The sequence below is a fragment of the Channa argus genome, chromosome 8 (genome assembly GCF_033026475.1).
Source record: "Channa argus isolate prfri chromosome 8, Channa argus male v1.0, whole genome shotgun sequence".
NCBI classification, from domain to species: Eukaryota; Metazoa; Chordata; class Actinopteri; order Anabantiformes; family Channidae; genus Channa; species Channa argus.
In genome coordinates, this window is record NC_090204.1 from 10318879 (window position 1) to 10389021 (window position 70143).

The window sequence follows — 70143 nt, forward strand, 5'->3', positions numbered from 1 at the left end:
CTAGAGCTCCATTAATTCATGAAGTATATTATCAGGAATCATGCACTATTAGCTACACAGTATTTAAACAAGTTTTTGTACTCTCATAAAACATCGTTAAAAATATTTTATGGCATATTCAGTGAATGTGGCCAGATGCTAAAAGCTTCAGAGACAAGCAAAGCTTTGCAAATACTTACTGTATGTATTGAGAAAATAATGACATCTGACGTAATTTCTATTCAGACTTTTATTCAGACTTTAATTTATCATTTGAAAATGTTTCCTGTCCATGACACCAAGCTCAGCCAGACTTGCACTTTGTTAACAGAAAATGTCTACTGTATGAGTTTCCCCTCCTCTCCTTCCTCTTACCCTGTCAGCCCCTATCTCCTGAATGAGTGTGATAAACACTCTGAATAACTGATGCAAGACAGGTTCTCATTACAGCCATTTAAACACAGTGAGCTTTATTTACACATCCTCTGTGAGCAATGACACAATGTCAAAGAGGCAAATGTTAGGCCTGATAGCAGAGGGCAAGATGAGGCAGCACCAAAGGATAGACACATACGCATACACACTTAAACTCATGCATGCACACAGACTGCACACAGACTGTGTGTGTCTGTGTGTGTGTGTGACACCAATAAAGTGCACCAAGAGTTAAGATAACATGTTGTCATGGCCTTGTCTGGTAGACACTGGGAGCAGGAGTCACACAATATAATATCTGTCAGACCCAGAATTTATTGACATCTGTAAAAGTTCATATCAATAGTCTGGCTGGAGAAACATCATTGATTTTTTTTAAAGATTGACCAAAGTGTAATTGATTTCAAACATGAATTACTGATATCTGCAAGGCAAATTAGAGGCAAACTTGATCAAAATCTATAGAAAAAACTTGATTTATATAGAGGACTAATGCACTAGACTATCTGTAGGATTAAAGTTCCTCTTTGGTTGTTGGTTACAAAACATCGGGAATATCAGAGATGTTTCCAAAGAGGTAATGGACAATATTAAACCATCCTGCATCACATGAGAATGTTTGTACATATAATTACTCAATGACCCGTCTCAGAAGGCAGTGGCAATAGACAGGTCATGCACGCATAGACATTTTGTTGCTGATGTCAAGTGAAAATCTTGAAAGCAAAGTTGAGAATTTGAGTAATTCTCCCGACAGTGCACAGCAATTTCCCACGATAGCTCAGTTTGCGGATGCATATTTAGTTAATACTTGCTTTGGATTGCAGATAATTTTCCCATGTGGAAGAAAAGCATGGACTCTTCTTCCCACACTTGTCTCCTTTAAACATGACTCAGACAGATGACAGAAGACATGAATGTTCCAGCTGTGCCATAAAGATACAGCCACGACCAGAACTAATGTGTGTCTTTAATCATAAAATGCACTGATAGTGAAATGATATGAAAATGTGAATTATAACTAACCACACAGCACGAAAATGACTGCACTCTTAATTCATATTTAATTTATAATAAGAGGAGAGTTTTCTCCAACTTAGTTTGACTTTTGTTCTGTTAACTTTTCATAAAGTCTTTCTTCACTTCCAGGCTTCCACCCTGCATTTCCCTGTTCTTCTGTAGCTTTAAATGTGACTTTATTTTAGCCCTGTTCCCTAGCGAGAAGTGTTTTGGGGAGTTTTTTACCTTAAAAGGCCATGTGGAGTGGAGTGCTGGTTTCCTGTGGGAGGGCTTTCCCTTCTCTGACTCTGAAGCTGGAGGCTGGGCCCATCCTCATCCTCTCTCACCCTGACTGCTTCAGTCACTCCCAATTACACACACATATGCACGCACACACCTTCCTTTTTAAACTCCCAGCCAAGTGGAGAAATCCAGCTACGGCCAGATGTGTGTGTGTATGAGTATGTGTTCATGTGTGCCTGTCAGCAGTCAAGAACAAGGAAAAAAGAAGGATAGGACAAAGGTGCCAGGAATTAAAGTGTGGGTGAAGAACGGGAGCAAAACATTAAGGGACAAGGTGTAGAGTGGCAATAATGAACCAAACTTTTTAGGATCATTTGAGATTAAAGTCATTGAATGCCTCAGCTCCCAGCATCCTCCCTCTCATTAGTCAGCTTGTCAGGGACCCTTTCAGTCTGTCAGATAGTGAATGAGTCAGAGGATTGTTGTCCATATACGGTCTTTGCTGTAGACTGTTGTGATGAACTGTAGAATGGAACTACAGCCGCTTGTGTGTCATCACATTGTCAACATGAAGTCATATCGCATGCTGCACCCAGTCAGACTTTCTTTAGCTTTTTTCTATGTATAGGATTTAACCCACTAGCCATAGTGTTAAGAATTTATTGTTTCTGTCAGCTGGCCCCTGTTTAACTTAGTTCAGTTCATTTGGGGGCAAGAACTGCTAAAAAAACAACTCAAATCAAGGATCCATTACTCAAATTTGAAAAGGGTTTTCACCATATCACATAATATTCATGCACACTAGGAATTGAACAAAATCAGTGTTTTGCACATTGTCCAAGATCAAGTCAGGACGTGAACAATGAGATGAGAGAGTTTAGTTACTGTAACTGTTTGGGTTTTTTTTTAAGGTCAAGAATGAACTGTCACATTTAATTCAGATGAAATGTTGGTGAAAGCTTGTATGTGATGGTTCTTAAAAAAAATAAAAATAAAATTCCTTACCAATATGTGGCATCTGTTTCACTCTCTGACTCTTAGCACAGCAGGTATATATGTGTCATCTGTGTATTACGCGGGAATGTACTATGTTACACAGAGAATGTTGTTACATAATGAAAAATTCATAGATAGTAGATCATAGTGCAGAGTCAGAATTAAAAACAAGTTCAGAAGCGTCATGTCCCAGTAGCCCACTATTGTCATAACAGAGCAGTATATCACAGTTTTGATCTGATTTACTCAAATAAGGTTAGACATGTTACAGGCACCAAAATACGTAAGTGTCTGATCTCACCGCTTAATATGTGAGCAATCTCATTCCCATTTGTGCTTAATGCTCCCTGAACCTGAACCACAGGTTTCTGTCTTCAGGTAGCTCAACAACAACCCTTGTCAACATGCTGACACAATGTGCCCTCACTATGGACTTACTGGGCTGTGTAAGTATTTTTTAAAGGTGGTGGAAATAATTAGGAGCAATCAAAAACCTGACCGACTTGTCCTTTGAATTGAAAGACACATTATTTTTAAACAACACATTCATTGGATAACTGACTGACTCAACATGCAAAGATGCAGAATTTGGGATTTTAGCAAGTTAAGAAGAAGTTGTAATTGTCAGTCAAATGTGTGTCCTCTGACATCACAGTGGCTATATGTACATGTCTGTGATTTCATCTCCATCAGAATTACCTATAATGACGTTCTTTACTCGCCCTAAAGCGAAGAGATGTTCTGACATGCAAATTCACATTTGATTTGTAATCTAAACATCTGTGGAAATGCCTGGGAAGAAGGTGTGTGTGAATGTGGAAAGAAGTTGAGTAGGGGTGAGGATGCGGGTGGGTCATTACATCACAGCAGGCGGTGCAGGAAACGTGTGTTTCTGCCTGTAAGGACAAAATGTTAAGTGGAGCTGTGGTTCACTATCCATGTGTGTGCGTGTGTGTGTGTGTGTGTTTGTGTGTGTGTCACCAGAGTCCAGGTGGTGTCCCTTGTAAGTAAATCATATGTTTCTACCCTAAGGCCATGGGTTAGCACATGCAAGGAGGCTTTTCTTTTTAGCTTTGAATTTGCTCTTTCCTCATTTAATCTGTATAATAAAGTCCAAATACGCACTTTATTGACTGCTTAGCTTGCATTTGGAAAATGCTTTGTGTTTAGCCCCTCCGCTGCATTTCTGTGGCCAAGCAGTATGAAGGAAAAGCATTCTTGGAACACTGGGAGAGGATAATGAAAACATGAAATTAGACTCTTGAGTTGCTTCCACTGATGGAAGATGGTGAGACATTTGCAGCTTCACAAAGCTGAGCAGATGACTCCTGTCAGGCTGCTGTGCTGTTTACATTAGGCCATTATAACAGTTTTTCATTGTCTGAATCAAGGATTCAAGGGCTCAGATCTGCTATGGTCCTTGAGGCAAATTTGTGATTTGGAGTTAGGCAGGAAATAGTCAAACTTTAAATCCAGTGGGCTTCGACCATTTCAATAATTCTCATTCACTCTATTTCATGCAGCCAGTGTGAAGAAAAAACAAACCACTGGTGTTTGCTTAATTTATCTGAGTTTGACAGTAAATAATATGTTGTTTATCCACACAACAGTAGTCTCCATTAATCTCAGACCCACTGTTTCCATTGTGAATACACTGAAGCCACAATGGCTCCCAACTGTCAAAAAGCAACAACTCAAAGGCCTCACTCCACCACTTAACTACACTGGTGTCCCAACTGCAATTACCTCAAAATGCTGCCATACGCAAAGCAACAGCTGATTATTTCTCTATACAGATCCTCACTGTGGTCAGAGTAACATGAGATATTTTTCTCCTTACCCAGTTTTTCCTGGATCCCTCCTTATCTATACGAGGAGGGACACTTGTGTTGTGGAAAACTGTAGACAGCTGATGCTCAAATCCGCAGCAGGAAACAACAGGATTTCTTTGCACTATAACTAACAGTGTTACTATCAGTTAAAGCTAATTTTAGAAATTTCTGAAAGAGACTCGCCATTTATGTCTTTCTGATCTAAATATATTTAATATATTAAAAACAATATATGCTTTTAAACAAACTTCATGTTTCTTGATTCACTGAAACATGGGAAATTAACTTTAGGTCTTTATTCGACCTCTCAGTGAAGTGACTGTTGCATATGATGCAAACTTATGTAATATGGTCTTTAACCCTGTAGCAGTAAAACAAAACATATCTCATCACTGACTCAACATCATAGATTTATTGTAGATGTTTAATGGTACAACACACTCTCAGTACCCATGCATGGCAAGAAACAACAAAGACATTCACGGATACTGTATATAAAGACTGGCTGAAACCAGTCACAGATGCCAGCTTTGTTATCCTGGTAAAGCGCAGCTGCCACCCTAAATTCTGATAAAGTGGTTAAAAGATGTTCAAGACTTGGTTGCACCAACTGTTCAGGTTCAAAGCCTCTTGTTTAAGCTGATATTTGCTGTCATTAATTTTAAAAGATTGCAGCTAAGGGACTAAAATTGTTGGAAACATATTTTTTTTCATTTTTGTACATTGTATTTGTGTTTTGGTAGAGATTGTGATCCTAGTTACTGTTTGTGATTAGGACATGGCTTTTGCACTTCACTGAACTACAGCTTTATCTTAAAGTCTGCATTTTGGTTGCTAATTTGTGGCCTGATGTGTAAAGAAATACTTTACACATAAACAAACAGGGTTTTTGAACAGCTGGTATAACTTGATACCGAGAAATAAATGAGTGTGTCCTTGCTTGTATTAGTTAATGAGTGCATACACTACTTGCATCTTCTCTCCTCCGGGTCTTTTTTCCTTTATGAGTTCTCTGTATGAGTTGTGGACACAGGTCCTTATTGTTCACACACTGATTCATCCTTCAATCATCACTCTCAAATACCAAATGCACAGAGCTTAAGTTTTTAGGTATTTCATTACCTCTCACAATGTATCTCACACTTTTTTTTTGACTCCTGAGCCTTATACTTGCACTGGAAGCAACATAACAAGACCTGTCTGAGTTACATCATGGCTATATAAGCATAACAGCTTAGTAATGGTGATATGATAGAGATGATAGAGGCCATACACGATGTGAAAGTTGTAGCATCACAACAGCTTACAGGGTATCACCACTAGGTGATTAAAAATAATCCCTAAATTCATATGACTCATTTATTTTAATCCCCAATTATCTCTTGTGTGCATCTGTTTTACATACGAGCTAGTTTTTGTTATTCTTTTCAACCATGCCATGACCTCTATTTATTTACCACGTTGCAGTAGGCTTATTATGGTCTTCTTGACATAACATTGGTCTTGGGAATGGCAACGGCATCAACTTTAATGCTAATATTTTGACAGCGTGCTTACAACATGGGCACCCTTTCCTCCATGTTTCTGTATCTTCTAAACACTCCCTTGCTTCACATTTTACTTGTTCTCTCATCCTCCAAAATGCTGTTGTGTGCCAGTGAGACTCTTATCGGCTGATGTGAGGTTAAATGTGGAAACAGGACCTGCACTTCTCTATCTGGCTCTCTGTGAAAACAGAGCAATCCAAATAAGGAGATCAGCCACAGTTGCTGAGTGAGTGAGCAGAGTGGAGCAGCCACACCATTCCTTAGAAAGAGACCTTGGATGGGTAGTTTGAAAGGGTGGAGTGTGTGTTTGAAAGAGTGATAGGGAGTCAGGATGGAGTGAACACAGAGTGGTGAGTGGAGGGATGAAAGGAAGAATGGACAGAGGAGGGAGAGGATGGAGAGAAATGATGGGTAGAGGGAGGGAGGGTGAGAACCTGGGAGGAGGAGAAGGAAGAGGAGGGAGAGATTGGAGACTGGAGGCAGGTTCTGTTGCAGTTTAAGAAACTACCCATATAATGCTCAACTCTCCATCTCTGTCCATAGCACGTCTTCTTCCCTCTGTCTCTCTCCTTCTATTTCTCTCTCTCTTTTTCTATTTTCTCTGCAGCTTTGTTGGACTCTAGCTCTCTCCAGGTCTGCACCTATAGGACTGAACCCCCTGTATCTCAACACAACGAGACACACCACTTGTGCTTTTGAAGCTGCATTTTTTCATCTCAAAAAGAAAAATTCAACATAACTGCCACCATGGAGGCCATCAAGAAGAAGATGCAGATGCTGAAACTGGACAAGGAGAACGCCATTGATAGGGCAGAGCAAGCGGAGACGGACAAGAAGGCAGCAGAGGACAAATGCAAGCAGGTGGGAATGTACAAGAGTAAAAGAGGAAATTGATCAGTTAGTAGTGATGGTGAAGATAGATCATGTCAGGACATCTCCAAAATCAGACTGAATTTAGTAAAGTGGATTTTGATCAGCAATGAAAAAGTGAAAAAAAAACTTTCTTCATTACTTAACTGATGAGATTTAAACAAAGGACAAAATGTTTTTTTTTTATGTGGCACTGTTGAAAAAAAGTAGACCCAAGGCATACTCAAGCGTTTTCTTTAAGACTTATATTCACAACATTGATGGCATACCAGAAATACCTTCAAAGAAATCATCTGTAAACACATTTCCCATTTATTTGTGCTGCATTTCTTTTAGCTAATTTACCCTTGTGCTTTCCTGTGTGAATCTGAATGGTAAATTTATCTGTGAGTTTGTATGTGAAACACACCGAGGGCTCCATAAAAGGCCAGGCAACACTCTTTGAATCAGCTGTTTAGACTACAGCACAAGGTTTGTGTTAAATATTTACTCCGTTACTTTATTTACAGCTATAATTAACCATCAAATATCATCATCATCTGAATAACAAATTTAAGCATTAGAAAACATTAAAACTTTTTTAGTATTGATACAATAGATAGAATACGGCTTTTTATGGGAACAATCCATCTGATGCCCCCTGAGTCATAAAAAGCACTGCAACAGCAAATACTGAAAAGATGAACAGGAGCTGAAATTGGGAACAATAGGTCCATTTTAAAGCTTTTTATAGGAAATCTCAATGATAAATCAACACAAACCCTCAGTTTCAGGTGATGAGACCACCCAGAATCAGGGTCTTTGGAGAGTAGGAGGTGATTACATCCGTCCTCAGGGAGCAGTTTTCACAGAGTTAATGGAGCATCTGTTTGAGAGGAGTCTGTCATGAAGCTTATCTGACAGGTGTATCCAACACACAGGAGACAACACACGTATTGAACATGGATATATGTGGACACGCAAATGGTAGATATAACACAGACATTAGGCCCATGTTCCCAGGCGACTCTATGTTCTCACTGATAACAGCTGTATTTTTAGACACAAGGAGAGAAACACGGCATGGAATTCAGCAGGATTATCACAAGTACTTCATGGACTGAGAAGGGAACACTGATTAGGGGGAACACTTAACCCTGTGAGTGTGTTTGTGTGTGTGTGTGTGTGTTTGTGTGTGTGTGTGTGTGATGAAGAGAGGAAGAATTAGACTCTGGCATACCATGGCTCATGTCATGAGAGACTGATAGTATGCCATTAATATTTGAATGTCCCCAAACATCATAAATACAATTACACTCCCAAATCGGCTACTTTTGTGTTGTCGGCTGCTTGAATTTAGACACCTTGTCTTTTAACAATTATTTCAGTGCAATAACAAAAAATAATGCATACACACAGGCTAAGAACAGAACAGAACAGTGCAGAACAGAGTAAAATAGCAAAACAACACAGGATAGAGTCATACCCAAACTCAAATGAAAAGCTGGAAAGATGTCTAAGACGTAAATAAAAGCAGAATGCAATGACTTGCAAATCTTATCAAGCCATATTTTATTCACAACAGAACATAAACAACATCTCAGATGTTGAAACTGAGAAATTTTACCATTTCATGGAAAACATTAGCTCATTTTGAATTTGATGTTGCATTGTGTAGCATCCCCCTTCTTTTAACAACTGTCTGTAAATGTCTGGGAAGTGAGGAAACCAGTTGCTGGAGTTTAGAAGAGGAATGTTGTCCCATTCTTGTCTGATGCAACAGTTCTGGGCCTTTGTTGCTGGATTTTTCATTTTATGATGTGCCAATGTTTTCTATTTGTGAAGGATCTGGGCTGTAGGCAGGTCAGTTGATATCAAGCTGGAAGGTCCCTTTCTTCTTCAGTCCACAGGACGTGGCATCCATGGTTTCCAAAAAAAAAACAAAATTATTATTATTTTTTTTTCATTCATCTGACCACAGAACAGTTTTCCATTTTGTCTCAGACCATTTTAAAGGCCCAAAGAAGATGGCAGATTGCATCATGTTCACATATGGCTTCTTCTTTGCATGATACAGCTTTAACCTCCATGAATAGAAGAAGCCATATATGAACATGATGGAGAAAGGCCGAAATTGTTCGACTATTTTGAGACGCAGTTTGTCACAGATTGGTGAACCTCTGCCCATCTTCACATCACATGTTCCTTTTATAACCAGCCATGTCACTGACCTGTTGCCAATTAACCTAATTGTCAAATGGTTCTCCATTTGTTTTTTTATTTGTGGCAGTCTTTTGAGATGTGTCACTGCCATCAAATTCAAAATGAGCTAATATTTTCTATGAAATAGTAATATTTCTCAGTATCAACATCAGATATGTTATGTTCTACTGTAAATAAAATATGGGTTGATGAGATTTGCAAATGACTGCATTCTGTTTTTATTTATGTTTTCATGTCTTCACAACTTTTTAGGAATTTGGGTTGTAGAATAGCTTGAACAAAACATATCTCGAACCAGAACAGAATAACAGAAGATAACCAATTAACCTAACATAGATGTCTTACAAAAGAACAGAGCAAAATAACAATAACAGTAGCAACAACAATAATTCCACTCCGTCTGGTAGTAACACAGAAACATTCATAGCAAACTGGCAGAGACCTGAGAAAAAAGACTAAAACTAAGTTTAAACAGGCACTAAGTAAAGTCTGTGTTGTGAACCGGACTAATGATGTTTACTGTTGTAGCTGGAGGAGGAGCTTGTTGACCTCCAGAAGAAGCTGAAGCAGACGGAGGATGAACTGGACAAATTCTCTGAGGGCCTGAAAGATGCTCAGGAAAAACTGGAACTGTCTGAAAAGAAAGCAGCAGATGTGAGTGACTCATACTGTGCACACACACGCGCACACACACACACACACACACACACACACACACACACACACACACACACACACACACACACACACACACACACACACACACAAACACAAAAAGAAAGGGTGATGGGGCAACTGAGTTTCCCTTCACTGGACTGTAAATGCAAAGTGGAAGTGTCATATAATAATGATACTGCAAGATTATGAATGTTGACAAGACTTCCAGCTTGCATAGCTTCTGCTCTTGTCCTTAATTACTTGCAGTTGACATGTTACCATGACACTACCAAAACTAGGGCCCATTACTCAACAGCTGGACAATTTCTAAGCAGCTGGATTTACTTTGATCCACTGTGAAAGGTCTAGAGCACTTCAGAGACTGTTACATTCCTGTGCAGCCACTCCTGATACTGCCTACGGTTAAACTATAACACGCACACACACAAACACGAACACACACACACACCCCCACCTATATAGATCAGCTATAAGGGACCAGAAACCATGTATATTTATGTAAACATAAAGTGTGATCATTCCAACAGACTCCACACTTTCCACACTGACAATGATTGCATAATGAAATTGTGAAGGGTTTGTCTTTTTATCTACAACATGGTTATCAACATCAACTTTTTCGTTAAATGCACCAAAAACAGAGATCGTGTTTTTTTCCTTTGCGTTATTATTTCTGGTCAAGACCTGATGAGACTGCCATTATTCAAAATGCAACTTGTCCACTCACAGATATTTGGGTGTTATGATGATATTTGGTAATGTAGCCTCAGGCAGCTAGCCTTAAGCAGGGATGAGAAGTAAGCCATGCAGGTCTGACTGCTTTTTATCAGATGCCATTTATCAGACTTCCCTCTGGCGCCATAGATGACTATTTTCACCTTTTTGCAGCAGACTTTGAAGGGCAAAATCTGTGGTGTTCCACTTTAAGCGAAACTCTAAAACAGGACTCTTACTTTTAACTTACTATTTTTAAGAACCCACTGGTTTTTTGTACTTATGTACTTTTTTACAGTATCTGAATAATTGTTTCAGCAATTAACTCACTAAACTCTTTCTGAAACTTAAGTAGTTTTCAGTGTTGTGAGAATATTTATGTATAATTAATTTCAGTAAATGTAGCGGAACATTAGATAAATCAGTTCTACTATAGCTAATCATCAGCAATCTGGGAAAATAAGATCATACTTTAGATTTTTGCCGATACCATAAACCACAGCTCTGCATGTGTGACACTGGTGGTTTCTTCTACGTTTTGGCACGTGCACACAGGGTGTGTTATAACTTGTGTGTATGTGTGTGTTTGTGTGTGTGTGTGTGAGAGAGAGAGAGAGAGAGAGAGAGAGAGAGAGAGAAAGAGAGGGGTACTCAGGGATAAACAAAGTTCTTATGTGGTAATCAGTTATGACCAAGAATAGTTATAGAATACTGTTCATGCCAGTTTATCAGTGACATGCCACTTTAACCACAGCTAAGAATCCAGTTAGTCATTCCAAAAAGATTACTAAGCAAACCATGTGTGGAGAGAGGGGCTTCAAAAAAACCTCTCAAGATGTGGCATTGTTTAACTGTTGTGGAGGATATCCCAGGGAAATGCAATGCTGTACTATACACAAAGAGAAGGGAAGTGTCTGCCATACAGACACAGAGTCAGAGGCTAAGACACTCTGGATCATCCTCATGCAGTGATTAAACAAACCCTGAGAACATCACAAAGCCTCACATGCAAAGTTGGCCAAGTGGGCCCCTGGAAAAAGTGGTAGTTGAAGTTGAGGTTTGAGACTATGTAGGTGTAGCCTCTGCTCTTGAGTATCCTGTAGTGTGTGGAAGGAGAGCTCAAGGAATTGAAGGTTTGTTAAAAATAGGTATATACATACTTCCCTCGCGACACCAGCGGTTCCAGACAGTAAAGCTGCCCTACTCCAGCTTCCACAAAGTCCCCTCCACATGTCATTTATTAGTGGCAGCAGTCAAGTCATTACACATCTGAATTCACACAGAGAGCACAGCCAGATTGGAAACCTGAAGAGGGGCTGGGAAAGCAGAAAAGTGAAGCAAAAACCCCAACAAGCAAAAAGCTATCACTAACAACAGTCAACAGTAGGTTGTCACATTTCACTGTCAGCACAAGTAATCACAATATTACCACACATGATGTAAATGATGAAGGTGGCACCATTAGGTCTTAGCAACAGTTATCGGGGAAAGCTGAACTGTGGTGGCTGGATTCACAGAGAAAGCAGAGAGCAGCCAGGGGGGGTTCTGGTATGTGAGGAATGCAGCTAAGGCAAACAGAAAGGCCCACACTCCTGTGTCTAATGAAATCAATGCTTCCAGCTTTTCCGGTACAAAGGGGAAAATCATACAGAGAGACTCAATCAACGAATGAAATCAGTTGTGGGAGTTTTTTTCTTCACACGGGACTGCTAGTTTATACCTGCTCATCCATGCAGCATGTTTGCTCTCAGGATGATCGTGTGAATAGGAAATGGTGAAGGTAAATAAGGCTGGTAGAAAACATAGAAGTTGGAGCATTGACACCAACACAATGGACATCATCTATGTCATCTCTATTATGGATGATGAGTGTTTGCTCAAATAAAGATAAGCATTTTGATTTCTATGGATGGTAACTTATATATTTTCTATATCAGTGTATGGCCACATGACAAGTTTACATTGTGAGTGGCTGTAGCTCAGTTGGTAAGCCAGTCGTCCACGGAACACAGGGTCAATGGTTTGATCCTCTGTCCCGGTTAAATGTGGAAGTGTCCTTGTCAAACCTGGTGATTGTAGATCAGCACAGGAACAATTTAACAGCACATGTGTATTGATTGCATTACTGATGTGCCTAAGAAAAGCCACAGGTTTGGAAGTTGTATAAATAATTAAATCAATGAAATAATGGGGAACATTTCACTTGAAACCTTATATCGTCATATCATTATATCATAACGTTATATCGTAAAGTGGTAACTTTCCAGCTGAGACTGTAAGTGTGCGACATCTTAACTATGGGCACTGCGCCTTTACAATAAGTGAAAGTAATTCACCCTGTATTTCCCTTTCTCTTGAAACTCCAGAAGCAGTGATCACATCACGTCTCATCACAGGGCTCAGCCTGTACACGCACGCCTACACGCACGCACGCCCCGCCCTCACTGATCTCATCCCCCCCGATCATTTCTCCTCCTCCTCCCGCTGCCCCGCACAGTCTGGCGCTCTGCGCTTCCCTCACCGCGCTGCATTTCTTATCGTCCTCCTCAAGCTCGAAGTGTCCGGACCAAAAGTGCCACAACATTCCCGAGGACAACTTTCTGTACTGCTCATGAACTTTGCATTTTTACAGACAGCAGAGACCTTTGAAGAGCACCTGGACGCGCTCACTTCCTGGTTGTATAACTTTTGTTGCACTTGAACGATCCTTTCACATTCCAAAGACTTTGGCCCTGGACGGACATCGACGTTTTTTTCCTTTACACTCAACGACCAAAGTCATTTTTCTTCCTCTGATATTATTCTGAACAGATCAACTAAGCAGGACCAACAGTCTATGTTTTTGCACAACCTAATACAAGTTTTAACAGTGTTCTTCCACTAAGTGTAGTTTTGAATTAAGTAAGAAAACAGTCAACAATGGCAGGTTTGAACTCTCTGGATGCTGTGAAGAGGAAGATTCAGTGTTTGCAGCAGCAGGCCGACGAGGCAGAGGACCGGGCTCAGGTCCTACAGAGAGAGCTGGACAGTGAACGGGAGCTCCGAGAGAAAGTGAGACAATCAAATCCTCTCTCTTTTTTTTTAAATTATGTCTTCCTCTGTGTTACAACCCTGCTCTTTGACAGCCCCCCTCAGCTTTCACCTCTAAGTGAGATTTAATTAAGTTAACTTCTTCATATTGTTTTCATATAGGCGCTGGAAAGTCTTAGTAGTTCATGTCATTGATTCATTGGCGTGCGCGGTTGTGCCACAATGCAAGGCGTTGGTCTCTAAAGAAAAAAAGTTTGGATTCCTGCAGGTCTTTGCGCATGCGCGGTTCTGTCTGCCTGAGCAGGCCACTGTAAAACTCCAGTGAATAATATGGACCACGTAGACAACATTTGACTCACCAATTTTGCTTCTTATGAATACAAATCATCTTAATACGACACTTGACTACTACTACAATTGTAACTTCTTATTAGCTTTTAGAGCTGCCAGCATTCATATTCTATTGATAATGCTCTAGCTGTCCTTGCTCAGTGGCACTTCAGCAGTGCCGATGTTGGCCAGCAGCAGCTGGCTGGTTGGAGGCCCAACCACAGTGCCTCCACAGATGATTGGAGAGGAAAGGCACTAAATGCTAAATGTGTGCCTGCCCTGTTATTAGGAAGTCAACTGAATTTGCTAAATATTGTGCAATTTTTAGCTGCAACTGTATTAACTGGTCAGCTAACAGAAATATTGATTATCAGGTAATTGTTGAAGATTCTTTTAATACCAGAAATAGCAACATTTTAACAGTTTCAGTTTTCTCATTCTCCTTTGATTGCAAGCTTATCGTCGCTGGGATTTTAGACAGTTGCTCTGACCAAAAAATTAAATCTGATAATGGTCTTGGCCTTAATGAGTAGTGAATAATTGTTAGTAGCCCTCCTATTATACTTTATCATATCAGTACACTATATCAGCAGCAGTTACTAAACTGGGCTGTGATTAACACAAGTGATTTTTGAGATTCCACAGCTGTGTGGTTTCTTAAGCTGGTGACTCATACTTTTGTTCTGAGTATTCGCTCAGCTCTGTCACCTGCCAGTCTCTTGACTGTGCCCAAATCAGAGTTTTACAGCTTCACACAGTAAAGGTAGAGACTGTAGAAAAAAGTGCTCAGCAGCACAGTTAGTAACAGTCTTGACTTGTTTTGCATGACATAGAGTGCCATGTCCTTCACATAGCGCTGGTTAATGACAAGACAAGTAGAAAGAGTCAAGGAGAGTGGGAGGAGAAGGTGTGGCTGTAAAGATATGGCAGCTGAGACGATGAAAGGAGTAGGCCTGCTGTTGGTTACTCCTTAGTTACAGACCGCCTATTAGGTAACAAGGCACCTTTTTAATTTGACTACTGGGCGTTTGCCCCCTTTGTAGGTAATCATTCTGATATGAACAAGTATACTCTTGTGAGTGACATTAAAATAAAATTTTATAAGAATTACAGGTATGTTTGACTTAATGGTTTGTTTGTTTTTTTCAAATTACTGAGACATAAAGTACTATGATTTAACATTAAGTATTGTAAAGTGTTTGCATGATGGATACACTCAGTAGATTTTATAATACCCTAAGTCAAAAACATATAGGTCATAGTATATATAGTAGGATGGTGGGACACACCTGCTGTTAATTTCCTGTGTTTTTTGAGGTTATAGTGTCTTTTTGCTCAAAGGCCAGTGAGCAGATTATTAAGAATTATGACACAGCTTACAAAAAATATTGTAAAATTTGACAAATAGTTTTTTTCATTAATACAAAAGCAAACAACTGTTTATAACAAATGTTATAATACGAACATATTTACCTAATGTAGTAAAATACCATCAAAGCAGCAGGTTATGGATGCGTTGTAATCACAGAGTTACTTAGCCCTTATATAATTAATACTACATTACTTTTATAACTACAGTGTTATTAAAGTCATTTTTTGTGCTAAATGAGGGGGGTTAATAAATTATTTTATCTTCGCGTTTTGGAACATGTCATCCCAGTCGACATTAATGTGCAAAAACAGTTTCAGCTGTCACACATGTCGCTCCTTGTGCATTTAGGTTGCACAAGTGGTGTGGTCCCATATGTGAATAATTAGGTCAACCTGAAGTTATTCCCAACAAAATATTCTTCGAAGCGCAGGAGATCAAAACAGGAATTTTGCTCAGTGTCCTACGGTAATGAATCTTTGTATGAAAATATGGAGGCAAAAGAACAAAGCTTGGCCTCAAATTAAACATAATTGCCTCAGTTATTTTTAATGTGGTTTTGACGCCTCGTGAGACGTTACTCAACTGCTCAATAATTCTATAAAGCTCTGTCAGAGAAGACATGAAAGAGTGTTGAAAACCTCATTTGGCCTGTTTTATTTACAGCAATTCTTCTCAGTGAGATGTTTAGTTTTCACAGTGGTGATGATCATTTTAATTTCATTTAAATTTAATTTCATTCACAATTCTAAAAGCTTTGGGACCTGCAGAGCTTTTTATAATATGGAACAATATTAGAGACACCACTTTTGCGTCTAATACATACATTTGATAATTTGACTATTTTGCTAATAAATGAAAACTTTATTATATAAGAAAAGAATACAATGCACTCAAAGAAAAGAGGAAGAAACAGCACAGAACAGTTTAAACTTGTTTTACTATGTTATGTTCAGTCATGGTGTCATCAGAAAACATAATGGTTACCATGGTGATAATCCACGTTTTGACATAAAATATGGAGAATAGTTTGTGGTACATGATGCATAAAACCAGATTAAATACAGAAGTGGGAACCTCTACAGTGTCACTAGCTTTGGGAAGAAGTCCCCTACCTCCCACACAGACATACACACACACTGCCCCTCCCAGGATGTCATCTGCAGATTCTGCTCCAGTACTTCCTACTACTCCCTACACTTCCTGTCCCTGAGCTTAAGCCCTGATCAACAGGAAGATTATGTAATTGTGTGCAATGGATTTAGGAGTTGTGGTGTACAATGTCTTTGGATGCAAAAAGACATCTGAAATGCACTTGTTCTTGCAATTGACAGCTGCTCTTTTACACAACTTACATCTCATATTAAAAAAAAATTGCAGGACTTGATTTAGACATAATGCTGATCGTCCTCTCTCAATTAAAGGTATGGTCTATGTGCTGGTTTGTGGGGTCAGTGATCTTGAGGGTTTTCTGCTTGGCCTGTAGCACCCTTCGCTGGATCTGCAGAAAGAAATACTTCCTGGTTTTAATGTTTTCTTTGGAATGTCTCCCGGGTGTAGCTCAACTTTCCAAATATAACTGCCACATGTTGATACTTTTGGCAGTCGCTGGAATTTTGGGGAATACTCCCATGTTAGTGGCTTAGCTGATTGTGCAGGCCAAAGTTGTGGGTTATAGCTCAAGTGAGGAGTAGAATATATTTATACAGATAGTGCTAGTGTTGCCATGTTTATTAAATGTCATTAAGCAGCATTTGCAGCGTGACAAAATAAAGTATTTTATGTATTTTATAGTATTAGTAGTATATAGTAGTATTTCTATCTATAAATAATCTATAAATCTATAAATAACATTGAGTAGTATTTTTATTTGTTTATGGATGCATTCAAGGTTTTAGTCAAAGCAGATTCACTGCATCTAATTGCATGCTGGTAATGGTCGATGCTACTCCAAAGGAGGAATGGCATTCATTAGGAGAGAAAAAACCTATAAAAAGTTTTATTGCAAGAGTGTTTACTTGACCTGTGGGCAGTTGAAGCACCTGTCCCATATTTGTCCTGAGACCACCCAACAGCACCTTTGCAGTTTACCAAAAATGTCATCATTCCTACATAAGGAGGATCTGTCTGAAGCTTGTGTTCAGTGTTATTGAATTAAAGCCTCAAACCAGCTCAAGGTCTGGGTGAAAGCCAGAAAGCATGCTGTAGAAGAATTACACAAATTACATTTTGTAGAGAAAGAGCTCATTGTGATGCTTGTCTTGAAATTTAATGACCCTCCTTTACATATCATACTTCATGACAGGCTGGCTTGTACTGTATGCAGCTGTCTTTGCATGCCTGATCTTTAGATTACACACTTTTCTCTCACAAACACACATTCACATTGAGAGAGGCAACCCAGCAGTGTCAGGAATAACTTCCACTGAACCCCAACAGCACTGTGCAGCTCATTAGCCCACTGCCCTGGAATCAGCTAGCAATTAGATTCCTCTTTCAGTCGTCCTTGATCCTGCCTCAAACACATGTAAGACACTCAGGTATTTCTAAAGTCAGTACTAGTAGAACTGTGCTGTATCTTCAAGTCAGGCTCCAAACTGTTTACAGAGTAAAGGCTGGTGCAAAATAGCTCTAACAAAGTGGTAAAAGTAGAAATAGAATATGGCAATTAAACATACTGTAAAACTTATTAAGGGGCAGCTCAGTTGGTAAGACAGTTGTCCACGGACCACAGGGTCAGTGGTTCAATCCCCAGTCCCAGGTATATATCAAATTGTCTCTGGGCAAGACGCTGAAAACCCTAACAGCCCTGCTGTCAGGCTTTGCCCGATAGAAATTGGGGAAGGTTGCGTCAGGAAGGGCATCCTGTGTAAAAGGGGGCGTAAAAACTGTCAACATGCGGACAATGATCCGCTGTGGTGACCCTGAACTCCCGAGATAAGCCAAAAGGACAGTCAATTTCGACTGCAGAGAATAGCCATGCAACCAAAGATTTAAATTAGAATAATTATGTAATGCCAAAATATAAAAATGTTGGATCCCTGCCAATTAGTGAACTTCAGAGGTACTAGTAGGTGAATGGTTTTAAGTCTTGGACAGAGCCAGGTTAGCAACTTCCTCCATTTTCCAATCTTTGTTCTAAGCTAAGCAAAGTGGCTGCCTGCCGTAGCTTTAAATCGTTCTAAAACAGTTCCCTTAACAGTCTTAGATGCAGTTACAGAAATACCATTCGCCTCTTAAAAAGCTCCAGTGTTACATATTAAACTAGGTTGATAACAGAGCAGCTACTTGCTGTGCATTATCTTTTAAATAAATACATATAGGTCTGTGTGTGTATACTCGCTGCCCACAATCTTCCTCTGATACTCCACCACAAACATTCTCCATAGTTTGTTTTACCATATAAGGCTGTGTACGTCCCTGGCAGCCAGAGAATGCAAAGTGGGTGCTAAGTGAAGGGGCATGAGAGAGACAGAGAGAGAATACTGCCTCTGTAAGTAAGGACAATCAAAGGCAGGAAATGAAAGGGTGTTGGGCAGCTGACTTCCTGTCACCTTTTTCAAGATCCTTATTTATAAATTGATAGAAATGTCTATTTAAGTAAAGGTTTATTGTTACATTTTTGTGACCTTAAAATTGAAGTTATGGTAATGCTTTACATGTGTTGCTACTCCTGTAGCTGAACCAGCTTTAATAATTGCTTTCAGAATTTACAGGAAAAGCTCTTCTCTCCTTTGTTCATGGCTCAGTGGATTAGAGGCACGACAGAATGCACTTTACGCACCCATGTTTTTTTACCCAATACAAGGCTGTCTCTGTCTATTAGGGGGGATTCCCCTGGTGAGCGTGAAAAACTGATGCCAAATAACACGCCAGGTTGCACACATTTGATTCCGATTATCATCTTAACTTAGACTTTGTTACAAGAAACTACCTGGCCACTGCCTGGTAATTAGGTGTGTGAGAAGGCAGAGATTGACAGAATTTGAGTTTCTTTGAAACTTTGCAGTGTGTGTGTGTGTGTGTGTGTGTGTGTGTGTGTGTGTGTGCTTGGGTCCTTCTGGAACTGCACTGTATCACCTAATGTGTTACTGTAATTCATTTTTCTCAGGACATTGTTTCATTTAGGAGTGTGTAAGTAACAATATGTATTATTTCAGGCTCAAGTTTAATTTCTCATCTGTCAGATGGGAGTGTAGACAGATGCAGATCTACGTCAAAGGACATCACTGATGAGATTTCAACATGTTTCTAACTGATTTAGAGACTTTTCATTCATTCCTTGTTGTTTTAAGTTTCAGCCTAAACACATAGCATGGAATGAATGAAAAAAAAAAATTAAAATGCTCGCTGTTTTAAGACACGTCATCGTTAGCTTGTCGACAGACATTTCCTGTCTAGTATCAGCAGCCTCCCCTGGCAGCTCTACATGCAGTAGGGCAGGACCTGGGGGAGGACGAAAAAGAAACGAGGGAGACAGAGAAAAAAAGAGAGGTGGAAAGAATGAGCGGCTAGTCAGCAGTTTAAGATGACATGGGGACGAAATGGATAAAATCTCAACAAATTATAAGCAAGGCCAGTGCAGCTGCCAGAAAGCAGAAAACCATACTTTCATTTCCTGAAATATCGAGTCTCTGACAGAATGGAAGAGTGAACTGGATTGAGGTCTATTTATTCTCAGCACAGTCCAACTGAATAACCCTTTTCAACTGAGATCTCTATAAGATCTTTATTGTGCAGTTGTACCTGAGTGACTTTATCTCTCTGAATGTGTAGCGGCATGACTCACCAACTTGTAAACTGAGTGGCAGACACTTTGACTGTTAATCTGACTGGCAAGCTGACTTCGGGACTGAAAGGCTGGCTAATGAGTCACTGACCTACAAACTGCTGCAACTGTGCACAAAATAATGTCTGTTTGTCTAAGAAATCCCCAGCTGCTTCATTTTAGTGGAAGGGAGTAAACGTATGTGTGTTCTGAATGAATAGTTCAGCATTGTAACAGTTCAGAAGTGCACTAATGCAGTGCTGTTTGAGCTGTGTCTGTTTGCTAAATTTCGAACAGTGGAAAGCCTGTTTGTGTTGTAATGAGTTGGGCTGGTATTCAGTTTGAATGTGGCTCCCTAGGAGGTGGTTGTTGAATAAACTCACTCGCCACTGGAGAGGAAATGTCTGTATCATTGTCTGTTTGCTTTCTTTTTCTGCCTGTTTGCCCCAGTTTTGCTTCACATTCACTGGAAGTTTTTTCTAAAAAGTGTAAAGTCCTGTGGCCTTCAGATATTAAGAAGGATGACATTGTCAGCAGTTAGTATTGGTGTTTTGTCAGAAACTGTTTATTACAGATAGGCTCTGCTACCATCGATGACCATCCAGGGATCTCCACTTGTCTCTTTTTGACTTATTTTTTATAAGCTAGATCGGCTATTGATTGGTGAAACATGAGCGACCCTGGGGAGCAGAAGAAGAGCAGATTCTTTGTTTCCCATGGCACAGATCGAATTGAACATATTTTAGTTCAGACATCTTCGTGTGGATTCAGGGTTAAGTTAGACGGAGAATTGGCATGAGTTTTATGACTGTGTGATAAGGCAAAATATCTCAGTGTAGTCATAGCATCATGGCTCTATTTAGATCATGGTATTTTATTGCAGGACTTTAATCAGAGGAAACTTCAGAATAAGAGTCCTATAGAGACAATGCACAAGCATTTGTATAGCTGTGTCTACCCCAGCCTGGCTGCTTGTATCCACTGGTGGCAGCTCTCAAGGAAAAAGCTGTTTCTCTTTCCAGTGGTTAAGCTGGAGAAACTCTAGAAAACCCTAACTTTAGATTTTCCCTCTAACTTAAATATGAGAAAATGTTTGGATTCAAGTCTTCATTTTAAAAACCCTTGTGATATAGAGGGGAGATCATTTTAATAGTATTTCTAAAATATAATCACTTCACAAATTCTTTCATCAAAGAGTGGTTCAAGACACTTTGATCAGGACATTTTGAGATTAATGACTTGATCATTAAATGTGTATCAGAACACAGGTCTAATTTCTAAACTCCTGACTTAAGGAATGATCCAGGTAGTGGAGACTGTACAGAAAGGCCAACACACCTGATTACCCCATAAAACTATATACCAAACCATATACCACCTACCTCGTTACTACAAGCATATATTCATCCTCTTTTGGTGAACTTTAATTGAGTATTACCACAGCATTGATTTTACATCGTGATTGTGCTGTGCAAACAAAACAAACATACAGGTTGTTGTTCGTCTTTTCCATTTATCTGACCCTCATTTCTGTTCTTTTTTTGTCTTTTTTTATTTTCTTATTTTGGTGGATAGCTGTGAACATCGCTCCCCCACTGCCCTCCTTTTGCATTTTCCTTCTGTTTTTGTTTTATGGTGTGGAAGAGGGGGATGGGAATACCAGCTCGGATGATTTAAAGTAGAATTAATTAATTAATTAATTTCTCTTTTGTCCCCTGTTTTTCCAACTCAGGCAGAGGGAGATGTTGCAGCCTTGAACCGGAGGATCCAACTGGTGGAGGAGGAGTTGGACCGAGCCCAGGAGAGGCTCGCCACAGCACTGCAGAAACTGGAGGAGGCTGAGAAGGCTGCAGATGAGAGTGAGAGGTCAGTATAAATCACACTGAACCCGCATCCACCTTGATATTCTCCCAGACACTTTGGTATGACTGCATGTATGGTGGATAGGAAGTTTATTGCTATTTGCGAGACCACCTGTTTTAACTTATTTATTGCAACATCTGACTTAATAAATAATCTGCAATTTTGTGTTATGAACATTTGGAATCATTGGTCTCTGGGTCCTGGTTGATCAAGAGGGATGAAGGTAATCGAGAACCGTGCAATGAAGGATGAGGAGAAGATGGAGATTCAGGAGATGCAGCTCAAGGAGGCCAAACACATCGCAGAGGAGGCCGACCGTAAATATGAGGAGGTGAGACTTTGTCAGCAGGAGATAGTTCAAAGCAAGATCCTTTTTAGTTATTTGCATTTAGTGTGTAATCTTTAATATCATCCTAAAATTGTTATAATTTTTCATCACAGGTGGCTCGTAAGCTGGTGATCCTGGAGGGAGAGCTGGAAAGAGCTGAGGAGAGGGCTGAACTCGCAGAATGGTAAAACCAGTGAACACACAGGTACAAGCACAAAAATACCTGCAAATGTTACTCTTACATCAAGCATACGACTGTGTTTCCCTTCACAGTAAAGCCAGTGACCTGGAGGAAGAGCTGAAAAATGTAACCAACAACCTCAAGTCTCTAGAAGCCCAGTCTGAGAAGGTAAGAGTGCCCTGTGGCTAACTGGTCGCCAAGACTAAATACACATTTATTTGTAATAGTTATTGGTAATAGATTCCTTCTGATGCCAGGTAAGTGATTTAAAAAAGCGTCAGTCAAATAACGATAAACATCTGACCTATGTATAAGGGTGCTACTTATTCTCAACAGTTGTGGTCTCTGAATGAACAATGATTTGTCCTGTCAAAATGCATCAGTAGTAAAACGTTATTGTTTTATGTTATTATCAAGCTGTGTTCTGTTTCACCAACACGTTCCCAAAATAAAACTGTATATACTGATCACCATGTCTGGTACTCAACACATACATCATCACCTTGACTTGCTTGCATCCTATAATTTGGGCTGTTCTCATGGCTCAGTGAGCAGTCATTTGAGTGCGTAGGGAGAGGTACCACATCACTTAAGTATTGTTTGAGACTACCTCTATTATAATTGTGTATCATCAGACCCTACCTAAAATACAACCATTTCTTTTCCCCCTAGGTTTTTTCGATGAATACCAGAATGTAAATAGAGTGCAAGACCCAAACTCCCTTAATATGTTGCTGGTAAAATATATGTTTGCATAGTACATGAGAAATTGGCCATGCAGAGTGATAATACATTGCAGGTTCATGGCCACATCAGGTCTTCCAGTAAAGGTGAACCAGCAACCAGTAGAGACCTGCAGTACATTCTTCCTGTTTGCTACATACCTCCCCAGGCACAGACAGGCAGCATGACAGCACACCAGGCTTAGCATGACTGTCTCTTTTAGCAGTGCATGCCTTTGCTTTGTTCAGTCAGGCCTGTCATGGTTGGCATCACAGCATAACTTGTTAGGCTACTACCTCACCTCTCTCATGCCACCTTCCTTTTTACATATCACTCTTTAAAGGGAGTGGTGCCATAGTTAATGGAACGTTTGTAATCCTCGGTTGATGACTGATGTGTGCTCCTGTTGCGAAGATTTGGTAGATGAGAGGACATGTGAGCACCGATTTGAATTTCTGCCACAGAATAACAAGTATTATTTTGTTTCAGTACTCAGAAAAAGAAGACAAGTATGAGGAGGAGATCAAAGTCCTGACTGACAAACTGAAGGAGGTGAGATCCCACAGCAGAAGAGAAGATTTTACTTTAACAATACTCTGATGACATCAGTGTACACTGTTTAAGTAAATACAATATGAAGAGCGAGAAAAATCGACATTTTAACCTCAATGGTTCATGTCACTTTTTGGCTAAAACCTCTGACATACTGTGTTTGTAATCCTGTCAGGCTGAAACCCGTGCAGAGTTTGCAGAGAGGACAGTGGCTAAACTGGAAAAATCAATTGATGATCTGGAAGGTATGAGACCAGTACCACTCTCATTTGATAAAATATTGTGGATTTGCATAAGTCTGTTTGACACAATACAACACAACACATTTTATATTCCAGTCATGGTCCATGGTCACATTCAAGTAAGTCTGTCAGTAAACAAAGAAACACTGTATGTTTGTTGATAAACCAAAAGTAGCTAGGTCATAAGCTAACTTTAAACATTATCATAACCAATCATAATTAAAACCAAAGTGGATACATACACAATTATGTAGTTCATTTTGACATAGATCTCAAAAAGAGTATCATATATCAGCAACACTGGAAATATTTAGCGTGGAAAGCAATTTTTTCCCTGCCAGAGGTATGGAAACATCCTTATATAAATTAAGCTAATAAAAGATCCTCGTTTCTTCAGCTACTCCAACATGTCCGTCATGTTGCAAAGAGGAAGCAGCGCGCTCTGGTGTTTTTAGGTCAACATTATTTTGTTGTTTAACAACAGGCAGCTTAATTTCTAGAGTTATTAAGCATTAGCATTCAACTGTATGGGACATCGCAGACATAAAAGCTCAAACCTTGTCTAGCAAAAGAGCTGTGAGATTGATTAGATGTACATAACTCTTTTCCTAGCTGTTCTGCATCTTTAAAAAGGCTGACCTATTTTTTGTCTTCTTCTTCCCTCTGCTCTTCACCTCTATCTCATTCTGCTTTTTGGCTCTTTTGTTTCGCTGCTGTCCTTGACACCTGCCTGTACCTCCTGTTGACCTCTGACCTTCAGATGAATTGTATGCTCAGAAGCTGAAGTACAAGGCCATTAGTGAGGAGCTGGACCATGCCCTCAATGATATGACATCTCTGTAGCAAATCTGATATTGCTGTTACACTCTGCATCACACTCCTTTTTGCTGTCTAGCTCTGAATTCTCCAACTCTTTATCTGCTCTCTGTGGATCATATGTGGCTTCTACTCATCTTACTATGCAAATTATAATGAATTAAAATCTTTATCTTTGCTACTTTGCAGCTATTGTCTGTGTTTTGAATTATTTTCACATGCTTTGTACATGCTCTGTAAAACCTTTTATACATAAACTCAGCTACATATTGTATTACAATCTGGGATTTTTGCAGCAAGGTTCTTGTATAGTTGATCTTAACTGTATAGTTTACATCTAATTTTCAGCAGGTTTATATGAGACAAGGTGAGATTTTCTGTGAGGTTTACTGTAGTTTGGTTTGAATTAATAGTTTCTAATTTCTCCTAACCCTTCAAAACTTTTTAATTTGAATGGATTTCGAAATTATTATATACTTTATGTCTATAAACTATGTGTTGATATCAACAGTATTAACACAGTCGAGCAATTAATGCAACAAATTTGTCAACAGTGCTAAACCCAGTGCTCTAAGAAGCCCATATACTGTTATCTACTAACAGACTTCTAGCAAAGAATAACAGTCAGCATTTTGAAGCATGAAAGTCACTATGGTGTAGTGTGAAATTTTGCATGTATCACAAGTTAACCAAAGTAGTTATGCAAAACATCTGTCCAGTAAAAACCATGTGGTGTGCAGCCTTTTAAAGTGATGATCCTACAGAGGAGAATACATTGCCATGACACCTCACCTGTGAGAGCAGTATTATTTGCTGATGTATAGGAGTTCACCATATCACTTTTCTTCCTCTTTCCAGAAAAATTATCACATGCCAAAGAGGAGAACCTGGGCATGCACCAAGTCCTGGACCAGACCCTGCTGGAACTGAACAACTTATAAATACAGAGAGAGGAAACTGGAGAGGATGAGAACGTCATGTAACATTCCATTAAATGTTCGACTCCATTCCACATTTTGAGCTGTAAAGTCTTCATACCCCGTGTAAAAAAGGGGATTAATTTAATGCTTTTCCCTTAATGTTTTTTTTTTCTAAGGCACAACTCTTTTTTTAAAGATGGGAAGTCATTTAGAATTCTTTATTCTGTCCAGAAAAGATTTTTGACCACTTATTTACAAAGAACTGGCAAATAATACACCTCAGATTTGGCTGCTCATCTACTTATACTAGCTGAGTTTTGAATTTTGTGTGCACATACAATAGGTCTTCTACTATTTTAACAGATGAAATTGAATTCTGCGCCATCTACATTAGCATGGCTTTGATGTGCCACCCAGTGGTCATATGAAGTTGGTCTACAGTTCAGTTTAGTTTTTCTGACTGTGCTGTACCACTTTAAGGGGCTACACGTTAACAATCTGTCCTTTCTTAACTGATTGTGTGTAAACAGCATGGTGGTCTAATGGACAGGTGACCTTATGGAAAAGTTTCTTTCATAAATAAACAAGTCGAGACACATGCTGCTCAGTCACTATCTGTTGGATGAAAGCATAGAATATTTACTATGTTGCATTTTTCCTTCTACTCCCTTTTGAATGGAGGAATCTTTGCAGTATCTAAAAGCTGTATATGTGCACTAACACATAATGTGCATATTTTATCTGTACTGCCTTTCCTTAAGTGTGACCTGACCATTGATACATTCTGCATCACTGCCAGCAACATGCCATAATGTAGCCAGTATTTACTAGAGTTACACTATTACATGAGCTAGCTAAACCCCAAACCACTGGAAACTCAGTCAAGTTTTATCAACCATGAATACTTCTTGTATATAGTAGAATAATGTTAGGTATGTGAGAAGCTTAGATTTTTTGTTTTTGTTTGTTTCATCTACACTGCTTCTTTTTTTGCCAGGGGAACTCTCAAGACCAAAGAACAGACAATAAACTCTCAAAATGTTTTATTTTTGTTTGTGACAGTCATGGTTTCGTCTCATGCCAGGTCCATAAAAACGCCTCAAATTTGATGGACACCATTTAAAAATACTTAATTCACCACCACCCCAACTCTATGTCAAACTAATAAATGTTTTACAGAAATCTTGACTCATTTCCCTTTTTTTGCATTTCAGTGATTATAAATTTAACTGATTTAATACAAGCTGCTGAAACTGGCCTACACCAAGTGCTCATTACATACAGTGCGATTAGAGTTTAGAGGAATGCCTGCATGCATATGATTTCTGGTCTCTATAATCACAGACTGTAGCTCTTCTTCCTGCTCTGTCCCATTACCCCCCACTGGAGGAATTTAATTTTACTCCACATTATTAACAAAGAAGTACAGAACATTTCTGTCCCAAGGATATAATTTTGGTGATGAAACCACCACAATTAAAATCATGAAGTGTTAGGATCAGACTCATTTATCCATGGTGCATTTGGATGCCTATCATGGTAGCCGACATCTCTGCTCAGGGGTATTTCCGTCTAAAGGCGCAGCCTAGATAGACAAAAGAAAAACAAAGGTTTGTGTCCGTGCAGACACTAGAAACTTAAACAATGTTGACACACTGTCTTATTTAGTGATGTATAAATTCACTTAGAAGAAGCTGGGAAAACCTTAGTCATGTTTAAACTTCCACTTTGTGTTGTTTTTCTCACCAGCAGTTAGTTTGCATTTTCCCCCTCGTGGCCGGCAGAGGATCAAAGAGCAGCCTCCACAAGGTACCACTGACTGGGCGTGGCTGAAGATGGTGGTGATCCTGTAGCAGCCTGGGGAATGTTTAAATAGGAATGCTGCTTTGAAACAGTGTTTTTTCAAATTACAGTGGGACATTCCAGATTCCAGATTCCTCACCTATGCATTTCACATCCATGAAATAGGAGTTTGGACTCTGCACCAACCTCTTCTTCTTATGTCTTCTCCTCTCTGCAATCAAGCTGGGGTGCATCAGATCTTTAGCCAGCTGCAGTGAATCAGAGCAAATCATTAATTTGATTTTATGTTTTTTTTTTAATTCACTTTTTCATTGAAGGTTTGTTGTAGTCTGACGCCCCCTGCTGTCTGGTGAATGAATTGAAGCTAGAGCAGACATGTCGAGACAAGCCCGGGCATCACTCCTGCTATACACTTGCTTTACATTTAGTCTTTTTTTTTAAGAGTTTTATCCAAAGCGACTCACAGGTGATGTACAATGCAAACATCTAAGTAATGGAGAAAACATCAAAGCGAAGTCCTATCAGAAAAGTTTTTATATTTCATGAGTCTGTAACTACCCGTACACTGAATACAGATGATAATTTATTATTATTATTATTTAAACGCCAAACGCCCCAGTAGTTTTAAGTCATTACATACACTGCGTCTTAAAACAGTGACAAGTCTGCTTCATTGCGTCTACATTTAATTGTAAATATGTCCATTACTGAAATAACATCCACACCGTTTTATATGCAGCTAAACACAATACTGGCTACAAAGATACAGGCTACTTACAGGCATCTTTTCTCAGATGTACGTCTAAGACAACTACGACGCCGTGAATGAAATATCAATGCTGAAGTGCGCTTTTTCTGCACTTTGAGCTAAATGTTAGCAGTTATATGCCTCCAGAGACAGAGCGGGCGGGGTCTTGCTCTTAAGAAGAGGAGGCGAAACCAGTCCATGTTTAATACAGCATTGGTACCACTGTGTGGTAAAAACATCAGTTATAAAAGCTTTTCAAGGTCTAAATGGCTTCACTATTACTTTGCTATCAACCCTTCTTCGCCGGAAACTTTCCTTTTTTTCGTTTTCAGTTATTTGGCTTACGGAGAGACCCCACTGCTGTAACCAGTCGCCTTCAGGAAAAGCAGCAAGTGGCTGCAGCAAAGATGCTCCTTCTGAGACGCGTGACGACAATGCTTGTCTCATATGAATCAATTTTTATTTATTTATTACTTCCAATAATTTTAAAAGGCTTTTAATGTTTAACAGTTATTAAGAACACGTTTGGAGAAGTTTACTCTAAAAATAAGAGAGACCATAAAGTATTAAAGTACACTAATATTCTCAGGATATGTAATATTCTTGTATGATACTGTAATGTCATTTGTGACTCTGCGTTCCCGTTATTTTATGTCACATGTTTTTAAATATTTTTTTTTCAGTTTCTATAAACAGTTGGTTTTTTGACCACATGACATCCGCACCGCCGACTCAGCAACAGCACAACACCAATTTCCGCCTGTTAAGCAGAGTATACAGTGGGTCCAGCATATGTTTAACAAAACTCCAGGCCAGTGATCTCGAACAACTAAACGAGCAACACGCAGGATGTGAATATATTTCCGGAGCGTCTACAAGACAACCCACCGGAGTGGCAGTCAATATGGCCATAGCTTAGCTCGCAGCGATGACGTCTCTGTGTCTACGCCGGGCGGGATATCCGGAGTAGTAAGCTAGCTAATACCATGGCGAAGACTTACGATTACTTGTTTAAACTACTTTTAATCGGTGACTCAGGCGTTGGAAAAACCTGCGTGCTATTCAGATTTTCAGAGGATGCCTTCAATTCAACGTTTATCTCCACTATAGGTATGTAAAGGTCGTTTCATTTGTACTGTCTTGGCCGAAAAGTAGTGCCAGAGCAGCCCATTCCCTTCATGCTAACTTGCTGCTAACTTTTCTGCCTAGCGTTCATCCTGTACTAGTGACTACCCAGGAACTAGCCCAGCCGGCTTGTTAGGGGCTTTTGCCACTGGCTTTTGCGACTGATACTATAACCACCGGGGAAGGGACCTGAATGTTTAACTTTATTCAGTGTGTACCGCACCCATGCTCCATGCTAACATTTTACATGTGATGATGTGTCTACATGAAATGACGTTACACAAAGTAGCACCCTCTGTAGACACATATGCCCTTGATACTTTCAGTGGAATGTCTTGGCTGAATATTGTGTTTTTATGTTCTCCTTTAGGTATTGACTTCAAGATCAGAACAATAGAATTAGATGGGAAGAAGATAAAGCTACAGATCTGGTACGAATGAACTTCACATGCTTTCATATCCTAGCTTGAATAATGTAGTAGAAGGGGGAGTAAGTTCCCTGTTTATTAGAGCTGAAACATTCACCTTTTATGAAGCATTTCATGTTCTGTGTTGAGAGCATTTTTTTTTTTTAGAAATGTTTCTAATACCTATAAATAAAGCGGAAACAACATTTGAATTTTAAGGTTGCGATGAGGTAACATCACATAAATCTAATACTACATGATAATGAGAGCCTATAAAAAATAATTTAAATATGTCTTGTATAAGATAATGATCTATATTCCTGACTACATGGTTACTGGTCTTACAATCTGTATTCTGTTATCAAGGTTTTCCGTGTTTAAAACCTGTGTTTACACTCTAAACTTTATGATGTTCTGATAAGTAACATGTTATTGTCTTATGTGACTTTTATTATACCAATACAATGAGAAAATAATAAATAAAGTTAATGTTTGAGACCCCCCAGGGCAGCAGTCAAGGAGTAAAGATTACAGAGCAGCCCAAGAAGAGCAATTTTTTTCGCTGCGCACTCCTGTGAGGAGACAGGCATGTCAGCACCTCCACTCGCCTTAACTGTGTCCCTAACTGGACAGAACTGGACAGAGCACACCCTGATATCTCTCTCTCTCTGTCTTTCTTTCTCTCTCTTTCTCTCTTTATTTCTCTCTCGCTCTCTCTCTCTCTCTCTCTCTCTCTCTCTCTCTCTCTCTCTCTCTCTCTTCTCTCTCTCTCTCTCTCTCCCCTCCTTTGCGTTTTTGATTTGCTCTTAGAAAAAAAAAACATGTCAGTGTTCTGTTGGTTTACCAAGCAAGCTTTGTTTGACACCTGTGGATTTAACAACTGTGGCCTCTGTTACATGCTAAACCATATCTTTAATTTTTTTTCTTTGCAGTTATTCGTTAGATTGACAGTAAAATTTAATTGACTGTTAGACTGCCACCTTGAGAGACCTGAAGACTGATCAAACCTTATTGCTCATTAGCTTTTTGTAGCTGATTGTTCTTGGCCTAAAGGCAGTTGTATTTACAAAACAAGGTGCTTTTTTTTTCCCCACCCATGGTCACTTAGAGAAGTCTCTATTGCCTTATCACTTAAAATAGCCTATTTATACAATAGTGTTTGAGCTTCCTGATTTTGATATACTTCATCTAACCACTAATGCGGCCTACTCTGTGTCATGGGTGATGAGCATAGTTTTGTACAAGTATACTACATTTGTGTGCTGACTAGGTGGCCTCGATGTATACCCACATTACCTAAAAGCAACATGTAAATATATCATTGACTACAATTCATCATATGAAACAGCAGTGCCAGTGTATTTTACTCATGGTATCAACAGCAGGGTTAACAGGTCCTCGGTCTACTTTTTCTACTCATGTCTATTGATTTCTTAGACTGAAACATTCCATTTATTCCTCTGATCAATGCTTTCACGTGCAATGTAATAGAGAGAGAGAGAGAGAGAGAGAGAGAGAGAGCCCAGACTTGTCTGTCATTAGTGCTTGCATTTTTGCAGTAAGGCTGGGTTCTCGACAATTTATGCTTGTTTTGAGGGCAAACAGATTCCTTTTGTAGTTGTTGTCATCATTGTTTCAGGTATTGCAGTGTATTCTTGCCGTGCATTGTCTAGCTCTTGACACCTGAAGGCAATACAGTTTCACAGTGATGGCACAGAAGGAATGTCAGAGATGATAAAAAAAATCTATGTTTTATGTATTTGTTTTTCTTGAAGTTGTCAGTTCCAATGGAACATGTACCTGACATGGAACATGTACACAGGTGTTTTCTGGGCCTTGGATTGGGGCTGTACAGTAGCAGTATTTATGGAATGAAACAAAACATAGCACCAAAATGACAAAGTGCCCTTTTATGTTCTTATTGATTATGCACTTTTCCTTTTGTTCTGTCTGTAAAAATGTTCTTAACATTTGTTGACTGTGTTTGTTGCAAATGTAAACTGAAAGGAAAGAATATGCATGTGAAGTTTCCCATGAATCCTGTTTGCAAGAGTTTTGTTAGTTTGTGTCTGACCAATAGAGCATCACTATTAAATGGTATTTTCCCTCTTGCAAATATATTGGAACCAGGGGAAAAACAGCTGGTGCTGGTGCTTAAAAGTGCTGGTTTACAAGCCCTTTGTTGTGAACAGCAGCAGCTGTAGTCTCGCTGCACTTAGCTTTTCATGTCCACAATTACCTCAGAGTTGCAGGTTTTGCAGTTTTCAACAGAACTCACATTTAGGGTACAGATTTTTTTTTACTTTTAATGAGGTTGGGTTTTCGTACTTTATGCCTAATACACAAAGGCAATATGCAGTTGAGATTTTTCAGATTAGAAAACACCTTTATTTTTACCTTGCAATATGCAGTAAGCACCATTTTAGTGTTGCATGGAAAAAGCTAAGAAATGTGCCTTCTATGTAGGGATACAGCTGGACAGGAGAGGTTCAGGACCATCACCACAGCCTACTACAGAGGTGCCATGGTAAGTTGGACTGTTAGCCTTAAAGTTCATACACTAGATTATATCTGGGATCTGAGTAAATGACTGGTTGAAAATTTCCTTCCTTCCTTTATTATTGAATGGCTTTTCAGTTGTCTTATGTCTTATTCTCTTCAGGGCATCATGTTAGTGTATGACATTACCAACGAGAAGTCCTTTGACAACATTAAGAACTGGATACGGAATATAGAAGAGGTAAGATATTTAATGTTAATTACTTTGCCAAGTTGTGTGTTTTTATGTGTAGGTTTGCATTTGCTTATTCAAACATTGTGCAACTTTTTTGTGAGCATGTGAGTGTGTTTTAATATTGATAATTGTAAACAAACAGTGCCTAACAGTTATTAGTGTCAGTTTACATTAATGGGTTTTCCTCTCAGCATGCCTCTGCAGATGTGGAACGGATGGTTCTTGGAAATAAATGTGACATCAATGACAAGCGACAGGTGTCCAAAGACAGAGGAGAAAAGGTGAGATGAGTAAATCTGACAAATGAAGGTAGTAAATACACTTGAAGCTCACCTGTGTCTATATTTATTCATATTTTGTCTGCTTTCTTCTACTGTCAGCTGGCACTGGAGTATGGTATCAAGTTCATGGAAACAAGTGCAAAGGCAAACATCAACGTGGAGAACGTGAGTTCACACTTTTCATGCTATTATATATTCACAGTTGCAGAGTGAAAATAGAGAATAGAAAAAATAGTCTCATGATGATGCTTATTGTTTTTTGAGGGATGATGACTCTAATATAATTCAGTTATATCTTATAATTCTTATTATATTCAATTATAATTCAATTATTGCTTCTTATTTTTAACAACAATAGTCATAATAATGATGATGATGATAATATTGATGCTGATGATTAGTGTTTTGGTTTTGTTGATTTATTTTAGTTCTGGATTAGTTCTGGAATTTCAAATTGTATTTTATGTCTGTTTTTTAAATCTTAATCTAATGGAACAGTTATGTTGCTGTTGTTTTAACCCAGTTTTTTGACAGTTCTGAGAGGATTTGCACAGTGCGGGTCATTTTGACCCGCAACATAATCAATTGGTTTTTTTTCCAACATAATACAAGGGTTAAATAAACCATTGGTTATACCCAGAGTCAATGCCATGAATGTGTTTTAATATCTTTGGGTTGTTTGTAGGCCTTCTTAACCCTCGCTAGAGACATCAAAGCAAAAATGGACAAGAAACTGGTAAATAAAAGTTCCATATTTTTAATACATTTTTAATAGATGTGTTTTTAGCATCTCATTTTGTGCTTTTTATCTCTGTATTTTAGGAGGGCAACAACCCCCAGGGCAGCAGTCAAGGAGTAAAGATTACAGAGCAGCCCAAGAAGAGCAATTTTTTTCGCTGCGCACTCCTGTGAGGAGACAGGCATGTCAGCACCTCCACTCGCCTTAACTGTGTCCCTAACTGGACAGAACTGGACAGAGCACACCCTGATATCGCTCTCTCTCTGTCTTTCTTTCTCTCTCTTTCTCTCTTTATTTCTCTCTCGCTCTCGCGCTCTCTCTCTCTCTCTCTCTCTCTCTCTCTCTCTCTCTCTCTCTCTCTCTCTCTCTCTCTCTCTCTCTCTCTCTCCCCTCCTTTGCGTTTTTGATTTGCTCTTAGAAAAAAAAAACATGTCAGTGTTCTGTTGGTTTACCAAGCAAGCTTTGTTTGACACCTGTGGATTTAACAACTGTGGCCTCTGTTACATGCTAAACCATATCTTTAATTTTTTTTCTTTGCAGTTATTCGTTAGATTGACAGTAAAATTTAATTGACTGTTAGACTGCCACCTTGAGAGACCTGAAGACTGATCAAACCTTATTGCTCATTAGCTTTTTGTAGCTGATTGTTCTTGGCCTAAAGGCAGTTGTATTTACAAAACAAGGTGCTTTTTTTTCCCCACCCATGGTCACTTAGAGAAGTCTCTATTGCCTTATCACTTAAAATAGCCTATTTATACAATAGTGTTTGAGCTTCCTGATTTTGATATACTTCATCTAACCACTAATGCGGCCTACTCTGTGTCATGGGTGATGAGCATAGTTTTGTACAAGTATACTACATTTGTGTACTGACTAGGTGGCCTCGATGTATACCCACATTACCTAAAAGCAACATGTAAATATATCATTGACTACAATTCATCATATGAAACAGCAGTGCCAGTGTATTTTACTCATGGTATCAACAACAGGGTTAACAGGTCCTCGGTCTACTTTTTCTACTCATGTCTATTGATTTCTTAGACTGAAACATTCCATTTATTCCTCTGATCAATGCTTTCACGTGCAATGTAATAGAGAGAGTGAGAGAGAGAGAGAGAGAGAGAGAGAGCCCAGACTTGTCTGTCATTAGTGCTTGCATTTTTGCAGTAAGGCTGGGTTCTCGACAATTTATGCTTGTTTTGAGGGCAAACAGATTCCTTTTGTAGTTGTTGTCATCATTGTTTCAGGTATTGCAGTGTATTCTTGCCGTGCATTGTCTAGCTCTTGACACCTGAAGGCAATACAGTTTCACAGTGATGGCACAGAAGGAATGTCAGAGATGATAAAAAAAATCTATGTTTTATGTATTTGTTTTTCTTGAAGTTGTCAGTTCCAATGGAACATGTACCTGACATGGAACATGTACACAGGTGTTTTCTGGGCCTTGGATTGGGGCTGTACAGTAGCAGTATTTATGGAATGAAACAAAACATAGCACCAAAATGACAAAGTGCCCTTTTATATTCTTATTGATTATGCACTTTTCCTTTTGTTCTGTCTGTAAAAATGTTCTTAACATTTGTTGACTGTGTTTGTTGCAAATGTAAACTGAAAGGAAAGAATATGCATGTGAAGTTTCCCATGAATCCTGTCTGGGGCTTCCTTCAACATGTGAGCACTGACAAGGCCTATGATAGAGATGTGTCCCCAGTACAACATTCCCATTAACTGATGTTTGAGTTTTTCCAGCTTTTATATCTTTGCATATCTATTCATGCTTTTTGAAATCCCATATGGGCCTGCCCCTCCAACCTCACCCTCACCCAATTCCCTGTCCTCTTTCCCCTCTAAACTGATGTCTTACCTCTTATCATGGCCGTCTAAACTATGCACGCTGGGTGCATAGAAAACCTCAAAAAGCTTTGCACATTTGACTTGACAAGCTTTATTTGAGATTAGAAATGTGCAAAGGATCCTTTACTGTTATTATCTGTCACTCCAAATTCTCTTATTTTTGGTCAGTTGAGCTATCCAGGCATAAGATCAGGAAGGTAATTGAGCTAATTATAAGTGGAGCGTTTACAGTGAGAGCAAATCATTTCTACTGGTGCTGAAATGATATTTCAAATGCATAGATATATGGATCTCAACCTGTGTATTTAAATAATTTTCCCTTTTGATTAACTTAAAAGTTTCTAAATAATTGTGGGTAAACAGGCTACCATCAATTAAAAAAAGCTGTTTTTAGACCTACGTGTGGCCTACATTTGGACTGTATAATGAGCTCAGTTCTTCATTGGATTCATTGGTAATTGTTATTCATTTCTACTTTAACTTGCCAGTTCTCAGTTACATATCTTCACAAGTCTTTAAATAAATTAGGATTTTATGATGGTAAATACATTAAATAACTCAGCAATTGTAAATAATATTTGCAATGATTGTACTGTAGTTTCATAAATCTTAATGATCTACACCTTTTGTAGATATTGTACTTTTGATGAATTATTAAAAATGAGATTCTTTAAAACATGTTTAGTCAACCTATATTTATATTTGCACCATGTATCATTGGAAATTTGGGTGTAATAAATATATAATACAGTATCGGGTTGATATAAGAAGGAAGTACCTTCTGAAGGATTGTGTACTTTTCTCAACCAACTGTTATGTAGAGGGTAAAACTTGACTTTCTAGGAAATAAACAATTTGGATCAGAGAACTCTGTGTGATATACATTTTTTTTCCATTGCGTTCTGAAATCTTAAAAAAGGAATTGATAAAAATGTTAAAACCCTTTTAAAGGTAAAACGATGACATAAACTAAGCTTCTCGTTCAGTTATGCTTAATGATTTATTTTTGATTTAGTGGTACATCCGGTGATATGCTCTAATCTGCCACAACAATAATACCACCTGGTGGTTTTTCAGCATGGGCAGTGCTTTGCCGATGTCTCTGTGCTAGCTGCTGACATTCACAGCTCTCCTCCTGCGGACCCCTGTAAAGGACATCGTTAAAACCACTGATGGCGTGGCTGATCGGTGTACCTAGTGAGTGGTGGCTATCGACTGTGTTCAGTTTCTGTTGCAAATGAATCTGGTACATGTTTATTTTGGCCTGTAATATGCAAATGTTACACTACCTGTTGCCACTACCTGGCACGTTTCCACAAGGTGTAATATCAGCTCTCACCAGCAAATGATAACATGATGCAGTTTATATGAAAATAATGTTTAGTCCAGATAAAAAATATTTAAGGAGTTAATGTCAGAGATATTTGAATTTCACAGGCTTTTGGTTTTGCAGGATAGAAGTTGCATTGGGGCATTGAAAAGAAGTAGTTGACTTATAAAATTAACACCGGTCTAAAGCTTAAAAAACCCTACATTCTTGGTTTAAACGTACAGTTTAAACATATGTTTTAAAAAATTAGCATTGATAGGGAAGTTAGTAGAATGTGTGTGTGGGGGAGGGGGGTAAATGGAGAGGTTTGCGTGTAAGAAAGCTTGATCTCATTACTTCTGGGCACACTGTGCTGTGGAGGGAAATCATGCCAAAAGACAAAAGACCAGTATTTGTGAAAGAAATAGTTAACGAAATACCAAACGCCATGACATGATGATAACTTTTAATACATTGTAGTGTTGCTGTATTCATGCACCCCAGACAACAGCAAGAGCCTCAAACCTTACTTTCGGTACAGTGGAGGCCTAGATGTTAGAAAAGCAGTCTTGGGTCACCAGTACAATAGTAAAAGAGCAGCTCTTACTCATTTTTCACTTTCATTGTAAACGTGCCCTTGATCAAGACTCTTAAACCCCACCTGCCCCATGACTGGCAGCTCAGACTCTGGTTGTTCTTCCAGGGTTTGATTGTGTGTAAATGATTCTTCAGTTAACTTTACAAAGATAGTATTTATTGCAAACCTATGGGTTTCAACAAATTTTCCGCCTTGTGCCAGGACTTGAGTAAAATAAGAAGTCATCATTGAACTGTCTCATTACACCCTTGGTTAAAGTCAAAACCTTCACTTTGACCCTTTTCCCCCTTCATTCTGCATCATTTACCTTCTGTCTGACCATTTAAAAAACTGTATGCTTTGTGTTCTGTTACTTTAAATCAAACTCCAACGTTTTGCCTCCGCCCCTTTGACAGGTGTTGTCAGGTGACTAAATTCTGCTGTGTCATTTTATCAAGGAGCTGCAGGACAAGGTGAGTAATCTTTGCTTGGAGCCAAGTTTAAGCGAGCTGTATTTAATTGCAAATCATTACAAATGTCATGATGAAGGTGTATTTACAATATCTGTTATTTTTAATGATATAAGTGTTTCAAGTACAAAAAATTCAAAAGATTTATTCAAAAATCAGCTGAAATTAGCTGAAAGAGAAACAATTAATGTGGAAACAGGATAAAGAAATTAATTAATTCCATATCATTTGAAATCATTCAACAACATAACTGCAACTGGGTTTACTGACAGTCTATGTCTATATGTGGTGGTACTGTATAGATACTTCATGTACAGTGAGAATGTTTACATGGACTCAGTGAGCTGTGAATGATGCATTTGCAGGTCTTTGTGCTCAGTGTATTTTTCAACAGACACATCATCCCAGGATGATTGAGTGTAGTCAGTCTTTACAAGGACAACATGATGTTGTTACCTGGTTCAAACAATTCCAACTGCAGTCTGTGATCAGGAACGGCATAGTCCCAGAGTGGTTTCATGGGATCATATCGAGGAAGTAAGTTTGAGAAATCTATCACAGTCTGCTGCAGTGGATGAGAGACAGTGAGGGTGTGGAAGGGCCTGCTGTACAGATAAGGTGTGTACACTGCACATTCTTCTCTGCAGTGATTGTTATAACAAAACTCTTCACATGTAAATTTCTATATATAGTGTGACATAATTTTCATGCAACTTCATGCAATGCAACTTATCTTAGTTCAGGCGCATATAAATTTAAGGAATTCAGACTTCTTCCACACCCTCTGGTCACATTCACAAATTTGTATGTATAATGGGTGGTTATTATGCACGGTGAACTTGCTTAGATTACTTCATTGACAAGAAAATAATTCAGTGTTTATCAGACCATTGTATAATAGATAAACATATGTAATGTATTGAAAGCTGACCTTCTTCTTTTACATTCTAACATAACAAATTCCCACATCATAAAAACTGATTCTGGCTACAGTTTATACACAAATCATTTTTACATTATAGTCCGTAGTAATCAGGACATGTTAATTTATTGTTCAGGATTGCAGAGGAACTGCTGATGTCCAAGCCTCCTGGCTACTTCCTTGTCAGGGTCAGTGAGAGCAGGATTGGTTACACCCTCTCATATCGGTGAGTGTTTTCAAAAAACAATTGTCATTTACATTCAGTTCAACATGTTCAAAAAGCTGTCCCCTCCTGTGTACTGACCCCTCAGTGTGGTGGACCGCTGCAGACATTTCATGATTGATGTGGGAGAAGATGGTCATTACATCATAGTAGGAGAGAACAGGCGCCACCAGTGTCTGCATGACCTGGTGGAGTTTCATCGTAGAACTCCCATCATGCCTTTCAATGAGGTGCTGACTGTCGCTTGTGGACAGGTGTGGAAATGTGTTTGTTATCCTACCTGCATACAGATGCTCTTAGGTATTTACGGTACTTGCATTTAGAGTTGGAACAGAGGCTCTGTGCTTTCCCAATTCAACAATATTTGCTTATTGGCTTGCCACATGGGCAGCATGCAAAACTAAAAAGTCATAACATGGATCGTGTTATGTCTCTTTCTCTCTCTCTCTGATATTATCTTAAGTCTTCAAATGACGAGACCGACTACGCAGAACTGCTGTTGCCCAGGAGCCATCAGAATCCTAACACCAGTTCGCTACAAAACAACTCCCTGCAACCCAACAAGAGTCACCCGATATCACAAAAAGACATCCCGCCTGCCCTCCCTTATCGACCAAATAACTTGTTGATCTCCACACTTCTGCCTGCGAGCAGCCGGCCGAACAAACTTTATCCGAATTTGGAAGATGAAATTCCACATGGTACCTCCTTACATCCAGCCACGGTAATGAGTCTGCCTAGCAGCCTCTCCTTGAATTTATTAAAATAAACATCGTCTGATTTTAGTGGTTCCCAAGACAATTTAAAAGGTTCTCATTGAAACAACTTTTATTATAGCACCTGACAAACACTGGTACCATCTCTGTGCGGTAATGGCAAAATTTCTATGAAATTCTAAAGGCCTTGAAAACATATATTTTTAGCTTTTCTGTAAAACTGGCATAATTTTCTACTTTGTATATTTTTCTCCTTGTCTTTTGTGTCTTCAATGGGCTGCTATGGGCAGGAAAGGGTGATTTCACATACCTAAATTAGAAATTAACAATTTTTAAATCCACATATGATGACAGTTGAGCTATTAATTTGTCCCCAGGCCATTGTAAGTTAAAGCACGCCCAAGCAGCCTAAATCAAGTAGATTAGCAAGTTTTACACTCATAGATAATAACTTTGAGTTACTGATTTACTTATGACTGCTTCATGTCTTAGATATGTGCTTAAAGTTTTAAAGTTTTCAGCAGCTATAAAATAACATGGTTTTGCTGTATGTTTCATGTTCTAATGTGTAGACTGGGCCAATGAACAGGAAGAGATATACAGCCGAATGTCCTACTTTTAACCAGCCTCCTGAGGTCCCTGCCCGGAGTTTTGCTATGAAGCAGAACCAGGCTTGTGTCAGAACAGTCTCTGCACCTAACACTCCGTCCCCAGTCAGTGAAAAGCCATTTGGTGCCAACATCCACCCTGCAGCAAAGAACCAGGAAATGAAGCATTCAGTCATCAGCAACCTCAAGAAGAAATTCCAAAAGGGCAGAAGCACATCGCAGGACAATATCTACACAGAGATTGGTGAGGAGACAATCAACAGGCATGGAAACACTGAGTACCAGGAGGCCGCCAGTGAGCACACCCTTGACGGTGCAACATTTTGCTGCACTGATGTGACGCTGATGGAAAATGCATTACCTCTAGAGTATCTGCCACCTCCTCCTTTTGCCCCTGGCTACTGATACACAACTCCTCCCTTAATAATTACTGTTTGGATAAACTGATCATTGAGTTGTGGAACAAATTTAACCGTTACATAACAGAATGCAAACTTGTGTTTTACCTTAAGTTTACCTGTCAGAGACTGTGTTGGGATAATTCAAATAATTAAGGGAGTAATTCTACATGTTTGCTTCAGATAAATGTCAAACTCAAGCAGCCACTTAGATTAGCTTAGCACAAAGACAGAAAGACAGAAACAAGCCTGGCTCTGTCCAAACATAACAATATCTACCTACCGGCACCTATATAGTTCATTAATGAACATGTTTGTTTAATCCATCCTTAAACTGCAGCAGAAAATCAAATGGGGTTTTAATGCACCCCATTTGTATTGAGAATCTGTTATCATTGAACAGAGCCTGCCACCCTGTTCCCACCTTTTGTGCTACGCTATGTTGGGCAGCTGTTCGCTGCTATGTTTGCTGTGCAGATGTGAGAGAGGTGGCTTTTCAATGACGGAAAATGAAAAGTGTCTTTTCCAAAATGTTAAAATGTTTGTGTAAACCTCTAATATCTTGTATTATATACCAACCATTTCACCTTTTATTGTACACATCTAAATCACATATGCAGATGCCAGTGTAGCTTTCCGTGACTGAAAGTTCCTGTGATGTGTGAATGGTTTACATTTGTTACTTATTTTCTAGTTACAGTAGCATTACAGGTACACGTTATGCAGAAAAAGTGATCTCTATAGCGAATGAAAGCTAACTTGCTGATGCCTTTCTCCACCTAATCTTAAATTCAGGTTACATATCTGGCTTTGTTGATGTGAGGCAGTAGGAGGAAGTTTCAGAAATTTGATGATGAATGTCAGCTCATTTTATTACAATGAGACGTTTACTGTAGTGTCCGATGCATATCTGACTGATTTGCTATCAGCAAATGAGGAAGCTAGAGAAGAGAGGAAATGCAGCTACTTGTCAAACTTGTTTCACAGGTAGTAACTCACATATGAGTCAAATTCACCTCCACTCTGTTTCATGACATGGTAGGGGTATTTCCCCTATTTGGTGCTTTTATTGTTAATAACGCTTGCTGCTTTATACTTTCACCATGTTCCTAAAATCTTAAAAAAAAAAAAAAAACCTTTCTGCTCTCTTGCACTTGTATCTCGTGAACTGTGAACACTTTTCTGATAGGACTTTGCTTTGATGTTTTTTCCTTGAGTTAGATTTTTGCTTGCCTTGTACCTCACTTGTAAGTCGCTTTGGATAAAAGTGTCTGCTAAATGACTAAATGTAAATGTAAAATAGCAAGGGTTCTGAAGCATATAGGTTTTGTAACTTGTGCCACTCAAAGTGTGTTCATATTTGTTCTTCATATATATATGTTGCTTATATTATCCTGTGAATTCAGTGTCACCAAAGCGCATCGTTTGTCCGCATGTTGATTTGGCAGTTTTGGCAAACTTTTGTCGTTTTTTTTTATTTTTTATGCCAGATGCCCTTCCTGACGCAACCCTCCCCAATTTCTACCGGGCTTGGGACCGGCACTGCTGGGGATGGGGATGGGCTGTTGGGGGTTCAGTGTCTTGCCCAGAGACACTTCGATGTTGATAATATAACTCCAGTTAAAGCACCTGAAAAGTTCAATCTGTATTGCTTTTAAAGATTGTTATGACTGTTTAGCAGCTCTTTGTTTCATAGAGCATTACTATGACTCAATGTACAGTCAACTGCAGACACAGGGACCAACCCTTAAGTTTAACCATGCTAGTCATATACATATTTCCTCTTTTTGTCTCTCTCTTCCCCTTTCTCTTTTTCACTTCAAACTTTGCATGTTTTGGCTTCTGTGAAAGCTCAAATGTCTGAATGTGCCCATCTTTTTTTTTTTTTTTGTCCTTTCGGCTTACCCTGTGAGTTCAGTCGCCACAGCGGATCATTGTTCCTGACGCACCCTCCCCAATATCTACCGGGCTTAGACCGGCACTGCACAGCTGGAGAGGGGAATGGGCTGTTAGGGGTTCAGTGTCTTGCCCACTTCGACATATAGCCAGGGGTGGGGATCGAACCACTCACCTTGTGGTCCGTGGACGACTGCCCTTACCAACTACTACTACTAAAGCCGCTCTTCTTTATCATGGAAATCAACTTTCCAGTCTCAACTCCCTGTTTAACCCTAAATGTTTTCAATAAAGTGTCAAAACCAGTTGATGAGCCTCATGAATGTGTACTTGTTTTTATTAGAAAATGTTACAGTGTTTATGTTCCGTTATATTTAGACATTAATGTCAAACAGTATCACTCTACGGACAATAGAAATGTGGCATTTTCATTTTGGGCATGGTAGTAAACATGTGTAAGTACAAGGTATTAGAAAAATTCTTTTGAATTTTTTTTTCACAGTTTGCCTGTTTTCATATTATAAAAAGATAATTCCCAATATAATTTAAAAATTTTCTTTGAATTCTATTTTGTGTAGTGCCCCACAGTTTTTTTAAGGTGTAATCGAAACTGGGGGGGTAGCAGTGGGGAAATTAACGAAGTACAAATAACGAAGTAGGTAACAAAGTAGTATTAAGTATTTCATTACTCCCTGAAAGTATTGCAGGTGTACTTCCTCCTTCTGTAGACTTATTTAAAAGACTTATTTGACATTTTATCAGTTCAAAGTCTGCCAGTATGCAGTAATTTTACTCTTTGGTGTGCTGCCGCTTCTCATAGGGTGTCTTTGCTGAGTTTGACTTATGCGTTATTGTCAGACATAAATCCTACAGAATTTATGGTAACCACAAACTAGTTAAAGTTTCTCTTCTTCTTGGAGAACAGTGTATTAGGTTTGAGTAAGGAGCACAGTTGTTGTCTAATTAAAGCTTATTTGGCCATCGATAGTTTTCAAGTAATTGGTCATTGTCATTGTTTTGTTTGCAAGTATTTGGGCTTGAATGTAATATATAAAAAGAAATATGACTTACAAGAGGCTACTCAGGGAAAACAATGAAATTAGATATTCAGCACCAGACTCACAGATCTGAGAGTGGTTCTGAAGAGGGATCCTAGTCCTTGCTTAGCCAAGGAAACTGTCTCTTGTCTTAGGGTGTGTCAGCAAGCCACCAGCAATGTGCCAAATACTCAGTGGACAGACAACAAGACTAGCAAACCAAATTTGGATCACTGGGTTTGTGCATTTGTAGGCCCTAAATACTTCCCAAAAAGAAAGAAAGGACAATGATACTCAAGTATTATATAATGATGGTTATAAAGATATGGCTCATAAATTGATATGATGACTCATGTAGGTGAAGTCAAAACTTTAATTTTATGAAATGTTTTAGTCATGTTTCATGTAAGTGAATTTTAAACTCAAAATGGGAATGAATAATCAAAAACATAAGAAAACTTCTACTGCTACAGTAACCCACACACTGTTCAAGGCCACGCTGCAGTAAATTAACTTTCGCAGTCCCTCAGAGCATCATGACGTCATTAGCGGTTTAGAAAATGTATTTCAGGTTGCCAAGACTATAGAAACTCACTCACTATAGAAACACCCGCACTGCCTGTTTATAGCCATTCATTAAGCTCCATCCACACACAAAAAACACAACAATAACAGTACGAGGTGGTTTTTGTCCTGTTATCCTTTCAGTGGTTGAGCTGTGAGTGGGGATCGAACTGTGTGTCTTGCTGTCTTTGTGGACCACAGATGTGTAATGATGAGCAAACAGTGCTCTCACCTTTGCTAGCAGCTGTTGGGTTGCATGCTAAGTGATGGGCAACATTTCAGCCTCTTGTAAGTCATGTCAGTGAACGAATTATCTTCACAACCTATTTAGCCTGACATGTATGTTATGATGTCTCTGTTCTTATTTTGCTGCATGCTGCAACAGGTGAAATTAAACAGAACAGAAACCCAACAAACAACTTACAATCAAGTCCAATGTCAGCTTTATTTTAAATGTATAGGTGTTTTTACATATGTAGCACCTTATGACACTACAACACAACAGACAATTGAAGGTATAAAAAAACATTTTTTTCATGAATATGCATTTTAAGACAGCTCAAGGTTACACAATTGTCACTGCACATTGAAAAATTATTTAAGCTCTGTGGAAGTGTTTGAAAAACTGTGGGTGAGATTTTCCAGGCTCATAGATAGAGCTTTTATAACTCGGGAAGTTCTGGCCGACACAGTCATGCTCTCTCACAGTGTACTGGATGAGGTGACAAGCACAAACACAGTGACACGGCAGGACAAGGATGCGGGTTGGTCTGCATTAAATGTATTTTAGGCAACAAGTGTGAATCATATCATGGGGGAAACACTGACATTAGATATTGTTGATGAACTGTATTGTGATTTTGGCAGAACAGTCTGTAATCTTTAAAAAAGAACCATGTGTTAAAGACGAAAATAATGCAGCACTGGGCCACAGAAAACTTTTATTACTATTTTTAAGCTACATTTACTTTGAAAACTTTAAATATATTATATAAATCACATACCTACTTTAAGTAGAAATGTCAATGTTGTACTTATACTTTTACTAAAGTACAATTTGGGTTTTGTATTTTTTTACAGCTTTTTAGTACTTCATCCACCACTGTGGGTCAGTGTTTCAGATAAGGTAGTACAAGTTAGGACATTGTGGAACTTTTCTTACTTAAAATGCAATAATATACATAAACAGTATAGCTGTAGTTTTATTGTTAATGTGAAGTATTAATGTGAAGTGGATTAAGATGGGATGTTGTTCTATTGAGGTTGGTAGTTCACATTTGATCCTACATCCTGTGATATCTGCGATAACTACATCCTTTACATTTTAAATTATATAGGTTTAGAGCTCATATTTGTTTAGCTTCACTTCCACATTACTAATCAACATATCTACATGTTGTACTTGTCAAAAGTGCACAGTGTAAATAAATTATCAATGTATGTAATATGGAAACTATGACAAGGCTGACCAACGCTTCAGAGAGTGGTTTGTAACGCATGTCACCATTAGGGCGACGCCCAGGTCTTAAACACCGCCCTCCCTGGCTGTCCCGTTAATACAAAACGCGCGGACGTGTCCTGCTGGGAGGCGAGGTGACGTCACCTGGGAAGCAGTTGGTTTACAGCCAGGGATCAGCCCGCTGTTACTCATCTAGATCTAGGAAGTTGTCCCTTGGTCAAATCAATCGAATCGAATCAAATCAATTTCTTTCGACTTTTACAACAACAGATTTTACACATTTCTACTTTAAGTAGCCGAGACAACCTAGCAACACGATGTCTTTCGTCCCAGGACAACCGATGACCGTTGTTGTGGTAAGTTTGGGAGCGAGTCTGTGTTCATTGGGACTCCATTGTTTCTGGCCCGACCCTAGCGAAGGAAAGTGTCAGCAAAAAGCTTTGAATTATATATCAATCTAATGTTTTCCCAGAATCTTGTCAGCTAACATTAAGTGTAACACGACCGTCTTTGTTTCGCCGAAGTGAACACGGGGGGAGCAACATGGCCTCACCAGCAGCCCTCCAATGCCTTTAAACACGGAGTGGATCGGTGTGTGGGTTGTAAATGTAACCAAATAGCAGCTTAAATCATCATATTAGGAAGTGTGTGTGTCATTAAAACGGACTTTTAGCTAAGTGTCATGTCTTGTTTTACCCACGAGCTCCTCTTAATACTCGCTGTGATTTCTTCCTGACTTTCATGCGGGATTGTGTTGGTTTTTTTTTCAGGTGACTAAAAGGGTTAAAGGAGTGATCAGAGTTTCTAATGTGTCTTAATAATAGGTCCAAAGAAGATATGTGATACGTGGCATGTTTTTTCTTCACTGTTTGTCTCAAAAAGTGGGGCATCAGCCATCAGTAACACACCTCGTTTAACCTTGGGGCTTCAAGTACAAGTCGTTGCCTTTACTTAATATGTCGGTTGTATTATTCGATATCATATTCATTGTTTTATTAGTAAATTGGCAAGAAACTGACCTAACATGCTGATGCTGTTTTCGACAGCCCAAGATGAAGTGTTTAAAGTGATTTGTTTTGCCCAACCAAGGCTAAACCGACAAAAACTAAAGATTTTTTTCCTAAAGGAGCCACAAAATTGTGTTATCTGTTTCAAACAATTAAAACACCAAATGTTTTAGAACTCGTAAGTTCACGCTGCAGTTTTCAAATCACATCCTTATTTCACCCTGTTGCACTTTCAGCATCAGATACTGAAACCAATCTGTGCGTAGAAATGCATAATTGAATTTCCATTAACAGTTAAATCACTGTCCACTCATTGTTCTATTTAGTCCAGACTGACCAACACTTACTCAGTATTAATAGCTCCAGGCATCTTTAGACTTTGTACCATTGTACCAGCCAACCCACAAACAGACCGACTGGTTTTTCATCAGCACACACAGGCCATCTTTGTGTTGATGAGCCCTGGTGTTGGAGTTTGTCGTCCGTCATCCATCTGGTTTAGTAAGCCTGTGATTGCTTGGAAATGTCACAGGCAGGCTTGAACTCATAACTAAAGTCTCCTAGCCCTCGTGAACTTGGTTAGTAAAAATTATGATCAAATCTACGGTTTGTCATGTACTATAATAAAGTAAAATATTTCTTTGTATCAAAGGACGATAAATGGTTTTTAAATGGTTGGAAAACTGCTGGAAAACGTCTTTTGAAATTCAATGTAAAATATATGTGTATTAATGTTTGTTGAATTTTTTTCTAATTTGGCTTCTTGGAGCCTGCTCATAAACTGTGATTTTCTTTTTCTTTATGAAACAGCAACGAATTGAAATTCAGAAGTTGCGTCATGGTGATAATATGATCCTGGGATTCAGCATTGGTGGAGGGATAGACCAGGACCCAGGGCAGAACCCCTACTCTGAAGACAAAACCGACAAAGTAAGTCCTCTTTATGAACGGTACATTATGCCACACATGGCACATCTAGTTGTGGCCAATAGGGATAAAATTCGTATTTATGCATTACCCCAAAGTTGTTGTTTATACCTCAGACTTGTGTTTATTCTATTTAAGACTGTTCTATTTTATCAAAAGTGACTTACAAGTGTAGGAACACAGCAGAAGCAAGTTGGGGTTTATCTTCTTGCTCAAGGACACCTTGACATGTGGACAGGAGGAACCAGAGATCAAACCACTTAACCATCTGTGGTTAATGTGGTTAAAATTTCATTTCCTGAAAAACAGCCACCTGAAGCTTTTACTTTTTTTTGGAACACAAACTACTGATTTGGTTTAAAAACTCTTAATCGTTTGTTTTTATGTTCCTGATGAAACCTCTTCTGTGTTGAAGCAATGTAGAGCAATACTTTAGTGAGCTATTACTGAAAGACAGGCCTCAACACATAACCTGTACCCTCAAGTTGGGGCAGACATGACTCACAAAGTTGATGTCATAGGGATAAACATTGCAGATTTACACAAAGTCAGTATTTCCTGCTGACTTTTTATGAACTTAGGAAATGGAATTGGAAATGGACACCTAAGGACTTACCCAGTACTATGGGATTTTGTCTCTCTTTCTTTATTACTATAATAAATCTTTAACTACTCAATTAATTTTTAAATACTCAATTTTCATTTTTTTACAATTCAGTGTTTTATTGCTTTAATTAATCTAAACCTGTTAATGTTATTTTGTCATGATTGTTTTCTTGTTTGTTAATAGTCCAAAGGTATATACAGTGGTCTCTGTTTAAAGACAGTATAATGCTCACACTTTTGATTAGAAGACATCCCCAGAAGTATTTTCTGTAGCATATTCTAATGACATTGGTAATTTATTTACACTAGTTTGTTACCATTTGAATTAAAAACATTGCATGGCTGATTGTGATTACATTTTTTCTAATGTGCTATAAATATACATGTTATTTTAATGTTTGTGGGGTATTTGATTTTATATTATATTGTCTTTGTGATATAGCTGTAAGCATATAAAATAAAGAATGTGTCTGTGTTACCCAAAGGGCATCTATGTGACTAGGATAACACCGGGTGGTCCAGCAGATGTGGCAAACTTGAGAATGGGGGACAAAATAATGCAGGTGTGTAGTGAAATATAGGTTTGGTTTAGATCCATAGGATGGAAAAACAAATGGTTACATGCCAAAGTTCCACCATGTGTGGTAATTTTATTGTAATTTTTGTAGGACATGGTCATGGCCAGCACCTTAACAAGTGTTGCACTATATACCTATTAGAAAGGTGCAGTACCCTGCCCAGACTCAGCCTGCAGCATTGAAATAATGTATAATAATCACAAATTATTTAAGCACCATCTTGTTGAATGTCTGTGAACTACTCAGAGTATTTTAGTTTTAGATTTTTTACAATTCAGTTTTCTTTGTTGTTCTTTGTGAAAATATTATTCAAGTACTTCAAGTCACATGTCCCATTTAAAGGAAGATGAAGATCCCTTTAATGGAAGAAACCTCTGACCAAAACAAGCTTTTCTAATGTTTTATGTTTATGCAGCGGTATCATTTCAGTATCAATTGACTTGAGCTGTGTAGTTGTGTTTGCTACTGTGTTCACAAGATGGCGCAATGTTTACACTAGAGTGTCATGCAAGCACTGTACATCAGAACCAATGCTTACCTTGTTCTAGTGTTAAAACCTCTTTTGTTAAGTTTAAGTTTGATGTCTATAAATCAAAAGTAATTATTTTCTTCCTCCCAGGTAAACGGATGGGATATGACCATGGTGACACATGACCAGGCTCGTAAAAAACTAACAAAAAAGAATGAGAATGTGGTGAGATTACTGGTAACCAGGAAATCATTAGATGAAGCTGTCAAACAATCTATCAGCAGTTACCCCGGGCAGTGTGCCATTGGTAGTTCTAATAACCAAAGACAAATGCAATATTCCTGCATGGAACCCACTCATCATTTGGCGACTCCCACAAATTCAGATGATGGTTGCGCTGTGCCCTTTAACTATGTCAATCCAAATAAATCACACAGACATTAGAATCACTAAGAGGCCTGAATTCAAAAAGTTGTGCCAGTCCTCAGACAATAAGAAGTTATGCTGTTTTTCTATACACACTTAAGCCCATTTCCAAGTTATCAGCTTAACTACTTATAGATCTTTGCAGGATATTGTGTAACAGATTATAAATAATTATAGGTGTGAGAGAAGCACCGCCAAAAAAAAAAAAAAGTAGTGCAAAGTTATCCAGCTCCAATGAGATAGAAATGAATTAAATCAAAATATTTGCTCATTAGATTTACGAAAGATGAATAATTCATTTTTTTGTGACATTGATTATAGTTATTTCAAAAAGAAACTGACTGTTCTACTTCTTTCCCCACTTGGGGGAGTCATAGTCTTTGTTAATGAAAATTGTAGGGTCAATTTTTTTTGTTTGTTTGTTTGTTGTTGTTTTTTTTTAATTTGAGTTCCAACCAACCAAAGATGGCTTGCTGTCATTCCTGGCAAGATTACATTTTCAAGGAAAATTCAAAGCCAGTGTCACAAGTATATGTAGAACATTGTACTGTTCAGTCTATACCAGACTTTGTGTGTGTGTTTTTTTTTTTTATTGCATTACAAATTCTTTCTAATTATTATCTTTTTACATATGCATCTTTCTCATTTTACTCATCTAGCTGTCTGTTTTGTTTATTACACTAGTTATGTCTACTAAAAACAATATTCCACACAACTTTTTTTTTGTTTTGTTTTAGTATCAAGTTCAGCAAGATAAAGATAAACAAAGCGACTAGTTTCACACTGGAAAAAGCTCCATTTGCATTTCCTCTATTTGTAAAATGTTCTTAGGTTGTTTAAGTCAGTATCCACAAATTTAATGATACTTCTTGTTTCCATTTCCAATGACACACTGCTTCTGAGACATGCTGCAGTTCAAGGCATTGTTAGTGCTTTGGGGGATTTGAAATGTTAATGCTGAAATTAGTATTGCGATACTAGTCCTCTCATCATTTGGTGTTCTTATTGGCTCTTTTTCTTAGGCTAGTAGTATATAATATAACAAGATTTTTCTGTTTTTGAATTTTAATCGAATAATTAAAGTTTGTAAAATGAAAGGTGAAGTTTGCACCGTAGAAAAAATAACCCAGCACTCTTGGTGAGAGTTTAATAGGGCATAATGAGCAGTCATTATGAGTTAAAGGTAACGTTTGCCTGAAAGCCCTAAGAATCAAGCCATAATCCCCTCATTACAGATTCCGTTACAGTTACAACACTAATCTAAGAGATTTTGTTTCTTCTCCCATTGTTTAAAGGCTTTTTAGAGGCCAGGGTTGAGATGAGGTAAAAATAGGTGGTATTTGGCAGACCATAAGGAAAATCCTAATTCTCCTTGCCACCAAATTGAAAACTACTTCTATACAGATTTTACTATTTCACTACAGTGGTACGATTTTATAATCAGTGTAAAACAAGACAAATCATCTGCAGTATTTTGTATTTAAATTGATATCTGTCCATCTGCAACTTTTCTAAGCTGTCCCAGCACAGACATTTTGTATTTGATGTATGTGTATTCTATGAATGTTTCTCAGATATAAACACACTGAAAACAACATCTGCCTCTCTACTTTTTATTAATGGCGCACCAATGTAATATGTTCCCAAGTATCTGTTTTTAGCCCCCTCCTCTCTACATGGTCTTTTTTATCTTACAGGCCCTTCAGACAGTCACCAGTTACAAACTAATCAACTGACATTTCCAAAGCCAAGAATCTATTCCCTGACCTTTCTGTGTTCACCAAGGCATTTTGATACAGAGAGCTTTCTCTACTTTCATCTCATATGTGATCCTTAAACCAATCACTTGCCTTTGAACATACCAAATAAAGCTGTGCAGGATTCAGCAAAATGAGGAAGCAGTTGTACCACAATTTTCTATTTTGACAGCAATGGCTTTACAACCTCTAGAAGAGAACTGTATACATTTACCTTTATTCCACAATAGTAAACACATAATTTTACCAGACTAATATTGATATTATTTTTCAGTGCACCCTAATGTTTTTATTGTTGTCTAAGACACAGAATAATAGATGGCAATGGAGCTTGTTAATCCTTCAAAAAGTAGATTACTAGAGTGCATTTTACTAAAAGGATGTTGTTCCGGTCCACTTATTTAAAATGAATGAACCTCTTATAAAATGATAACACACACCAGTATGACTCCACCACCCACTATGAACTCAATGATAAACATAGTAGAATTTTTATCTTTCTAACAGTTTCAGCTTAAAGTCTAAGAAATTATCCCATTGTATTAAGTAGAATTGATTGAAGAGCTGCTGTGTTGTCTTACGTGAGATTAGACAGGGTAACCTAAAGAAGTGGCCAGTGAGTGTTTTTTTTTTGTTTGGTTTTTTTTAATGCTTTATTATTGTTATTCCAGAGTTTTTCACATTAACAGTGGACTAAAAATGACATTTCTCTGAGCCCATGGCATAGCATAGAAAATGCCTCCGTGGATAATCTTAAAAAGCAAGATGATAATATTAAAAAACAGACAATATTGTATACATAGAAATGGCTGCACATGGACATGAAACTAAAGGAATAGAGATTGGAATGCAAAACTGATTGTCCAAGTAGGTTAGACCTGTGACAATCACATTAAAGAATTATTTATCTGATCATGTTTGATGTGTTACAAGTGATTGTTTCATGAAAACATGAAGTTCTACAAATTTATGTGTGCCCAAACCTTTACATGATCTGTGTGTGTAATGCTCAAATGGGGAAGTTAAAGCACCGATGGAAAGTACCAAGGAGCCTGACCAGACAGATGCCTGAGCGAAGCAGGACATTAGTACATTAGGGATAAGACGTCGTCTAATCGGATCATGCCCTGCATAGCTCTGTCACCGACAACAATGAAAAAGCTCAATTTTAGGAAAACCCAAACTAATAAAGCATTACCTAAATGGTCATTTAGGGAAAGTAAAACAAGCCTGGGTTTTGGCCAACTAGGCATACACTTGTCACTCTGAATCAGCTTAACCTTCAACAGGAGCTGTTTAGACCACAGATCTCCCTGCAGAGCTTTCTGACTTAAGGAGGTTTGACTGCAGCTCTGCAGAACTGCCGACCACCAGAGGCCTGCTTAATGCACCTTAACAAAGCTGACTGGACTCAACAGTATGGCTCCTCAAACTCGAAACCACAGCAGAAAGTCTAGCATCAAGACTCTCTGGACACCCATGTTCATGTTTGACACTCTGGACACCCATTCGCAAGTTTATTCAACAAGCCTTATACAACCAATGGAGGTTGTCAATAGATTCCTATTAGGTTAAAATAAAGACATTTGCTTTGCACCCACAATGCACATATCCATCAACTGTTGTAGTTTGGACGGAGCAGTGGTTAATGTAAGGGCTGTCACATAGTTTCTTTAATTCATGCTGGTACAGGTGGTAATTAAGAGTCCGATAATAGTTGGATACATTTCTGTCTCGGTGCTTGTCTCTTTAATGTTAGGGCTGAGCTGGAGTGGCAGGGTAACACAGTCTCAAAACCAGGGCTGTCACATCTTACTGGAGGGTCGATTTAGGGCAACTCTGAGCTAAATAATTTATGAGGGAACTGTGTCTCTCTCTCTTTCTCGCCCTCCCTCTGTGTGTGTGTTTACTAGAAGAACAGAGGGAAGCATGCTCCATTCCACTCGCCCTGACATTGTAATAGTATTATATCATGTTATGAGACAATAAAGTGGTTGAACTAACATCACAGCCAATGCTCAGACTCCTAGTGTGCGTTTGCTCTCACCAAAACCACAACATTAACACACACATTGTTGCTAGGTAACTAATGGACAACTATAAGTGGGAGCAAGGGGAGACAACTTCATTACTTGGGGTACTGTGTGCTATTATTTACTCAGCAATAACAAGTTACAGCTACTCTTCATAATTTTGTTGCCATAGTTTGTTGCCTAATTTAATTAATTTGTTTGATAAGAACATGAACCAAATGGATTTAAATACATTTATTTACCGTACTGTACTGTATTCAATTATATACTTATGAAACCATTTTAGGAATGTGCACAGAAAACCATTTCTTCTAAATTCACATTCAGTTATTTAATGTTGTGCAACTGTTTTTGTACCATGTCAAGAAAGCAATTTCTAGAGCAAACATTTCATCCTGCAGGTGGTTGAATAATTACACTAACATCTAAACATGGATCATACATGATCCATGCCACCCACGTTATGGCAGGGTGATTGTGTTACCATGGCAATCCATTCTGCTCCCATCACTTTGGTCCTACACCAGCTTGGAACCAGAGGGTCCACAGCATCAGATGTATGTGTGTTTATGTGTTTGGAGTAATAAATGGTTGGAGGCTTAGTTTGCATGCAGAGGTTATGTGTGTGTGTGTTTGCATGGATTTTGTTAATAAAGGGCTGTTTGACACCCTATAAAGACAAGACCTCTAACTAAGTCTCTTGGACCCTGTGGTTGTTCACAAATGCTTGCTGGCCATGTACCAATAAAACGTACAGAAATGTAAGAATTGTAAAGGAAATACTTTTCACACAATAAAATTTTGCAGCTGTAAAAACATAATATGTTATTAAACATTTTGAACAGCATCAAACCGCTGCAATGACTCTGACAGGGCTGTATGTAAACTGATGCAATACCTCTGTGGGTTTTGGGGATACTACATTTAAAAGCAAGTAATGCAGGATTTATTAAGCATTTTGACATTTGGAAATAAACGTTACGTAATAATGGTAACAAATATGAGTTGTTCACTATTAGAATGCAATCTTACATTAAACAGTGTAAACATGTTAAAGTAACACTTCCCCCAAGCTTTGATTTCCAAATGTCAAATAGTTAAAAATCTTTTATGAAGTATGCAAACACCCTTCCCTTAGCTACCCCCTGAAAACCTATAAGGACATAGCTTTAAATAATGGACTTAAACTAAAATCTAGTGTTGAGATGGTACCTTTAGTTCAGTTGTATGGCTTTTAAGTTGTAGTTGCCTGAAACCAGTGGTTGTATCTTTTCCTATTAATAATCGACAGCTTAAATATGATTTGTGAAAAAGAAAAGAAAGGACAGTAGTATTTGTGCATGTGGGCTACATATCATGCAACACCATGAGTGGGTGCGGGAGTGGAAAGCTGGACAGCTGGATGCCAAAAGGTTATGCAGAAGTTCCCCTGAGCGTAATCAGTGAGCAGCTGCTGGCTGTCACAGCAATAACTACTGTGTGCTTATACTGCAGCCTCCTCCAGGACCCAAATCACACATTTTAAAAGCAAAATATCACGTTATCATAAAGTGACAAATTGCTTCAACGAGTGCCATTTATCTAGTTATGAAACTCATTAAAAGATTGGCAGACTGGCAGCAGCTGCTTCATCTCTACTATTACTATAATTTGTTTCTCCACCGAAGAATCTTTAACCTCTCCTCTACCCACGCAAACCGTGCAGGCGGCTCTTCTCCGCCGGAGACTTCGAGGAGAATCACAAAGCGCCTGATAGTAACAGCGGGAGCTGAGTGAAGATGATGAGGGGAGATTCAGTGTGCGGGCAACACTAGTTCACTGTCGGCTGCGTGGTGGAGAGGGAGGCATCCACGACTGGGTCTGACGATTTGGACAAAACGAAGTGGGTATGAGGTTTAATTCTTATTAGCTTCTCGTTGTTGCCGCCCGCTAATACGTAAATTGTCTAAACTGATCACTTTGGAAGAGAAGTCTGACACGCTGTGAGTGAAAGTTGTGTGGGAGATTGTCAACTTTTATTTCGTTTTGCAGCGTCTTCAAAGAGGACCACCTGCAGCAGGCGAGAGCATCTGACTCCTCATGACAGCTTGACACTTCCAAAGGAAGAGACAGGGTATCTGGCTTTGTCGTCTCTATTTAACAACTTCATTTTCAGTTGTGTTACTGTAAGACTATCTATCTTAACATCTATATAAAATTATCATTATTATAAATTTGATACTTACCTGGTTGTGACAGAAACTGAAACCAAATTAAAGGTGAACTCCAATTTACCATTAAATTGGGATGCTAGTTTATATAGTATGGTGCCCTGTGACATATAGATGTAAAAAGCAACCCAAAGTTATCCTGACTTTCACACATCTCTGTCTTACCTCCACTTAATCATGGATCTTGTAACATCCTTATTATTCTGCATGTGATTTACATACTCCGCTCTGATTGGACACTATTTTTCCCTGTTGCTACTCCAGTTGATGATGTCTTTGCAAAATTGTTCTTATTCGAGTTCCATTCGTTTCCCGTTCAACCACAGTCTTTCTGAACTTTCCCTAGTCATCAACATTTGAATGTATGAGATGTGGTAGTGTATTTTTTAGCTTAAATTTACAATGAATGTCATCTTTTCATGTGTCTTAGCAGGTTGTTAAAGTATATGTGTTTTTTAAACCTGTAATTTATTCGAGGTAGCTTCACTGAGAGGCCTCTTCTGGATGCTGCCCAGTACAACGAGTCTCAAGAAGAGTACTGTCACAAATACCAATGGAGTAGGTTTACACAGTAGTCACATGTTGGATTTCAGTAATTGATAATAATTTTATTTAATAGTATTTGATGACATATTTACATAATTAGAATTGAATGATGGAAACTTTTCTTTTGTCCTGGTTTATTAGTCACTACAATTTTCCAACTCTTGTGTTTCCAATGTTTCAGTGTTTCAGTCTTTCTTCAAGCTCTTTCACATTTCCTTTACCTTAGCTGTTAGAAACGTAGGTATATTTTTTAGAAGGTACACATCAGGCTTAGCTTTTTATATTATGATTTAGAGCAGATGCATGCAGCTTGAAGCTACAGTATGCTACACTGGGAATCAAGCAAGTGGCAACACAAGATTTAAAATCATTGTGTGCTCCCTCTCCCTGCTTATGAAATTCCAGAGGAGAAATTAATAAGCTTTTCTGACTTAATGGTAAGCCTCACTCAAAATTTAAAATGCTTTAAAGCAGGAGCACATTTACAGTTCTATGGTGCAGCCATCAGAGCTGTGTGTGTGTGTGTGTGTATGTGTGTGTGTGTGTGTGTGTGTGTGTGTGTGTGTGTGTGTGTGAGAGAGAGAGGGAAAGAGAGAGAGAGAGAGAAGGTCAGACCATATGAGAGGCCTTTTCATGTCTGTCTACTTATAAGAGCTGAGCAGTGATACCTACTGTCACTGTGCCGCTCAGCTCTGGACACACACACTGTCCTGACTTTCTTGTCTTCACATGTGAAGCTGAGAGTGTTGCCTGACTTTGATCGGACTGTTTGACACAGACCATAAACCATGAGTGGTGAGTAACCAGTGAGCAGTTTGTGGAAGTGTTTTGGGAGCTTCTTGTAACTCTGTAATTTGTGATTGCAGTTTATTGATGCAGCATATTTAATTGCCTGAGATCAGATCCTTGTTTTAAGTAAGCTTTAAAATGGAAGACTTTTTGTCGAGGTCCAATGATCTGTGAATCTTCCTTTACCACCAACATATCAAACACTAAGTTTTTTTTAATATATTTGTTACTATTTAGTGCTGAAGTAATTTGGCTCCCCATGACCCTTGATAGGATATGTGGTACAGCTAATGGATGGATGTTAAGAACTTGTTTGTTACCTGCACATTCTCTCTATGCAAATTTTAGTTCACAATCTCAGGATCACTGGTGCTTCTTATTATTGTTATACAGCAGACTCTTATATCTTTGCTGCTAACTGTTTATCATTGCTATGATGGATGTTTGGGTTGACAGAAAAGCGCTGATGCAACCGGGTCCAGCCTGAGCTGTTGGTGGCTTTAACCCTGGAAGTTAGGTCATTGCTTCTGCAAACATCAGTCATAATAAAATATAATAAAACAGGGCAGTAGTAAAAGAACGATTAGAACTGCAGCTTTTTCATCCAGTCCTATCCATTCAGCACTTCACAGAAATAGTGAAATTGTATTGTCTGCACTCTTTTTTGTCATTTAAATTTGTTATAACCACTGAGACTGCATTACATTTTTTCATCATATATTTCATCTTGTGCTTCAGTTATGCAAGTTAGAACAAAAGAGCTGTTCTTCATCTGACACTGAGCTAAAATATGGTGTAAGATTATTTAGGCCCATCCCATTTCCTGCTCATTAAATCTCAGAATGATGGAAAAATAAATCAATAGACAAGCAGAAATAGATTAGGGTTTGGAGGTTACACAATAAGGTATCCTTTCAGGAAAAATTAAACCATAAATTTGTGAGTCATGATATTGGATGTAAAGGAGAAGCAGATGCAGACAATGCAGATGTTGTATTGTTCTTTAAGTGCAGGGCTTCAAGTCCGTTTGCAGAGGGCGTTTCAGAGGGCACATGTAGCCTAGATAGATAAGTGGAAGTGAGTCTAACAGCCACGTGTTACACACAGACTGGTTTGTGTTTTTCAGCTCAGGAAAATACGGTAAGACTACAGAAGCTCAATGTTTTGCTGCATATTCAAGCTTGTTTAAACATGAAAAAGAGGGGAAAATTATATTTATTTACTAGTTTTAGTACAAAAATGGCAATTAACACAGCTTTAGTTTGTAGCAAACCACTACTACACTTGTATTACTTATCTGTGTATGTCAGCTTTGCCATTTGTAGAGAACAGGACAGAATAGAAACAATATATAAATTTGATTAATGTGATATTTACTTAATATGCTTTCATTTTTCACTGTGCACTCTTGTCACATAATCAGTGTTTATTACAGTCTTAAAGTTAACATTCTTTCAACTAATTGTTTTTCATAATTATTTTTTAAGGGTCCCTACAGTGGTTGCACACACATAGAGACAGGAAACACACTTTCACAATAAAATGTGCTCTTCCATTCAGCTTTTTAATATGTTTTATACTTTTTACTTTGTCCTATTTCAGCTTTAACCAGCAGGGCATACTTCAACCTAGAAACACCATTCTTACAGAAAATCACAAGACGTTCAGCTATCAGCTTTGTATTGCACTTATTAATATCTTTTATGGTTTTTCAATAATTGCAGTTTTAGTTTGAATTTTCAACTTCTTCATTAGTGTGTATTGCAGAATGTTGTGGGTGACATCACACACATTGTAACATCTTAGCTTCAACTTCTATCAACTTGATTTCATCTTTTTCCTCTTTTCTTCAGTTAACTTTCATATTTCCTCAACTACTTTAACGCATAGGTATTTTTGTGTTCTTTCAGGAAATGTAACTCTCATAGAGACAGGACTTACGGTTCTTTCAGTATTTGAAGTGGAGAGAGTGCAATCTGAAACTCCCATTGGAGCCTATAATATCGGAGGTCCAGAAATTCTCCTCAAATACCTAATCCTGGCTGTTTTATAATTGCCGCTCTGCCTTCATTTTATTGAGTATCTTGAAATATTTTGTTCAGTGAAGCCTTCTGCTGGTCATAGTTTCTTAATTTTGTGAGTAGGACTTTTAAGACTTTTTCACATTTTGCACATTTTACTAGGCAGAGTCTGAGCAGTTCACAGCCTGTCTTCACCAAATGTGAGCGATTCAGCAGGTTCAAAGCTGCCATTGCCATGGTAACCAACACAGCTGAATTCGGTCATGTGATCAGCCTGAGAGCAGATTTTCTCCCACATGATGCACAGAACTTTCAAAACAAAAGCCTTTTTTTCAAATTCGTAGCATTTAAATCGTAAAATGAGTTTGTGGTAAAGTCTCCTTACAGTGGACACACACATAAAACACAGTTTCAAAATAAAACCCCTTTTGATAATTTTTTCAAGATCAGCTTGATCTTTTATCAGCTTTGCTTGTAAAATTCTTTCAGCACTGAAGCATTAACATAATTACCTTTTGCCTTTGGTGTTTTTAGGGGTAACCTAACCAGTATATAAGGAAGCAACATTGCGTTACAGCTATTTCAGCAAAAGCAAAACTGTCAGGTGTTTCAGCAAAAACTGCTTTTTTCAGCTTTGCTTGGAAAATCAGAAAAATTCACAGTGCATTTTCTTTTTTGAAATGCTTTTTCTAGTTTGGATTTGCAACCTTGAAGCAGGGGCATAAATCTGTCAAACACAGCAGGTTTTAATGTCATCCAGTCTAATACAGTGAAACATTATTTCTTCATATTCCGTTTCTTTTTCTGCTTAGTTTCCCATGAGACCTGCCTCCTGGACCAGGTGCTGGAGCTGATAATGAATGAGAAGCCCCCCAACAGTGCAGGTCTTTTCCTAAACGAGGACACAGAGAAACCACCCCCGCCTGAGAGAAGGAACATAAGGAGGTATCTAAGGAGGGCCATGGAGAGAAGAGCCAGTACCACGAGGGAGTGGATGAACTCTATCAGTAGTGACTGTGTCAAAGGTTTCTTCAAGAGGAACCTGTTCGTTTTGTTGACTGTCGCTGCAGTGGCTTTGGGTGAGTGAAGAGTGAAAACTGTTCATTTGACTTGGCATACCCACGTGCTTTAGTGTGTATATCTGTGCAAATTTTATTCAGGTGTAATCTTGGGCTTTACTCTACGCCCCCACAACCTGTCCCTGAGGGAGATCAAGTGCTTTGCCTTTCCTGGGGAGCTGCTAATGAGAATACTGCAGATGCTGGTGCTGCCTCTTATCATCTCCAGTCTAGTCACAGGTTGGCTTTTAATGAGCATAGAACAAACACTTAGTCCTCCCTACATGTTTAGGTAGATTAATGGTCAGACCCTGAAATTACATGTGATTTTTATATCAATCATTTTTACACACCATCAGTTACAAAGAACATTACTTTTGTAATTTAAGTTAACAACAATTATGGTTTTACACATATTGAAATTATTTAGTCTCAGGTGTGTTTTAAATTAAATTGATTACTACATTTATTAGTGCAGACTGTTTAAACTGTCAAATTAATTTTCTGCACTCAGGTATTTCATCTTTGGACAGCAGAGCTTCAGGTAAAATGGGTGTACGTGCAGTTATCTACTACATGGTGACCACCCTGATTGCTGTGTTCATCGGCATTGTCATCGTGATGATTATCCGGCCAGGGAAAGGCAGCAGGGATAGTCCTATGGGCAACAGCGGAAATATAGCACCAGTTCATGCTGCTGATGCTTTCCTGGATCTCATCAGGTAATTGAGTCTTGTGCAACTATACATAGCTTTTTTGACTGCGTCCCCATGCAGTCTCTCTCGTTCTAAATTGTTTTTTTGTAGATCAGTCAACAAGCTCATGTCTTTATCTACTAAGAAACTACATCATTGAGTTGATATGATGCAGTAATGATTTGCATGTGTATTAGCAGCCTTACAAACAAACGTCCTAACAAAGAAGCTTTAAAAGTGTTGTTAAACAGAGCCAGGCTAGCTGTTTCCCCTTGTTTCGATTTTGCATGCTAAACTAAGCTTGCAGGTGGCTTTAATCTCAGATTAAATGACTGACAGCAAAAAAAGTCACAAATAAGAAGGTAAGAAAGAAAATAACTGCAATTTCTTAAATGTTAAACCATTCATTTTGAAGGATTTATTTTGATGTATTTCTATATCAAAAAAGTTACACAGAAACCCACTCACTTGCTGTATCTGATCAACCAAATGATTGTATCCTTACTTTTTAATAATAACAAATGTTTATTCATTTAGTTCATGTGTGAAGTTACAAGCTGCTCTAACTCATGGGGTTGTTTCATTTTTATCCCAGGAACATGTTCCCTCCCAATCTGGTAGAAGCTTGTTTCAAGCAGGTAAGTCATTATTTCCTCATCACTATGTCACAATTCCCAACTCTCGTTGACCAATACTATCAATTAAAAAAAAAGAGAAAAGAAAAACATGCAATACAAAAACAGATGTGAAATAATACGGTATTGTCATTCCACTCACTGTAAAATCATCTTATCATTCACAGATATTCAGATCCAAGCCGAATTGATGGATAATTTTTGTTCATTGTTCATGTTCATTCTTGCAGTATAAAACCGTGTACAAGAAGATTGTGCACACAAGGAACGTGACAGTGACCCTGAACCTCACTGACTCTCTCAATGTGACAGAGTCTAACCTCAGTGTGAACCTCAGCAGGGTGCTTCACACAATACAGGTGGGACACGGTAACTCTGGATAAGATCTAAGTAAATTCTAACCACTTTAATCCAAAAACAGTTGTTCAATACATCCCTCCCCTCTCACAATAGGAAAGAGTGGAGGAGACTGTTCCTGTGTCTGGTTCGTCTGGTGGCGTAAATGCACTCGGTTTGGTGGTCTTCTCCATGTGCTTTGGTTTAGTCATTGGCAACATGAAGCAGCAGGGTCAGGCCCTCAGGGACTTCTTTGATTGCCTGAACGAAGCAATCATGAGGCTGGTGGCCATCATCATCTGGTCAGTGAAAATGCACCTTCAGCAAGTTTTTCTTTGCAGGCTACTGTTGTTTGTTTGTATTATTTCCTGTGGTCTTTTAGATGGCGTATTTATACTGATTAATTTTTTACTTGTTAAGTAAAAAAATAAAAGTAAACTTGTTAAGTAAAGTGTGAATTGTGCCGGGATAACACACGAGACACAAGAGACACAAAAATTAGGAAGCACTACTGAAGATACTGTTTTCCTAAATATTTTTTACAAAAATAAAAAATCTAAAAATAAAAATGTATGAATTTTGGACTCGGCAAATTGTGTTTTTATATCTATCACCCCATCACCTCTGAAACACTTAACCAGGTATGCTCCAGTGGGAATCCTCTTCCTGATTGCTGGGAAAATTGTGGAAATGAAGGATCTGGCTGAGATGGGGAGCCAGCTTGGTATGTACACTGTTACAGTCATTGTGGGTCTCCTCATCCATGGCCTCGTTGTCCTGCCGCTGCTCTACTTCCTCGTTACCAAGAGGAACCCTTACAAGTTCATTGGTGGTCTGCTGCAGGCACTCATCACGGCCCTGGGAACTTCATCCAGGTGAGACGGAGCCTCTGTCCCACTCAGAAACAGGTGTTCTGGTCACAGAGTCTTTCCAATAAGTATACAACAAGCCAAAAAAAAAAAAAGAACCATTTGAAAACCTGTCTGAATTTAAATAAAAATAATTAATATATAAATGCCATACCTTCCTGCCTTCTCCAGCTCAGCTACTCTGCCCATCACCTTCCGCTGTCTTGAAGAAAACAACCATGTAGATAAAAGAGTGACACGCTTCATCCTTCCTGTGGGTGCCACCATCAACATGGATGGCACCGCGCTCTACGAGGCTGTCGCAGCCATCTTCATCGCTCAAGTTAATGATATGGACTTAAATTTTGGCCAGATTCTCACCATCAGGTAACACTTGTTTTACATTTGTTAGTTTTAACCTACACTTTTTTTCCCAAATGTTAATTTCTTTCCGTTTTCTGAATTATGAAAATATGATCCCAAATCCTGGAACAAAACAACTGAGGTTTGGCAACTTCCAAATCACTCTTTGCAAAACCTTTATCAATACTATATACTATTATAATACTAGTTAGACACCGTTTTGAGATCAGATTTAACCTTTTTGCAAACTGCAAACACATTTTCACTGACACACATAATGCAAAATGTCACACACAGGCCACAAACGTAAAACACAATTAGCACACTTTTGTTGTTGTTAACAATACATGATACATGATCCACAATACATGTGGATGAGTACAAAGAGAAAGACTAAGAACAAGAGTAGTCACATCAGATGAAAATTACTTTTGATTTAATTGTCAATGGCCTCCGCAATCTGGACATTCAAAATGTAACTGAGTTAAACTACAGTCCAGTAAATATTATTATAGAAAACTACAGTAAAATGACTTTTATTCTGTACCCCATTCCTACACTGGTGACATGATGCTGACATAGATTAAGCTGTGTACTGTAAACACAAACACATATATTACAGTTCATTGAAATATATGTGTGTGGGGGTGGCTGTAGCTCAGTTGGTAAAAGGTAGTCATCCAGGGACCACAGGGTCAGTATAGTCGAAGTATCTCTGGACAAGACACTGTACTCCCAACAGCCCTTTCCCATCCCCAGCTGTCCAGTGCTGGTCCAAGCCCAGTAGAAATTGGGGAGGGTTGTGTCAGGAAGGGCTTATTGGATAAGCCGAAAGAACAAAAAAAAAGTAGTAGTAGTAGTAGTAGTAGTGTGACCAGTTTGGCTGGGAGTAAATTAACATGATTTTATAATTCCTCATGTGCTTTTATCAATCTACTACTCCCAACAGGAGCTCACATGTGTTGTTTGTTTGTTTCTCTTTATTAAATGTCTTCACTCTTCTCTCCATCCCTCCCACTGCCTACTCAGTATCACAGCAACTGCTGCCAGCATCGGAGCAGCAGGCATCCCTCAGGCTGGCCTGGTTACTATGGTGATTGTATTGACATCGGTGGGACTGCCCACAGAGGACATAACACTGATCATCGCTGTGGATTGGTTCTTGTGAGTTCCCATTAAATGTCAGCTTGATAGGGATTGGTCTGTGTGCTGTTTTGTGGGTCTGCCAACCTAAATGTCATTGTGAAGCTTCAGAGAACCCAGAGGTTCCCCAACTCTACAAAGGTTACTGATGCATAATGCAGAGTGACACATTAAAAGCTTGTGCCAAATTCTGACTGTGAATGTTTTTACTTCATGTAAAATTATTTTTCTTTTATGTATTTAAGTAATCTGTCACTTCTTTCAATTTTCATTTGGTTCTGTCTCTCTTGTCACCTCAGGGATCGCTTGCGTACCACTACCAATGTGCTTGGAGACTCGCTTGGAGCTGGCATTGTGGAGCACCTTTCCCATGGAGAGCTACAGAATCAAGACGCTGAGGTCCTCAACTCTGTTATGGAGGAGAATGAGAAGTCCTACCAGCTTATCTGCCAGGAAAACAACTCCCTCAACCACCGCAACAGTGAGACCGCAATGTGAAGAAAATCAGCCACACCCAAAAGGGCCTTGGGTACTAAAAACAGTTTGGAACAAGCTTAGCTTGCAATGGTGCAGAGACAGTCTTAAAGGGACATTTGTATTTGATCAACTTGGTATTCCCAGAGTATCCCAATCTCAAATCTCATCCCCAAATGAAAAAAGTAAAAGCTCTCTGGGAAACCATGGAATAACAAAGCCTGGCCTGTGACTAATTGATAACACGAAATAAGAAGTAGACTTGTGGTTAGGATGAGTTAGATATCTACAGCTGACAGTATCATTCAGTACCAGCTTCTTGGGGGGGGGGTTGCTGTGATGACTGTTGAATGTATACAAGGTTTGTATAGTTATTTATCGATACAGTCTGAATGTCATGGAGGTACCTACCAGCATCAGTGTTAACATATTTTTACCAGAGAGAAACACAACCAACATTTGTCTGTTGCATGAATTAATACTTCATACACATTATCTCTTCTGAAAACATACATTTTTTTGTCATCATGACTACCTCTGATAGGACTTAGATCTGGACCTCCACATTCATATAAATACATAATGAAGCATATCAGTGGCAAGTAAAACATCAGTCTCTCCATATTTAAGTGTAATATTTTTTATGTTATTTAAGTTTGCGTGCACAGTGTAATCTTAATATATTTGACTTTTAGATTATGGTGGGAAGCCAAATCTTTGCTACTTGTTATTTTGATGTTGCTAAATTAGAAGTGACATGTTCACTCAGTGCATTCTTATAAAAATATTTCTGTGTATTTCTTTGGCGTTGGTACATTACAACTAGGGTACAGGACTGTATTGTCACATAGTTTTAATTTGGACAAATACTTTGATTTTTTCATTTATGAGTTCAGATACTCTTACATAAAAGAGGGAATATCAAACAAGAATGATCCAATTAGTTTTTTGTTTTTTGGTAAAATTCTTGTTCTCCCATTTTAAGCTCTTTTAAAAAAATCTCGCTTTGCTTAAATCATAAGAGCAGTTTTAAGAAAATTTTGTTGTTCACCATTACATTCACGTGTTTGTGTTTTCAGCATTATATGTCACAGTATTATCTGAACTTGAAAACTTGGATTTTGTTACATTTTGAGTTTTTTCTGCAACCAAATACTCATTTATTTTTATTTTTTTGTGAAAACTACTGTGAAGGAAGTTTGTGGCTGCTTTGAAGAATTGAATGTACAGTGGCTTTATAGTTTTTAGGTGTTGGTTGTGTTAGATAAAAGTGAAATGCATAACTGTGAAAGTGAAAAAGTCTATATGGTTTTATTTAAAGCATCATGACACTTATGCCATGGTCTGGCTTTAGCTTTAGCGCTTGTTGTTATTTCAGCAAAAATGTTATCTCTCACTGAAGAACAGCTTGACATTTCTGATTAACAGCTTATAAAAATATGACAAATAAATGGCTCAGGAATTGAACTGTGGTTGTCATTATTGTGTTTGTGGCTACCCCTGGTGGAAGATATTCTCCTGTCAGAAGCTGTTATTACTTAGAGACAAACATTAGTCAAATGTAGTACATAATGTAGTAATAGGAAAACAAATGTAATAAAATATAAATAGTTGATAAACAAGTGGCCTTTGAGACATTGAACTCCAAGTTGTTTTTAGTTTTTACTACTTGTACTGTAGTTAATTTTGGATAATATCGTGGCAAATCACTACACATAAATGCAAAATGCATAAATGCAAAATACAAAACCTTGTAATCCTTTATACTTTGTTTTTTAAAACTTGCAGAGGTCTTACCTTAAGAAATCTAGAACTGCTTGCACATGCTTGGAACCCACTCCACACCAACATTCACCTTTTATAAATGTTGAGGTAAAAGCTGAAGCTGCTCCTGAAACAATGTAACATAAACTGTTTGTGACCAGTAAAATGAAAACGTTTGTTTCATTGTTCTGCCAAAGTTCCCAACATTTTCTTCCTCACCAAAATTGTAAGCTGTTTTCCATACAACACTGTACTAAACTGCACATACTAGTCCAAGTAATGGCTAAAGGAATGGGTAATAGTATTTCATGTTTTCCAGGTGGGGTTCAGACTGGAACATGAGGACATGCAAACCACCCTACTACACCCTAAATTGTTTAATAACACAAGGAAGCTATGAGTCTACTACTACAACTACTTACACACAGACTATATCTACATATATGTGTGTGTGTGTGTGTGTGTGTGTTTATATATATATATATATATATATATATATATATATATATATATATATATATATATATATATATATATATACTATGAACCATCCCTATTGCCACTATCACTGAGACCAACAATCTGATATACAGCACAGAAACCACGATCCTTGAGATACTATATAAGATGAACCTGAATGTCCTGACAACCTCCCTCTGCACAAGCTCCTGTCAGGTATCACAGGAGCTAGAATGAGTAGGCACATGGCACAAGGACTGGCTTTGGAAAACAACCCTAGAAAAAAAAAAGACAATGAGGCAGTTTATGTTATTATTGCAGATCAATTTATAAAAGAGTTCACTTGGTATACGGTGTTTTAACATACAGTTCAGTCTTGTACATAGCTTATGTGCTTATGTGTTTCACACACAGTTGAGCCCTCTAAGTTTTAACAGCCTTGTCATGTGGTGAATTCAATCATGAATCCTTTGGCATAGTTCAGAACAGACCACTGGTAAAAAAGAGAAATGTAAACTGCAAATAGGACTGGGGCCTAACTGACTATTGGGCCTAACCGACTCAAATGTATACTGAGCATACAAACAGTCATTTTACAGAATGGACAAATTACCAGAAACATTTGCTTTTACAGTATGTGCCAAACATTAAATCACTTCTCTCTTTTTCTGGGATCCTGTTTAACAGTCAGATATAGAAAGCCTGAAAGAGGACTATTGTACGACAACTAAGATCTGGATTGTGCAGGATAAGGTGCAAATCAATATCAGAGATGTGTTCCCCAATATTCTGCACACATTTAAAAACCCCATCTACTTTAATGTGTTAAATGTCATTACACTTTAATAAAGGTACAGAATACAAGTCACAAATACGCATAGAGTATCCTGCTGATATACAGTAATAATATCACTGCTTGTTTATCATTGTTTAATTACAACCTTTTCACTGATTTCCAACCAGCCACAAGTAGCCTAGTTATTGTGTTGTGGAAGGAGACACTTTCAGGTAGACTCTGGCAAATAACAGTACAAGCCATTAAAAAAAACGTATTCAACTTATCTTACAACTCAATAATCCTCTTTTGACACCGCTTAAGCCATGTGCTTCGGAATATTTCAAGCGCAGTTCACATTTCAATATCTAAAGCCATTTAAATATGTATTGCTGCCCAGGTCTACATGCTCCAAGGGAGAGAAATAGTGTAGATAGAGAAAGACACGAGACGACTGGAGATTCAGCAAGCTTCGCAGGGTAAAGGTGACGAGCTGCTGAACGTTTACTTGGCCTGTAGAAAAGTGGGAATGCAAAAACATGGAGGAGTAAATATTTTATGCACTGCAATAAATTTGCATGATTATCAATATAGTCAAACGCGTTAAACGGGCCTTACTTATGACTATGAGATTTTCTCCATGTTTGATAGCACTCCTTCACTCCACATTGAGGTCCTCCCAGTTGTTTTTCTTGTCCTGATGATCACAAGGGAAGAAATTTATTAATGTCCCAGTTACATGGATTATTTATTGCTGAAGAATGTTACAGCATGTAGCTGCAAAGTAGCTTGTCTCTGACCTCTGACATTACAGGCAGGTTGTCATGAGGAAGAAGCCACTTGGTTCGGTGGTTCTTGAGTAAATCTCTCCGCAGGAGCTTTCTCAGCAACCTCTTCACCTTGTGGTCTTTTGGGTCTGCACATTTCACTGCCTTCTTTGTGTAAAGACTATAAAATATAACAATAAAAACAGTATTTATTATGCAACACAGGGTGGCAGTTCAATGTTCTGATGAACTTTTAGTGAAGCGGAAAAAAATAAAATCAGCGGCTGCTGAATGTAGAGAGACCTGAAAGGTAAAAACAATGACTTGGCAAAAATGTGCAGATCAAAGAAACATGTCTGTTAAAGGGTCAAATAGATCACTTGATGACATCAAGAAGAGACAGCTTTAGGATGACCAGAAATAAAATGTGAATTTTTATTTAAGTCAAACCATGATCAAAAGTTTAGGAACCTCAAAAATAGAGAGAACCACAAGCAACTGCATCTGTAAGAACCAGAACCACATGGAAAAGCAAGCTCTTCATTCCAGCAACACCAGATTTGTGTGACCTGCTGGAAACAATAGCTATCACAATACAGAATGGGTTACTTAACTAAACCCTGCTGTTCTGACCCACTGCCTACGGGAGGGCTCGGCTGTCTCGGAAGGTATTTCAGAGAGCCTGTTTTTCCCACATATCTCCTTTCTTACTTCCCTGGCAATTAGAGTTCCAAGCCCTGCTATAACAACATGACCTGGAAAGATGACAAGGCCTTTAAGCTGGGCTCTGCCCTCCTCTAACGAGAGGCATATTTTTCATGCCTGTAGATTGCAGTGTGCTCTTTTAGCTCCAGGACTGGATAGTTGAAATACTTGCATGATGGCTTGTATTCTGCAGTCGGGGCCCTCTGTCTGCACCTCAAACCGCAACACATCTTTGGTACGCACCTTGCCTTGGGAGTACAACATGCAGCATTGGACATCCCTCTGCATCTGCACACCTTTACCTGGAAAGAAAACAGACAGCGCGATGGAGCAAGAAATCCTTAGGGCACTGTGCCAAACAAACGCAAACTGACAAAATGAACCTCCTTCTTGGTGGACTGAATAAATTATGTTGACTTTTTGCCTTGTAAGTCACACATTTAAGATTTAAGGAGAGGACATTAAAGATAAACATTACAGACAGCACTATGATTTTAAGACATAATAGAAAATGTAATTGTCCGCCCAAGATAACATCTAAAATCTTCTACAGAATATTTAAAATGTATGTTTAATAGATATAACCATCTTTTTTTCACGACTATACAGTCAGTGTAAGGCAGTTTTTGGAGACTAAAAATGCTATGTGTTGTGCAAAATTTGTACATGGCTTCTAACTCACATAGGAACACAAACACACACACACACACACACACACACACACACACACACACACACAGGAATTTCATTGGAATTACAATGGCATCCCATTGTGCTGCAAAATATACACCCATGCCAGTGAAATGAGAGAAAGAAAGTGAGAGAAAGAGGTGAGGAGTGTGTTTGTATGGAGGGTGTGCCATGATGTCTTATCCAATGCAATTATGTAAACAAGTTAAAGTGTGATGTGAAGCAGCATGAGCAATAGGAGCTGTAAAATGGGACAGTGCTGCTTCATTATACCACAAATGATCTAGAATCCATCTCCAGGCTCCTCACCACACTTTCAATGTTTTTACAACATTTAAAAAACCGAGAAGGATGCACCTTCACACACTGAGCCCCGACACAGATGCTTTCTTTCTGTCATGTGATTTTGAATGCTCGCCCTTGTGCGTTCTGCCCCTCTGCTTACATCCATGCCTTCCTCCCCTGCTGCACCTGCTGCTATCTCTCTTTCCTTATTCTCTGATTTTATATCTTCGCCATCACTCCCATTGCCACAGTTTTCACCTGCATGCAACACACGCACGCACACACGC

General features: G+C 38.5%; 7 protein-coding genes across 10 annotated transcripts in view; 5 read left to right on the forward strand and 2 right to left on the reverse strand.

Annotated features, from left to right (window-relative positions):
- Positions 1 to 6539: 6539 nt before the first annotated feature.
- On the forward strand, positions 6540 to 26799 carry tpm4a (tropomyosin 4a). Of its 4 annotated transcripts, none has more exons than XM_067512043.1 (9): positions 6540 to 6892; positions 9632 to 9757; positions 21725 to 21858; positions 22069 to 22186; positions 22297 to 22367; positions 22457 to 22532; positions 23577 to 23639; positions 23815 to 23884; positions 25556 to 26799. In XM_067512043.1, the coding sequence occupies exons 1-9, from the start codon at positions 6779 to 6781 to the stop codon at positions 25636 to 25638; spliced, it is 855 nt and encodes a 284-aa protein (XP_067368144.1). In that variant the 5' UTR covers positions 6540 to 6778; the 3' UTR covers positions 25639 to 26799. The 4 variants fall into 4 exon arrangements, with proteins under 4 accessions (XP_067368144.1, XP_067368143.1, XP_067368146.1 ...); XM_067512042.1 differs by lacking the exon at positions 25556 to 26799 and adding an exon at positions 24642 to 24885 and having other exon boundaries at positions 6541 to 6892; XM_067512045.1 differs by lacking the exons at positions 6540 to 6892; positions 9632 to 9757 and adding an exon at positions 13000 to 13546.
- LOC137131164 (small ribosomal subunit protein eS27-like) lies at positions 26646 to 28534 on the reverse strand. Its single transcript, XM_067512047.1, has 4 exons — positions 28199 to 28534; positions 27560 to 27668; positions 27364 to 27474; positions 26646 to 27202 (listed from the first exon to the last, which is right to left on the reverse strand). The coding sequence occupies exons 1-4, from the start codon at positions 28202 to 28204 to the stop codon at positions 27174 to 27176; spliced, it is 255 nt and encodes an 84-aa protein (XP_067368148.1). The 5' UTR covers positions 28205 to 28534; the 3' UTR covers positions 26646 to 27173.
- Positions 28535 to 28778: 244 nt separating this feature from the next.
- On the forward strand, positions 28779 to 33842 carry LOC137131163 (ras-related protein Rab-8A). Its single transcript, XM_067512046.1, has 8 exons — positions 28779 to 29278; positions 29664 to 29724; positions 32167 to 32227; positions 32363 to 32440; positions 32626 to 32715; positions 32815 to 32880; positions 33401 to 33451; positions 33538 to 33842. The coding sequence occupies exons 1-8, from the start codon at positions 29155 to 29157 to the stop codon at positions 33625 to 33627; spliced, it is 621 nt and encodes a 206-aa protein (XP_067368147.1). The 5' UTR covers positions 28779 to 29154; the 3' UTR covers positions 33628 to 33842.
- Positions 33843 to 37650: 3808 nt separating this feature from the next.
- hsh2d (hematopoietic SH2 domain containing) lies at positions 37651 to 40679 on the forward strand. The gene is made up of 5 exons (XM_067514407.1): positions 37651 to 38204; positions 38726 to 38815; positions 38901 to 39066; positions 39276 to 39536; positions 40101 to 40679. The coding sequence occupies exons 1-5, from the start codon at positions 38077 to 38079 to the stop codon at positions 40539 to 40541; spliced, it is 1086 nt and encodes a 361-aa protein (XP_067370508.1). The 5' UTR covers positions 37651 to 38076; the 3' UTR covers positions 40542 to 40679.
- A 4948-nt stretch (positions 40680 to 45627) lies between these two features.
- tax1bp3 (Tax1 (human T-cell leukemia virus type I) binding protein 3) lies at positions 45628 to 51098 on the forward strand. Its single transcript, XM_067513938.1, has 4 exons — positions 45628 to 45846; positions 47308 to 47427; positions 48516 to 48593; positions 49228 to 51098. Exons 1-4 carry the CDS (start codon positions 45808 to 45810, stop codon positions 49519 to 49521), a joined length of 531 nt encoding a protein of 176 aa, XP_067370039.1. The 5' UTR covers positions 45628 to 45807; the 3' UTR covers positions 49522 to 51098.
- Positions 51099 to 54922: 3824 nt separating this feature from the next.
- slc1a6 (solute carrier family 1 member 6) lies at positions 54923 to 65909 on the forward strand. The gene is made up of 14 exons (XM_067514312.1): positions 54923 to 55179; positions 55325 to 55406; positions 55985 to 56061; positions 56787 to 56844; positions 59672 to 59938; positions 60020 to 60157; positions 60432 to 60639; positions 61208 to 61250; positions 61478 to 61606; positions 61701 to 61885; positions 62225 to 62458; positions 62624 to 62818; positions 63824 to 63958; positions 64237 to 65909. The coding sequence occupies exons 4-14, from the start codon at positions 56838 to 56840 to the stop codon at positions 64433 to 64435; spliced, it is 1740 nt and encodes a 579-aa protein (XP_067370413.1). The 5' UTR covers positions 54923 to 55179; positions 55325 to 55406; positions 55985 to 56061; positions 56787 to 56837; the 3' UTR covers positions 64436 to 65909.
- A 1029-nt stretch (positions 65910 to 66938) lies between these two features.
- The window catches only part of ccl44 (chemokine (C-C motif) ligand 44), a 3389-nt gene continuing 184 nt past the window's right edge, over positions 66939 to 70143 (reverse strand). The window contains exons 2-5 of the mRNA XM_067514437.1: positions 69054 to 69183; positions 68210 to 68357; positions 68028 to 68106; positions 66939 to 67922 (exon numbers count right to left, since the gene is read on the reverse strand). Of these exons, the coding sequence (XP_067370538.1) occupies positions 68068 to 68106; positions 68210 to 68357; positions 69054 to 69183 (317 nt within the window). The 3' untranslated portion in view covers positions 66939 to 67922; positions 68028 to 68067. The remainder of the gene's footprint in view (positions 67923 to 68027; positions 68107 to 68209; positions 68358 to 69053; positions 69184 to 70143) is intronic.

Coding starts and splice junctions, on each gene's coding strand:
- tpm4a (XM_067512043.1), top strand. CDS start 6,779: ATGGAGGCCATCAAGAAGAAGATGCAGATGCTGAAACTGGACAAGGAG. Junction 21,859..22,068: donor GCTGCAGATGAGAGTGAGAG/GTCAGTATAAAT, acceptor TGGTTGATCAAG/AGGGATGAAGGTAATCGAGA. Junction 23,885..25,555: donor ATCAATTGATGATCTGGAAG/GTATGAGACCAG, acceptor TCCTCTTTCCAG/AAAAATTATCACATGCCAAA.
- LOC137131164 (XM_067512047.1), bottom strand. Junction 27,475..27,559: donor CATGGATGTGAAATGCATAG/GTGAGGAATCTG, acceptor AACATTCCCCAG/GCTGCTACAGGATCACCACC. Junction 27,203..27,363: donor AAAATGCAAACTAACTGCTG/GTGAGAAAAACA, acceptor TTGTCTATCTAG/GCTGCGCCTTTAGACGGAAA.
- LOC137131163 (XM_067512046.1), top strand. CDS start 29,155: ATGGCGAAGACTTACGATTACTTGTTTAAACTACTTTTAATCGGTGAC. Junction 29,725..32,166: donor AAGATAAAGCTACAGATCTG/GTACGAATGAAC, acceptor CCTTCTATGTAG/GGATACAGCTGGACAGGAGA. Junction 32,881..33,400: donor CAAACATCAACGTGGAGAAC/GTGAGTTCACAC, acceptor GGTTGTTTGTAG/GCCTTCTTAACCCTCGCTAG.
- hsh2d (XM_067514407.1), top strand. CDS start 38,077: ATGATTGAGTGTAGTCAGTCTTTACAAGGACAACATGATGTTGTTACC. Junction 38,816..38,900: donor GGTTACACCCTCTCATATCG/GTGAGTGTTTTC, acceptor CTGACCCCTCAG/TGTGGTGGACCGCTGCAGAC. Junction 39,537..40,100: donor CCTCCTTACATCCAGCCACG/GTAATGAGTCTG, acceptor TCTAATGTGTAG/ACTGGGCCAATGAACAGGAA.
- tax1bp3 (XM_067513938.1), top strand. CDS start 45,808: ATGTCTTTCGTCCCAGGACAACCGATGACCGTTGTTGTG. Junction 45,847..47,307: donor AACCGATGACCGTTGTTGTG/GTAAGTTTGGGA, acceptor TTTATGAAACAG/CAACGAATTGAAATTCAGAA. Junction 48,594..49,227: donor TGGGGGACAAAATAATGCAG/GTGTGTAGTGAA, acceptor TCTTCCTCCCAG/GTAAACGGATGGGATATGAC.
- slc1a6 (XM_067514312.1), top strand. Junction 60,640..61,207: donor GCTTTCCTGGATCTCATCAG/GTAATTGAGTCT, acceptor TTTTTATCCCAG/GAACATGTTCCCTCCCAATC. Junction 63,959..64,236: donor ATCGCTGTGGATTGGTTCTT/GTGAGTTCCCAT, acceptor TTGTCACCTCAG/GGATCGCTTGCGTACCACTA.